General features: G+C 40.4%; 3 protein-coding genes across 12 annotated transcripts; 2 read left to right on the top strand and 1 right to left on the bottom strand.

Moving 5' to 3' along the window:
- Positions 1-6,190: 6,190 nt before the first annotated feature.
- Positions 6,191-18,737, bottom strand: LOC119652846 (putative OPA3-like protein CG13603). 2 transcript variants are annotated; one of them, XM_038057198.1, is made up of 5 exons: positions 18,447-18,737; positions 18,170-18,338; positions 7,035-7,177; positions 6,754-6,969; positions 6,191-6,683 (listed from the first exon to the last, which is right to left on the bottom strand). In XM_038057198.1, exons 1-5 carry the CDS (start codon positions 18,586-18,588, stop codon positions 6,634-6,636), a joined length of 720 nt encoding a protein of 239 aa, XP_037913126.1. In that variant the 5' UTR covers positions 18,589-18,737; the 3' UTR covers positions 6,191-6,633. The 2 variants fall into 2 exon arrangements, with proteins under 2 accessions (XP_037913126.1, XP_037913125.1); XM_038057197.1 differs by having other exon boundaries at positions 6,191-6,969.
- Positions 18,738-28,109: 9,372 nt separating this feature from the next.
- LOC119651790 (chymotrypsin-1-like) lies at positions 28,110-36,629 on the top strand. Of its 6 annotated transcripts, none has more exons than XM_038055550.1 (7): positions 28,110-28,480; positions 28,538-28,663; positions 28,723-28,857; positions 28,928-29,047; positions 31,218-31,334; positions 35,533-35,717; positions 36,070-36,629. In XM_038055550.1, the coding sequence occupies exons 1-7, from the start codon at positions 28,226-28,228 to the stop codon at positions 36,146-36,148; spliced, it is 1,017 nt and encodes a 338-aa protein (XP_037911478.1). In that variant the 5' UTR covers positions 28,110-28,225; the 3' UTR covers positions 36,149-36,629. The 6 variants fall into 6 exon arrangements, with proteins under 6 accessions (XP_037911478.1, XP_037911480.1, XP_037911479.1 ...); XM_038055552.1 differs by having other exon boundaries at positions 31,218-31,316; positions 36,070-36,211; XM_038055551.1 differs by having other exon boundaries at positions 36,073-36,210.
- A 4,892-nt stretch (positions 36,630-41,521) lies between these two features.
- On the top strand, positions 41,522-52,366 carry LOC119652930 (agrin-like). Of its 4 annotated transcripts, none has more exons than XM_038057317.1 (6): positions 41,522-41,682; positions 41,820-41,966; positions 42,199-42,372; positions 48,579-48,761; positions 51,819-52,031; positions 52,204-52,366. In XM_038057317.1, exons 1-6 carry the CDS (start codon positions 41,643-41,645, stop codon positions 52,275-52,277), a joined length of 831 nt encoding a protein of 276 aa, XP_037913245.1. In that variant the 5' UTR covers positions 41,522-41,642; the 3' UTR covers positions 52,278-52,366. The 4 variants fall into 4 exon arrangements, with proteins under 4 accessions (XP_037913245.1, XP_037913246.1, XP_037913248.1 ...); XM_038057318.1 differs by having other exon boundaries at positions 48,579-48,765; positions 51,819-51,883; positions 52,204-52,357; XM_038057320.1 differs by having other exon boundaries at positions 51,819-51,883; positions 52,204-52,352.
- The last annotated feature ends 286 nt before the right edge of the window (positions 52,367-52,652 follow it).

Genomic DNA, 52,652 nt, shown 5'->3' with positions numbered 1-52,652 from the left:
TTCCATATACAATCGCTCAAAAAATTTGCATTTCTTTAAAGATATTTTTTTCCAAATTAGATTGAATTTATACAGCGAATTTCGACTTTATATTGACTTTTAATGAACAATAAATGTATGTTTACTTTAAATTGTGTATTTTTTAATAGATTTTAAGCTCAAGGAGACAGATTTCTTTTACAGGTCTTGAAGGAAACATAATTCATATACGAGTAGATGCGTTCTCCCATCATTTAAGTTGGAGCATTTTTCGATGTCGACTTACAAAAGTATAGTTTGGGCCCTTGTATTTTATTTGCATTTAAAAGGGTCCCGCATGCTTTTGACTTGATCGGTTCAAGTCTGAGCATTAATTCTTTGATACACTCATCGGTGGTTTTTTGACGCTCATTTGAGGGAAAATATGATCGACTTCAAAATCCATGCAGCGATATTGATTGCAAAGTGGAAGTTTCATTTCTGCAAAATTGGGACGAACAAAATTAAAACATTAGGGGTCATTCCGTGTGATGTCTTCAAGAAATCGATTTTCTATCTAGATCTATCTAGAGCATGCTTAGCATATATTGGCAAAATAATTTGCCGAAATTCGAGGTCTTTGGAAAGTTACAGAAGGTCAGGTGTTTAAGCGCACAGCTGAGCGGTCGTCGAAGTGGGGTCAGCCGTTCCGAGCGACGCAAAAAAGGAGGCTAGATCTCCAGTCAGGGAGGTACAGGCCTTACGAAATTTCCAAGGAAAAGTGTAAGGGATTTAATTTCAGATAAACCAGTTGGCTAAAATCGTGGGCACCGGTTGTTTGCTTTTTTTTACACGGGTTCCGTTTCTATGATGTAACTCGCTATCGACACCACCTTTTTGAATAAAAAAAATTACACATATAATTTAAGATGTAATAAGTATATAGTAAAAATTTGGAAGATCTACATTTTTTCAAGTCGCCGTAAAAAATGCAAAACAACCTTCAAAAACTGGCGTCACACGGGATGACCCCGTTAAAGATTCTCTGAGCATCTATATGGTAAGAAAAGATAGAAATCAAACAAAGAGAGATAACATTCTTTAATTTATTTAACTAGATTAATTTATTATTATATTCTGAGGAACTTGCAGATCAACGTAAGTATAAAATCAGGTTCGTGTTTTTCAACAAGGATAAAATCATGCAAGTTTCAATTGCGCCATAATCTTACGTACGCAAAATTACACGTTGCGAATGAGATCTTTTCCGAAAAATTTAAGCGAAAATAAACAAGTTATGCGACACTATTCCGCTGAAGGTCGTAATTAGAGTTCGCCAATTGCGGGATGTGTAGGTATCCAATTTCTATCTGAAGCCAAAGAGTTTTTAATTTACCATTATTAACTTATTTTTTAAGAATATGAACCCATATGGAGGTAAAAATAGTCAAAATTTTACAGGTGTTGAAATTTTTTTCAAAAAATGATACCTTTTCAAATGGTGGTTCATATCCTTGGTAATGTTATAAAGAATCATATCTCCATTTCATAAAAATCGGTTTATTACTTCTTGATTTAGATTCTCGCAAATGTGGGAATAGTCATTTTGAGAAAAACGCATCTAAAAAAATTGTTTGAAAAGTCGCCTTTCGGACAAGAAGGCATTTCTCATTTGCAAAAAAAAATCAAACGCACTCGCAGAAGGTTCTGACGTCAAATCTTTATAAATACAGTCGGTTCACGCTAACGTGAACTTGCGATTCTATAAACATATGGATAATGTGAACACCACATTTTTATCCATAGCATATTTATAACGTCAACAAATTCAAAATCGGTATCGTGAACAAGCAAAACGCGTTACAAAATCAAATCAGGTCGTGGCCGAGGCACGGATTTTGGAGGCCTCACCTAATTCCACTGTTGAGAAAATAAGAACATATAATACATTTATATTGAATGTAAGTAAGCGTATAGTGGGAGAGAGACTCGGTGAGTCTATGCGCTTCAAGCTATGCGTAGCAGTTGTTCTCAAGCCATGCGGCGTGCCGAACACACTATAGTAGTAGCATATATAATTGAAAAACACACATTATTTAATAATTAAATAATGTCCTTTAATTCCAACAATATCCACCTCCTTTTCTTAACACGGTAGCAGAGCGTAGTTTTTTAATTTTTAAATCTTAATGACGGCTTCGAGATACCGACATGGTCGGTCTGTGGTACTTATAAAGACATAGATAACTTAACGACACTCCAGTAGAGCATCATTCAAGAGAGAGGTGGGACTCATACATAAATGTAGCCCTACCATGAAGTGAAGGAAGTAAAAATGTCGAAAAGACAGACCTCTCATGCACCCTGAGATACTAGTAATAATATCCCAGTCATGATCCATCAGGCACACTATACATATGTACCACCAAAAATGGGTAATAATGTGGAAAAACTGCTAGAAGAAAGACGAGTAGTCAAATCTCTATTAACCATGCTACTATGGAATGAGGTTGTGACCAACAGTTAAGCTGTATGAATGAATGAATATCCTCAAGGGTGTATATATATATGAAACGGAGAGTAAACTAATCCAAGACATCTTGATCATCTTTCACCCTACGTGGGTGAGTCTGATAAAAGTACCGATGAAAAACATCAGTATATCATGCACTCGTATTTTAATTTTAAGGAGGGCTTCGGGATATTCCAGGCTTTCCGGGAGCAGGCCTACCACATGGATAGGTATAACAGCCTATTTCTGGTAAAAAAAGTGGGAGAAAAAGAGATGACACTCCAATAGAATATCATCTAGAAGAGAGGTTCTGTATCATGTGTCGATGTTACCCATCATGAGAGTGCAAGAATATTACTGAAGTTTGACTCACAAATTCCGCTTCCTGTGCACCAGAGAAGATGAGTATCAAAACTTTCCTCTCCATCATGATTCTAGATAACCCAAACTATGCACATCACCTAACATGGTTGACCGATGAATAAGTTCTACTAGAATAGACGGAATGATCACGTCCCATTTTAACCATGCTACAATGGAACGAGATCCATGATGATAAGTTAAGAACATAAATATTATAAATATACGAGTTCCCAAGACAGAATTAAGAGATTTTCTTGAAAATGGGTTGGGAATAATTCTAAAAAATCATAAGCAACTGTCACCCTACATGGGTGAGACTGATGTAAATACCGATGGAAAACTATCGTTCATTTTACTCTCGTATTGTGGTAAACGATGTGTCTACCTTCCGCATGATATCAAGGATGCAGTGCCTACTATTCTCAAACTCAAACAAACTCACAGACTGGTTCTTCCAAATTGACCGTATAGGTACATATGTTTGTAAATGATAACAAATTCAATAATTATGTTATGTTTTTATATAGCAATTATTGTATTCTCTAAAAGCTTTCCCTTTTTCCCACATTCACTTCTAATATTTTCCTCTTTGCTACTCATTTGCTATATGTATTTTTCCAGTTTCTTATAACCCACCATTTATTCGTTGATGGTGGAACATCGCTCTCAGTTATGGGAGGATGGTAAATGATGAGTTTTTAACTTCACATTGCCAATCCTTTCATAAGGCTGATTGGATGCTTTGAATTTGATACAAGGTGTTTTTTGTTTTTACACGATTTTGTCAAATTTTCGCAACTGTTTGCGGTGGTTTTACCATCAACCTCTGTTTTCTTTTCGTTTTTTATTTGAGAGTTAGCTGGTAGTTCATGGTTGATATTCCTGCAGTTTTTGAGTTGTCTGTTATGAATGTGAGATCTTATGATCTCCTTCTGATTTTGGACACTCTTGAGAGGGGAGTGGAGGTCATGATTTGACCGGATGCAGTGAGGAAGATATCCAACATAGATATCCTACCTCCAATCTTTTTATACTTAGAGTTGTAAGTCATTTAGATAGTGTAGGCAGTCCGTCTGAAAGCAATTGGACTCCCGAAGCCTTCATTATTGACTAGCTGTGCATATGTTCAGAATAGGAATTATCCAAGATGATACGAGTCCATCCTATAATGCGGAAGCGGAATCCACGGAACATTTTCTATGAGAGTGTCCCGCCTACGGACGCATCAGACATCAGATTTTTGGTGCTGATGTGCTCCAACTCCAGCGGGTAGCATCACATCTACTAACGGAAATCCTGCGATACATAAACGAATCCGGGATATTCCGTTAGACGGGTGAATCGAGTACAATGGACCACTAAGTTCTGAGTGCTCAGTGGCTTTGCCTCTCCCCCACCTCAAACACACACACAATACTCTGAAAATTTCCTGAAATTGAAGGGGACAAGTGGTTTCTTTGCCAATGAGAAAGAAATGTTCCGATCAGCGACGATATAATTAAGCAACAAGCCATGATATTAAAACAAGACTTTTCGGGTGCGAAGGATTTTCATGCTAGTGATGGCTGGCTATAGCGTGATATGATATTCGACTTTTGAAAATCAGTGGTGAAAAACTTTCATCCCAACCAGAGCCTGTCGATCCATCATCCATCCATCCGGGATGAAAATGGCAAAGCGGATAACCTTTCCGGATGTGCAAATGCTGCAGACTCGCATAAATGAAAGCCTTTGGTAATTGGGAAAGCTAAGAACGCTAGGTGCTTTAAGCAGTTCGATAATCCGCTGGTGTATAGAAACACTCACACTCACTCACTGGTGGCAGTGCAATTTGGATCGTGATTTGACGTCGGATACCAGTCGACTCAGCTGTGAATGAGTACCTGAGCCAAATCAGGGTAATAATCTCGGGCGAGCGCAATGCTGACCACATTGCCTCCTACAGTGTACCGTTATGGTCTTGAATGAAGCGCTCTAACACGCTTCAAGGCCCTGATCCAATATGGATTGTTGCGCAACGATTATTATATAATTGAGCGGAATGCTTTACGATTCACGAAATTTTATTACAGAAATAGTGTTGAGTTCTGTGCTCAAAAATGAAAAAGAGAGAGTTGACGAAGCTCTTAGAAAATTCAGTTTAGAATAATAAATTTGGCGGCGGCATGCGAAAAGTTGGATCCCATAATAATCGTCAAGTATTCGGATCATATTTTAAAAGATAGTAATGAAGATATCGAAGATACTATGCCTTTAAATGAATTAAAGAGACACTATAGACGGATAAGAAGTGCTCCAGATCAGCATCTGAAACGATTCAACTACTACAGTCGATAAACCCGGTAATTTATGCAACTTAACTGAATTCATCACTATTTGTTTTTACATATTTTCTTTTAGAATGAATATACTCCTCAGGAAATTGCAGAATGGAATAAAGATACTGTCGCCGCAATTGACGAAAATTCCTCATATTGAGCAAATATCAAATGAACAATGTGATGTCGATTTCGAATTAAGTGAAACTAAAGTACCACATACTGAAGCAATCAAGTCATTGAACCTTGTAATTGACTGGCCCGAAGAGAATGGTGGCAACCTTTCGGAAACTGCCTAATGCGGAATTTGCGTGAAAAGGCAATCCAAAAATTGCATCTACAAAAAGGCAAAAAATATAAGTAGGCTCATTATTTAGGAATGCTTTTTATTACACCGATGTTACCTTCTTCCCAATCCCCTTTAATGTGAGCACTCTCAGTATCATGAACTCCACTCGATTTATTCTGTTCATGTTAGCGCGAGGCTACTGTACACTATTTACATAGCGCTACAAGTTTAGGTAAGACCAAAAAGCGGCGCTCTGCCAGATAATCGTTTGGTTCTACGCTCACAGAATCCAAAGGATCACGAATTTCCCTTTGAAATGTTTGCAGCGCATTTTGGAATAGCTAATTTGACGATCTATACAATCAAAAAAAAAATCTGAAAATCTGTAATGCGATGTCCTCAAGCCCGGAATTTACCCACAAAATTCCAGGCAGACTTACACTATCCATTTTAGCCACTATTTCATGGTTTTTGGATAGCTCTGAGCATCGAAGACGATGGGAAGCGACCAAAAAGAGGGCCGAAACAACCATGGCTTGATGCGCTGGATGGGGATTTGAAAGCCCCGCGGTTGCACCCAGATCAGGCCTTTGATAGAATAAAATGAACTAATCACGACGAGCGACCCCACTTGTGGACGGGACAAAGGCTAAAGAAGAAGTTTTGATATAACTTCCATAATTTCATCTGCGAATGTTTTGAATTGTGTCTAAAAAATAATCATAAAAATAAAATAAAATGTATGTCAACTTCGTATATGTATAATCCACATTTAATTTACTACTAACAACAAACAACTACATTGTAAAATAGTTTTCAACGTCATCAAACTTTATTCCTTCTCTCATAAGTCGAAGCTTCGTGTACCAACTCCATCAACAGAATACAACGGTCTAAAATAAATTCACTAAAATTCCTAACGGAACCCTTAACGAAACCTTGAATATTTAAAGGAATTTTAAATACAAAATATGAACAATTCATTTTGCTTAAGTTTAAAGGGGAATATGAAAAAGGGTCACGATTTTACTTTAGGATGTAAAATTATGCACTAATGGATGAACCATCTTACTGACATTCTATTTATCAGATAAATAGAGGTGCGACGCTTATCTACATTATCTTGCTGTTATCCTTATGCAATTGCCTTAGCAAAGAGCTAGTCAAATACTTTCAAAAATATTCCAAGTACATTAAAGCTTTCGTGACGATTCCACTTTTGCGTTCGTATTCTGTTTCATCTCTATAAAAAATTTCATTTTCAATCATGTTTAGTGCTCGAAATATTAAACCATTCTCTGGGTTGTAATTACCAGAGTGAGTTTGTTTGAGATCGGGTGTACTCGTGTTCGATGATGATGGAGAAGGCGATGCTTTGACTGAAGTTTCAGATGATTGGTCAGAAGGTGATGCCGGCGGCGTATCAGGGAATAATTTAATACGATCGTGCGGATGTGGTTCTTCGAGCTCTTTCAGCACTTCAGGCTCTCTCTTTGGATCAAGCTTTCGACTAACCCATGCTTTATTGTCTGTGAGATCAATATGATGGTCACTCATAAAATACATGTAATTGGAGGTGTTTTAGATACAGTACCTAAAGAATATATTAAACGCCTAAGTTCTCTAAGTTGCACGTCCTGCTTTTCAATGCGAAATGCCATATCATCGAAAGCAGCCTGCAGGGCTAGTTTTTCTTGAAGTATTTGCTCCTCCTTATTGGCTTCCTTATTACTTTGCCTAAAAATATAAAAAAAGGAATGAATCAATGTATCGACAGAACGACAAGTGAATACAGTCATACAAGTTTATGGGAGAGATTTGTACAATTGGAAACTAAATCACTTTACTAACAAAAAATCACAACAAATCTATTAAAATGAAGGGCAAAAACCTCAGTACGAAACAAATACAAAAGGATGTCATTTTTCTATCCTATTTTTCTGCACCACTCCATCCAGGTATTCAAGTGGTTACAAATTCAAGTGTTCAACTTTAACACTTTCTACGTAAGCATAAATCTACAATTCAAAAATTGAATAGTTGTGCTTCGATTTAAAAAAAATGTTTGAATGTTTGCCACCTGAACATATATACGAGGGACAGTAAATTATAGACGGTTTTTTTTTATGTTTTTTTTGAGTTGAATTAATCTCAAAGCAATAACATCTGGTAAATTTCCAAACGGACGTTTTTTTGATCAGGAGAAAGAAGCCCCGGGAACCCATCGTATTGAGATATTTGACAATGCAAGGTCCTTTCTAATGATGTGATAGAGACCTACTAAAGAAGCAATTTCGTCGCGGTGAGGCACCGATCTTCCCCCAAAAGCTCTCTAACTGGACCGAAGTTCGAGAACGTTGAATGTTCCTTCAATTTTCCAACATTTCGTCTCATTCAGAAAAGCTTTTCTTCCATTCTTACACGTGGGTTTTGAAGAGAGTTTCAGCCTCGAATTGCGCCCGTAAACATCTTAGAATTTCTGAAGGTTTCTCTTCTCGCGTCCAAATTCTTTTATAATAATCCGTTGCGCAATAGAAGAAAGAACTACTGACCCACTCGTTGCTCTAATATAGACTGAGTAGGAGTAATACTGCTGCAGAAGTGGAGTAAGGAGACCCTAAAGGAATGAGTGCCTTTCGATTCAACAACGATTGATAAACAAATTCCCACTAATATTCAACTGACCCTCGTAAATGCCCTAATAGAAAAAAGGATAATGCAGTGGAATACGAATTCTATTGCTTGAGCCAGTGTTCGATGCTGGTCGCGACTTCAGGTTAGGTTAGAAAGTTCCCCAAGGTATTGTTGGAAGCCAAAATCTTCAAGATTCGATTTGATATCGAACTTCAGAATAAAGAACCTGCCTTGAAATATATCAGAACGGAAGAACATGCGACAGCAGTGAAGAGAAGTGTACTTAAAATAGCCGCATAAGGAAAAATCGGGCCCGAGCCTCATAAAGGAACCAGTGATTCATGATGAGAAAAACCCTGTATATGATTAATACTAGCAACGACCCGCAGCAAAACTTGCAAAATTTTATAAAACGACGGTAATCTACATACGGACAAGATATGCAGAAAAAGAACCACTGACACGAAAGTCCTGTTCAAAATTTTTGAAAGAAGGCTCGACGTTTTTTTCAAAAAATATTTCAATATTGAAAATCCACAATTTACCGGCGATTTTCAGTGAAACAAATATTGAAAAAATAGCCGGAATACAATTTCGATGTGTGTCAACTTTTCTATGACTTCAAATGGGCGATAATATCGAGCCCGTTTTACTGTATAAAGTAGTGTCCAAAATAGAAGTGCCAACAAAACTCGTTAGACTCATTACGAGAACAACAACTCGATGTTACAAATTCAGATGAAGTTACAAATTTTTCACTATTGAACCTCATACTGGAACATGTTGTCCGGAAAATGCCAGTAAATCTAAATGGCGCACTTCATACCAATCATTTCACATGGTGGTCTTTGCGGATGATGTAAATATCTGCAACGGTGAAAAGTGGTCAACAAAGAGTTCCAAGTGACGCTTGACCTAGGTAGCCCCAAAAATGGTCCTCTACCTCCCTGACGGGTTTCACGAATTGCAGGGCGCGGTAGCACTACTGCCTCATAGCAAAAAGAAAACTCTAGAATTAAGGCCTGACTGCCTCATTAACTAGAGCAAAAACAAGAGGCCCAAATGACTTGACAAAACCATCTTGAAGAAATGCTCTGCAACGATTAGCCTTTTCCTTTCCTTCTTCCAATAATCACTGTCTATTGAACGTCCAGTTCAATATAAGTGTGCACAAATCACACCCGCACTTGAAAATCCAAAATCATCGCCTAGTTGCTAATTGCAAAACTATCTTTATCCTCTAAACCCAGTTTCACCTGTCATACCTAGTTTCAGCTAGGTATGATAATACGGACTCATCTATAGGCTCAAAAAAACATTCGACTTGCACCCTCACCACTGCAAGCGAACAGTCTCTAAATAGAGGGCAATCCCGGGTTAAAGTCCAGTAGCAGTTGTCCTCATTATATGTATATGAGTCCTGCTGGAATCCCCTCAAGGTTCCGACTTTTACACAACACTCCTCTCGCTATTTACAGTGGATGTCCATAAGCCCGCTCCCAGCCACGATTCCATTAAGATCCTTCAGTATGCCAATGACTTGCTGATGTTGTATGTGATCAGGCTCGTCAAGATCAAGATCCTTTAATATGTCAATATCCTATTGATGTTATGTGCGCCCAAACTCTTCTCAATTCATATTTGGACTATATTTACCAGTATCTTAGCATGTGGAGTCTTGCTCTTAATCCCCAAAGTGTCTTACGCTTGTTTTTCGCGCAAATGGGGATAACTTCGAAAATGGATTCCAAAATAAAGAACCTATCTTTTAGCATCAATTCAAGTCCTATTTCCATCGCTAAACAAGTTTTTTAGCTAACTAGGTGTTGCAATTAACTCCAATATGTTCAATATCTCACACGTCAACAAGGCATTTACCTGTGTAAACGGTCTCTTTACATCGATACAACTAATGAATAATGATCCGATTGAACAAAGCCACTCCGCAAAAAGTAAAAAGTCTCTGCTAAATGCAATTGATTAAACTTTTGAACTCATCTGATTGTCTGATGTTTTGCTACGACACATGGGGAGGATATGCCTGAAAGAAAGATTGATCTCCCGCCACTGCACTGTCATATTTAAAACTGATTATGGTACGAACTGCATCCCCAATCAGATCGACGTGTCGAAATTCCTAGAAAGGTGTCTGTCACATACCACCCCATTAATAGTCGATGTATAGGAATTGAAAACGGAGAGCGAAATTTATTTCGTAAGAACCTATTTTTCATTTCTTACAACATTGGTAACCATTTGTCCGAGAGGGAAGGGAGTATTTCACTACACAGTTCGTCACTCCCGTGCCTAATACGTTTCTCCACCCAAGTACAATGCCCAACAATGTCTCTAATCCATTCCCTCTTTCGCCCTTTCATCCACTGGCACTTATTACAACGATTGAATTTGCTTTTATCTTTCCTCCAGATGCTACACACCATCGACATTTTCTTTTATAAAATTTTATTATTTTTAAACTTCGCATGTATAAGTTTAGATTAACTTAGTTGTTAAGGTTTCTGTTAAGTATGTTTTAAAAATGATGTCCACTATTTATTAATTAAACGTTGATTTGTGAAAAAATGTTTTTTGCTTATTTCAATTTCATTTTGCTTTTTCTTTCTTTCTTTCTAAAATAGGCTACATTATCAGAATTGTGGCAACGGCCAGACATTTTTATTTTTTGTGAATTCTTAGGTGGTTTATAACTTTATGCTCCAAAACTTTTAGCAGTTACGCTCTTATTTAGTCAATTTACTTCATCTGGGGGTTGATATATTCGCCAGCCAGAAAAGAGGATTTAGAAACCCGTGAACCATCCAACCATTTCTACTTCAGAGCTTTTTAATAAACGGCAAAAACAACACTCGCCTTAATTGTAATTTTTATGTACTTATACTTTTGTCTTATATAGGGAATAAATCATATCTATATCCAAAGACTCATTTTCTGCAATGGCATTTCGAACAAAGGCAATAATTTACCTTAAATAGGGATTAGAGTTGGTAGTCACTCCCGGGCTATAGAAGCCATAATCACTTTTCTTGTTTTTCCCACAAGAATCCCTAAAAGCCTTTCCGGCGTCCGGGTCCACGGACGGTGCACAGTCATCCCCCTCACAGTTGCCACGAGATGCGCCGAAGGAGATCTTCGGGAGCAGTAGACCAGCCCCGGCAGACATCAGACGGAGAACAATTACTCTTACAGAGTATCGGGGTCGTCTTTAACTACAGCCCCCAGTAACGGAGGCATGCGCAACGGTTCTGCGACGGCCAAGAGGAGGACAGAAGGTCACGAGGCCGCTGGAACGGTAGGCACTTTTCTCTGGTTCAAGAGTACGCTAGTAGCGAGACCCGGCGGCAGGCGGAGATCGACTTGGTATTCGAGTATTGGCAACGGAAAAACGAAGAAGCAGCGAGACCCCCTCCCCCATAGTTGGAGTTATAAAATGAGAATGAGCATAACAAAGGATTTCTTACTTTAAAACAGTTTTGGTATTCAAATTAGCTCAGGCGTTCGTAGGATTTATCGGCGTCCAATTAATAATTAGCGCACCCGGTAGGGTATCAAATAAAAATTGCCATAGCCATTCCTGGATACTGAGCGTTTGCTCATAGTAGGTGAAAGGATAGAGAAAAGTGCAGTGAGTTATGACATCAAATGATGAAACCACGAGGACATTATGCTCAGTTTACCACCAGCGTCAATAGTCAGTTATCAGAAAATACGTGAAGGGCTAAAAAATCAATGTAAGACCAAATTATCAAATTCTGGGCTAACTACCACAGGAGCGAATTCGACCAGGAATGCCTTCCTCTCGAACTGACATTAATTACACCAGTCCCGTCATTAGAAAATGGAGAAGCGAACGAGGCGCTGAAATCACAAAGAGTATATACTGTGTTTATATGCCTAGCTACGAAAACCATACATCTGGAATTGGTGAGTTGCTTAACATCAAAGGCTTGCATTGCAACAAAAAGAGGGATATTTGTCGCACCCTACTCAGCGACAGTGGCGTCAACTAGGTCGGAGCGGATTTACTATTGAAAATATCGACTAAAGTAATGATTGAGGCGGCAAAAGTGTACACTTTGCCACCTCAGATCGACCAGGACATTTTCTCACTGGAGAAATTTTGCTCGAATCGCCTGATGGGAATACACAAGATGATGCGGCGAAGAAGTGACAACTTGTCCAGAAATGGAAAAAAATTTGGCAACATTGGAGTTTAAAATACCTAACGTAGCTGAAATAACAAGCAAAATTCGAAGCTTAGAGGCAGAAAATTACGCCTCCACTCAATGGCCACTAAGGAGAATCTTAATACTTCATCTCAGATAACATGGACTAACCATAGTAGGAACAATCAGAACCAAGGGAGGCGTCCTGAAATGGACGATAACAAAGATCTGCCCATTGCCGAAAAGGATGGACTATTAATAGAGAAAAAAGCCTAACAGCTCCAAACGAACTTCAAACTTATCAAAAGGCTAAGATTTACTATCTAGCTCAATTGCTCTAGCACTCTTGAAGGTATCGCAAAGAGCAAAGAAAAAAGCGACGTGAAACTTACTACAAGCAGTCTTCAGATTAAACGACGAAGTATGCTCAGATCTCGATAAATTACATTGGAATCAGAAACGTCTTATCAAGGCCAGGCAGCATCAAGGGCATCTGCTGCTCTTCACTGTGGCTAAAATAAACGATACGCGAGACCCATTAACAACCAAACTAAATGCAATTACCGAAAAGTTCAATCAAATATCCATGGCACTGGCAGGAATGTCGGTTTGGTACAAGTTCATAGATCAGAACCAAATTTACATTAATGGTTGGAACAAATCCAACATCGATACGAGACACTGTACAGGATCAAATCAGGATTTGGAAATTTTGCGGAAACATGCTCCCCAAGCTCATTTCACAGTACACTCACTCAAGTGTAATCAAAACTGGGACACCTATTTTTCTTTGGGTAACACAAACTTCCATATCTGAAAGTGACGTCATAATATCAGGAATCTTTTCAATTATTGAGTGAAGGGACTTCAAGCTTATCATGTGTATCGCTATTCCTTAGAGCTTAGGCACCGCAAACTTTTCAGCAGACTATTTCGGGATCAACTACGATGAACAGTTGTATTTTGAGCTTAGAAGGTCAACCACGGAACATCATTGCTCGGTAAACATATTACAAAGCATTAGTGCTCATCCTAACTGTACCTTGAATGAGATTTACGAACTAGCAACTAACTTAAAATGGTCATACCACATGTTGCATTTTAAAAATTTACTTTGGAAACAGCTAATGCGAGCCAAGAACTGGCTTTCTTGCGTCCTTAGCGCAACCAATCGCTATAATCTGCAATGGTCATCATCAAGATCTTACTATTCAGGCATCAATGAAATTGATCCACACTGTATTGTCCAAAGTCCATCTGCTATAATACGAGCACCTCCACAAACTTCAATGAGCGTCGACATACATATTCGGTTAGTACAAATCATCACCACCTTCAACTAGACATTCCTACACATCGCAACGGAAATACTGCTTACATCGATCGTTATAATTTACATAATTTTGACATTGCGAACGAGACCTACGGGTAACGAATCCACAGTTAAATGGTTGTAACAGCAATCTACAGAAGAACCAACGGTTCTTGGCTGGCAGGATGTTTAGAATTAAGTATCATAATTCGAAATAATTAGTTATGCGTACAAATAAAAGAGTAACTTACCCAAACCATCTGTAGTATGAAGCTGTCTCACAGCAATGCTTAAGGTATTAAACTTAATCGTGTAAACACATTAAATTTGCGAATATTGCAAACACAAATTAACTTCTCATATTCCGTTCATCGTTCGCAAGTTATTCAAATTCTTTTGTATAATAAAAGTTTCCATTCTTTCATACAATATTACAATATTGCTTCTGAATAGAAAATTGTTGTTAGCAGAAATTTGACCGAGGCATAATGCAAATTTTTTCATGAGCATAAGTAAAATAATACACGATTTACAACGGAAGGAAGTGATGTTCAATGAAGTAAACCTTTAAAGTAATTCAAGTAATCAGGACTTTGTTATTCTAAAGCTTGTGGTGAGCCTACTCAAGTGCTTGACAATATTCATTGGTCACAAAGAACCAGTTTGATTTGGATTTCTGCCGATGATGGCATCGAACTTAACAGCGCTGGATCCACTTTCGTTGCTTTGTCTAAAATCTACAAATGCAGAGGGGGAGCTGAAGTGCAATTCAACGAATCGCGACCGATAACGCGTAGATGTGATTGAGGCACTACACCCACCAAAGGGCCAATGACAACCGTGTATATAGTATCGTACGAAATGTTCATTGGAAGGACCTGGTTTGACTCTCCACGAATAAATGACCTTGAATCCCCTCTGACAATCAGATCAGAGTGAACACTGTATCCTTTCATAGCAAGTCCTCCTTTACACCTATAAGGGTGAAATGGGTGCTACAATGACCGCAGCTAACAGAGGTCCTAGATATGAAGCGTCGGCAAATGATCTTCACAATCAGTTGAACAACGTTTCGATTCGACCATGAATGTAAGCTAGCGGAACGGAAAAATGTTGCATACCGGGCAATACGGCAATCTCAAAGAACTCAGGTACGCGCAGAGACCTATCACGAACTACTGTGGAGAAGCGACTTCATAGACAGAAAAAAAAACTTGGGAGAACCAAGAGCTCTGTGAACTCGAGAAGTACAGTGAGCAACCGGATCAGATGCACAAGTTTTACCAACAAGTCAACAGGATGAAGCCTTAACAGCGCTCGTCGATGCTCGTCCTGTCGAGATTTCAGATTTATTTAATGAGTAAAGAAATACATGAGAGGTACAAAAAATATATATGTAAATATTCACTTGAAGGCGCAAGAGTGACATAGTAAGTATGTAACGCTAACCTACGGAAACATCCGGCGTAACCGGTGACATAACGGATAATGAAAAAGTGGTGAATGCCAATACTAATTTGCATAGCATATGCGTAAACCTAAGAATAGTTTAGAACTTACAACTTAATAAACAGATAATATAATAATCGTTGGCGCAACAATCCATATTGGATCAGGGCCTTGAAGTGTGTTAGAGCACTTCATTCAAGACCGTAACGGTACACTAGGAGGCAATGTGGTCAGCATTGCGCTCGCCCGAGATTATTACCCCCAGGTACTCATTCACAGCTGAGTCGACTGGTATCCGACGTCAAATCACGATACAAATTCCACTGTCACCAGTGAGATTTGAACCGCGACCTTCCGTACGACAGCCTTGTGCTCTAACCACTCAGCTATCCGGACTCTAAACATAAATAAACAGATAACATAAAACAAAACAGTATTCCGTACTGGTAAACGAGGAGATGAGTGTTTTAAGTTTAAGTTTTACGCACCGGTGGACGGGATTGAACGAGTATTTTAGAGTAAAGCGCAATCCTTTCTTATTGGTAAGCGCAACCCGACAAAAGGCTACCTTTTACTCGATTTGCACCTGTGCCAGGACAGTCACCCAAAGCGGGAGGCATGAACAAGATTGGGGGATTGAGGAAACTTAGATTAGGGAACCTAATTGGTAGAACGAGTGACCTTAATTCAGGAGAAAAGTCTATGGTTACAAAGATCTCATATTATACAAGCTAATTGATGTTGACAGGCTTAATCTAGACTAGGCAATATATAATGAATAGGTGATCGACACCTTCGTGAGGATTGATTGTTGGAGCATTGATCTGACGCGGTTAGCCTCTGTGAAAGTCCGGGGAAGAGCTTTGATAAAGGAGAGAGAGAAGGCGTGATGATTGAGAGGAGAATTACTGTCCGAGAAGAGGGCCAGCCTAGCTCGTAGAACCGCCGCTCGCGCAACATTTTTTATCAGTGGATTAGGGTGGGACAGCCACTGCTTCAATTTGATGCGTGACAGTTTGATCATAAGCGGAATTATGGGACAAACCCCGGACAAGGCATACAGGAGGTGCAGTCTTCTGTTTTTGGCCGTGCTTTTTTTGGATCGTCTATGTTGGGTGATATCGTAGCCCATGCTGGAAACCATAGGTCAGGATTAGTCGAATAAGGGTTTTGTATAAGAGGGTTTTAGTGCAGGGCCCGAGAAGAGTATTGTAGAGGAAGATATTAAAGAGTTTGGAGCCTAGGATAGAGCCCTGAGGGACTCCAGAATCTACGAGGAAGTCCGTCGAAGTGCACGTGAGAAGTTCTGTTGAAAATGAAGTCTCCAAGTATTCTAAATAAAAGGAGGGGGCAATCGATCTGGATTAGCTTGAAAAGCAAGCCCTTTTTCCAGACTGAATCTAGTGCCTTTTCAAGGTCCATGGCGCAAGCTACGATGCATTGCCGATACCGGAGATATCGTCAAGGTGATTTTTTATTGTTGGACCGGATCATTGCAAGTTCAACTTCTTCTTGGAAGGTAAGGAAAGAAGCGAACGGGCTGATTCTGAGTATATCAGCCGGGCGACTGGGGGAAGGGGGCAAAGGTAAGATCTTTCCAAACTCAATCTTTGATCGTTGACAGTAGTGTCGACTACCGAGTTCCAGATGGGGTCCGCAGGTGATTTGACTCTGAATAGATGGCTGAAATAGTCTACGCACTGGAGGTTTCCTATTTTTATGCGGGGTAGTTGACTTTGAGAAAAGATTTTTTCCTTCTAGCCAGTCGATTAAATATTGAGAAAACTTGGGGGCCAGGTGTGAGGGATTTGAGAAGTTTCTTGTGAAGGCGTTCAGTTCGGGTCTAATAGCTCCATTAATTGGTTGGTTGCAGTGCGGAGAAGGAAGCAGAGCGGGAGTGCCGGCGACTTTTAGTTCCATCTTTACGTTGGATTGATTTTCCAGGCTACGGGGACACTTGCAGAAATTGGCTGAATGACTCAATTGACCACAGTTTACGGATTAGAGAAACGCCGACAATTTCTTATCGGCGCTATCTTGAACAGTCGAACGAGGGCAATCCCTAGAGGTCGTGAACATGGTAATGGTAAAGGAATGACTATCTAGTGTGCGGGCCTTGATTAATTGGAAGAGTCTTGTTGTGAGGGTTAGGACAATTAAGCCGAACTTTAAGCCTGTCGGTTGGTGTTCCGAGCGAACGGCAGAACCCCAGGAAGGAAGTGTCCTGTCCATGGGTGGCGATTGTGTATGCTGTATCCGCGTCTCTACACCCTGGGATTTAGCGTTCCCGTAAGGCTTGGTTTCCGCACACACGGCGATAGCTTTGTTCTGATTTCACTTTGTTATCAACTAAAGCACGTGGACTAAATCTCCAACTGTCGCTGGTTCACCGTTAAATCGGTTAAACTGCTGAATAACGACATTAGGAAACTTGGCCACGACGCAAAAGCAAATCCAAGTGCAAGCACGACCGATCGGCAGAACGAACCATGTCATCCAGTCGAGACAAAGGGAATCTGACTAAGCGATGGGTTGAGTACTTTGATGAACTGCTCAACAATCGAGATATCGGCGAAAGCATGGAAATCATCGGCTTAGAATATGGAGGCGACCAACTACATCAAGCGGTTCATCAACTGATGCTCAAGGTATGGGACATCGAATCAATGCCTGATGATTAGCAACGAGGCATTATCGATCCCAAACATAAAAACAGAGGTATTCACTATCCTTTCATTGATTTTAAGGCAAGGTAATACTGTAAACGCCCATGAGAGAATTTGGTATCCTGACGAAATTAATAATACTGACTAGACTGACACTGAACAATGTGCGAGGGCAGATAAAAGCAGCAGCATTAGTCAACCCGAGATGTAGGATATACCTTCATCCAAATCGAGCAGGCGATGCCAAATCTTCGTTTGCACATTGATGAACGCGAGGCGAAGTACGTTACACGGTGGTGCGTCAGCACCAAAAACCAAAGAAGCAACATGATCCAGTTGTGATCGGACAAGTTGTCCAGTTATTCACTCTAAAAATGGGACAATTATGAGAGGGCATGCACCCAACCAGTCAACCGAGACGAATTTTTGAATTAAAAACTTTTCCGATTGGGATTTAATTCAATACACATGGTCGCCTGTTTACCTTCTATATTCGAATATAAGAAGACCAGCTCCGATTGAGAAAATGATGAACTCGCCCAATAGGTTGGCTCCCAGCTCGATGGCCATGGCTTCATTCAACTGAGGCACCTTCATTGGTTTTCCCAAGTTCATTGCCCACATTTTGGTCGTGACTTCTACCCAGTTGTAGACTGAAACAAAAAAGATAGCCATGAAAAAACGATAATATCAAAACCAAACAAATTATGCAATTCCTCTCAGAATTGATGAAAAATGAGTCGTCTCGGACGTAACCTTACATTGTGCCGGCGGCATGCAGACATACTTGCGGAAAAACTCATTGTTTTTCGCTCGATTCTTGAGGACGTTGGCTATGGGTTTGCTGATTTGCTTGAGGGCGAGAACACCTAACTTGGCAGCTGGAAACGCGCCGACGACCATTGCGACACATCAAGGACGCGACAATTCCTTTCGCACGAAACAACGGGAGAGGCACACAAGAACTTCAAAACAACATCTGACGCTATTTACAGCTGGGTGACGTGAACATATGGTTTTGACAAGTAATTTCGCCGGGCGAACTTCTGGAAAGCCGGGAAGGGAAGCACAGAGCGAGGCAACCATGCGTAGGAGAGGGTAGGACCAAACAAACCTAATGTGGGTTGATTTTTTTCAAATTTAAAACTGTGTGGATTTAGGTGAAGGTTTATGAATTTTCAGTCGCGAACGGGGTGTAAATTAACATTAAGAACATTATGACAGACCTATTTAAGTTGAAAATAAGTGGCGACAGTTGCTATGTTCAAGGGAACTATGATGAATGGGCGTATTTTATTCTGTACAGATTCACCCAATACGAAAACAAATGCTTCAAAAGCTGGAGTAGAATGCTTTTAAAGCAACGCGAAGCACTAGTTTTCTCTAGTATGTATGTATGGATGTGTCAAACGCATAATCGGACAAAGAGTGCTTCGTGTTTTGAACATTTTTATTTATATTAAATATTTTTCTCTGAAAATGTATAGGGAGCTTTAAGGTAATAAACTTATCTTTTAAGAGATGTAGATGACATAATACATTTTCATTCAACATTATTATGAAAAATTATCATCATTATCAACAACGCAACAACCGGTATCCGGCCCAGGCCTGCCTTAATAAGAAATTCCCTATGTCCCGTCTTTGCACCGAGGTCCACTAATTCGATTTCCCTAAAAGCCAATGAATTGCACGGACTGTTTCTTCTACACTTGGTGGTGGCAGTATTTGTTCGTCGTCTTCATTTGGCGGGACCTCCAACTCGTCGATGTTCTGGTTGTTCAGTAGTTCATCAAAGTACTCAACCCATCGCCGTTACTCCCTATACTTTTCGAGTTCCCAAACTTGTTGGTTATATCAGGCCTCCTTTTTTCGTCTGTGAAGTCGTCTCTCCGCTCGCCGATGTTCGTGATAAGTCGCTGCGCGTGCCTGCATTCTTTGAGAATGCAACATTACTCGGTATGCAGCATTCTTCCGTTCCGTTGCTAGCTTACATTCATCGTCAAACCAGCCGTTCAGACTCTTTTTGCGGCTGGGGCCAAGTATCTTTGTGGCCATATGTATGATAACGTTCTTCAGGTGATTGTGAAGATCATTTGTTGATGCTTCATCTCCACGATGTCTGTTAACTGCGGTTATTGCGGCATCCATTTTCCTCTTATAGGTGTTGCAGAGGGTTGTATTGTTGATGGATTCAGTGTTAACTCTCACCTGAATATTAGACGGGATTCTGAGTGGTGTTGTTATTCGAGCTCGGAGCACCATGCCAACGACACAGTTAGATACTAGACAGCTACCTCACTCCCCCTTGCCCCTCAAGGGGGGAAATCAGTGCGAGTACACACGATTTCAAATTGTTTTGCCCTTGAGCATGAGCGAGGTGCACCGAAAACCCGATCAGCTGTGTTTGACATACCGCCCGGACTTGCCAATGTATTGGTGAGATTGGCAAGTTTTTGCTTAAGGATAAGTGAATACGTGAAACAACTTTTTGCTCACCGATCTCTCTCTTACCAATACGATTTGACGAAGATTATGTCTTTTCCTTGTTTAGCGTCTCTGATGTGTACAGATAAGCTTCTGCAAGCACATTTGCAAGTGGGGTCATTTTTGTAAGGGTACTGCCTATAGGAGAACTACTGTGGCCAACGAGATAGTGATCCGAATCTATATTGTAAAATCCATCCAGCCCGAGGCTCATGTTGTAGCTTCGTAACAAGTTTTTTTCCGTGTCGGGTTGTCAGCTCTACCCAACCCCCAACCTGGAGGACCAGTTGGTACAATTTGTCCCGTTTTTTTGCGGGGGAAACTCGCCTTCATCCTTCTCCGTCTGCAGCTTTTCGTTAAGAAACAGGTCCTAGCGGTCACCGCGTGGATGTGGTTTGGTAGTAGAGCTGTTGGTGTTGGTTAAGCAGGTGTTTCCCAGATTTCATGCTCCATCGTGGGTACCAATCCACGTTACGCCCTGGGACCTATACTACCCTTTGACCAAATTATAACAAGGCAAATTCAAACAAACGGTAAATATCCAAAACTTATAATTCAAATCATTTCCAACCTTTTCTAAGATAATGTGGGTATTATTCAAATCTGCATGGCTCTGATGATATAAACACACATATGACGGAAACCTTATACAGAGTTAAATCCACATAATACTTAAGCAACTATCACGCATGGTAAAGAGTCAGTGATGGGATGGGGGCGTTTATACAGCGCAGGGATATGGAATAATTATTTTATAGACGATCAAATAGCTAGACGCCAGACAGCTTTTAGGGATATCGAATTGGTGGACCTCGGCGCAAAACCGGGATGTCTGGAGTTCCTTATTAAGGCAGGCCTAGACCGGATACCGGTTGTTGCGCCGTTGATGATGATGAAATAGCTAGATTTCAATATTTACAATCTTAAAGTAAAATGTCATGCGAAATGCTGAGGAACTGAATATTTTGGATAAATTTGCCTTCTATGAGGATGATGGTCCCAAGCACATTTCCTATGTTGCTGAGATGTGGCTCATCTGTAACCGTCGAAAATTTCTGAAAGCACCTTGGCAGTCACCATATCGGAACTTTATTAAACAGGATTGGGAAGGAATGACACAAAAATGAGCAAAATTAAGATTTGAAAATGTAGAGAGGTTTGGGGAGGCTATTAAGCAGGAGTGGAATCATTTCTGGAATTTCGTGCAAATCTAGGGCGCTCGATACCCCGACGCTTAGAAGCAGTGGTAAAGGCAAAGGTAAATGCTTAAAAATATTGAAATTTCCTTTTTGAAGTGTTTGTTCGATTATTTGTTTGGCTTGAATTTTTGCTTACATTTTCTTCTCTTCTTCTTCGGTCTGTTCATTATCTAAGAGATGTTTTGGAGAGAGAAGTTCTGAAAAAAATGATAATTTAGCACGAAAAAACATGTTCAAAACATGAATTTAATACAGGAAAAGAAGAGAACTGAGAAGAATTGGTTAAAGCTGAAATTTATAAATACACAATTGAATGATAAAACCTTGATATAAATACATTGAAAAATTAAGGTCAATGGATTGCAATTAAAGAAAAATAAAATTGATATGTAAACATTTTATCTTTGATTGTGTGGGGGGGATTTATGAAGGCCCCTGCTTTTCAACCCCGGTGAAAACTGCGGCAGTCGTCACTTCAAAAAGTGATGCCCCTGATAGCATTTTCTACTCCACTCCGTGAGGAAGAGAGGATGGGCAGGATATGCCGGTAGAAAGGAAGGTCCATTTCTTTACCGCCCTTAAAGATTTGCGGAATTAATTTTTCTTTAAAAAGCGGTGAATCTAATTGGAGCCATTTCCATGTCATAACGGTAGAGTTTAGCTTTGAACTCTATTCTCGTAGGTAGAAACGAGAGTATGAAAAGAGAAGCGGAAGGTCTTCTCTCTTAAAAGCTGATTAAAAATCGCGGCGGACACGTCCCCTCCACTCAAAAAGTTGTAGCGATACAAATAGGGAGTATTTTGATCGTCGTGCTAAAGTTGCATTTACCATCCCCAGTCTCAAAAAGATGGGAATGAAGAGGACATATAAAATGAAGAAGAAGGTTCCCCCTTTCAAACACCGTTGAAGAAGGGGGTTTTAGAAAAAGGACCTCCCGCGTTTTCTTACTTACTCTCCTTTCTCTCAGCGCGGATAGGACAGCCAGGCCAGCTTTCTAGCAGTCTTGATGGCAAACTTGTACTTTTTTTAGGTAGATCTTCATTTCACATGGCGGCGATGTATATTTGCTGTATTTTGCGGGGCACGAGAATTTAAATCTTTTCCAGATCCTCGGCCTTTTGCTTCACATCGTCTTTATGCCAATTCGTTTTACCAATTCGCACACTGGAGAGTTTATTTTTTGGAGACCTCACCGTGGAATTTAAGCTTGAATGTATCCAACTGTGCTCTGAGGATGATGTCTGGTCAGACACTCACCGGGTTAATAACCTGGAAGGCCAATTGTCGGTTAGTAGGTTGATATCAAGTAAATTTCCCTTCTGCTGGGGAAATACAAGGTTGGTTTACTGCCCCTGTTACACACCAATAAGCTTGTGTTAATAATAAAGGCAAGGAGAGACGTACTTCTTTCTTTGATTTCCGAGTTGCCCCAAAGCGTATGCCTTGCATTGGCATCTTCGTCGCGATGGTGGACGTCAAATATTGTAGTTCTTCTGTTTAAGCTGATCGCTCGTGAACCATGTAAGCCGAGTAGATGTATGCATTCTCCGCTCCCCCCGGTTCCAGGTTGACTATAGATAGACCGGCGAGAATACATGCTCTAGGTCTACCCCGATCAATGTTCCTTGTACTGTGGAATAAATTATGATGTTTACTTTGGGACCCGTTGAGGGTTTGGTCTCTTCCTATACTTGGTTCCTGTATTGATGCGGCGTCGATGTCTTCCTCTCGGAGAAGGATTAACAGGTTAGCTAAGGCGCGCACTGCTGTAGATTTATCTGCGCTACTCTCAGTATGATCTACTTACGCAGGAGTATCTTCAGTCTCCGTTGGACCGTCGACTTTCATTTCCTCCAACAACTCGTTGGAAGCGTCGACTGGATCCAGATCGTTGTCCTTTGCGTTTCTGACTCCGAACCGTACTTTATAGTCCTGTGCTCTTTCCAGTGCCTTCAGGCACTCTTCATTTGTTCAGCCGTCATTATATAAAAGAACTACTTTGAGCTGTCTTAATCTTTTAAGGGGGTGACTGCCAGATAACCTCTCGCTACCCCTCCATAACACCCCCATTGCTTCTTAATTATGGGATAGAAAGTTTAATCGTCTATCAATCTCCATATTCTCGACCTAAAAACATGGTCCATAAGTGAAACCAAATTTTTGTCCGCTAAAGAAGTTCTTATTATCAAATAGTATACCAACTTGTGAGTGCTAAGGACCTCAGCATGCTTAGTAAGGGTATAGATCGCTGTGTTGATCCTATTGGCATAGCTAACAATTTAAGAGGTCAAGCCTTAGAAGCTAAATATGCTGACTGTGTCATAAACAACGAGAAAATCTCGCAGTCAATGTTCAAAGTCGAATTTACCCCAGAAACAAGTAAAGTAGCGAAGGGGAAAACTCACCCCATCTGTAATTTAAAATGTAATTAAAAAATGTCTAAATTGCCAGGAGATTATACATACTAAGAGGTACTGCAGACTACCAAGTGGTGCGTACTGAATACGTAAAGGATATACCGAATCCGGACTCTAAAAAGTGGAGTATCTGCAATAGTAACTCTAGGGCGAATTATAAAGAATGTCCCGTGTTCACATATTTCAACAGGCGTAGTAGTTATACAAAACCCATCAATTCAGCTAAAACTCCGTCGTTGTCCAACCTTCTATGCGATCAATTAACCTCAATCAAATTCTTCAAACCACAGTCCTAAACCAGCAACACCCACTTTAACCAACACGAAATACCTTATATGCCGACACTGTTAAACTTTACTTTTCCTATCCCCTGTGAATCCCTAGATTTCCCTCAAATTATTCAGTACTTTTCAGAAAAGGCGACGAAAAAGCAAATCTCGTATTTCCTTTATATTTGGAAACGCCTGCCATGCCGCGGAGATCGACTGTTCACTTGCGTCCGACAACCATTTATGATTGAATTCTGGAAAGTGCGAACGATTCTTGACGACGGTATCGAGGCTCCCCAGAATGCTCGCTTTGCTTAAACTTCAGCGAAAATTTGAACGATGCAGGTTGCACATTCCAAGGTTAAGCGAGGTAAGAACGCGGGACTCTGGGGAGCATTCCACTCCCTCTGCCTGCAATAAGCGTGAATCCAGTGTTTGATTAATGCTTAAAACATCCATTCGGGGCCCTAAACCCGCGGTAAACCCGCAGGTTAAGGCACGTTCTATGAGGGTCCGCAGGTGCTTCTGGCTGGGCAGGTGACGAGTAAAGTATTATATAATGGATCGCATCACTCCAGCTGGAAGAAATCTGCGGTAGTTTCGCCAACATTCAGCAACATTTTTGCAAGTAGCGCGGTGGCACTAGCTATCTTTTAATATAACTACATACTCTAGGTGGAGCCTAAAGCTCAGTTTGACGTCAATCATCGCCTCCAAGCATTTGATGGCCGGCTAGAAGACCGTATGTTCATCATGTTGTTGTTGAAGAAAAAGATAAAGTCAAAATACAATTTTACGATAGCCTAGAAAGACTATGCGACACATTGTCTCCGAGTGGTGTCAAGATATTGCTCAGGAATTTCAACGTCAAGATCAGGAACAAGGCGATACTTCGAAGAACGACGTAAGGACACAGCCTCTATGATATATTATCGACATGTTTTCGCATTCATAAAAGGACACTCTGAAAATTTAAGGTAGGAAAGCTAAAAAATGAGTTAAATTTCCAACGAAAAGCTAACAAAATGGGTATTAAGGGGGTCATCCCGTGTGAAGGTCGTTTTTTTTCGGCTTTATTTAGAATTTTTTTCTGAAGAACTGGATAAAGATACAAATACGAATTTTTCACCGTAGATTTATGAATATCTTGAGCGTGCATAGCCCGATTGCATAGTTCGTTATTGAAATACAGTGCAATTTATATACCCATCTCCAAAGAATGTGTTTTTCTGCTGCCACGCTAGAGGGCGCTGCGATCATCTTAAAGAAAAAAGTAAATGGCATTTTAACGTACAGACTTAACTACAGTCCGCAAACTAAGATCATTAAAAAATATTAAAAACTAAATTTTTGGTGCCGTGTTAAACTTTTTTTTGTGAATTTTGGTGTTTTTTCACGACTTCTTCAATGAATAAAAAAAACTACTGAATGAATCGCAATTATCCTAGTTTGCGGACCGTGGAAACATGTTCTGAATAAGTCGTGAAAATTTCAAAGAATTCCATTGGATAGATTTTGGGCTATGGTGGCAGCCGATTTTCAACATGCAGTTTCGAGAAAAATGCGATTTTTAGCCATAAAACCTTAACTGACCATTAATCTGCTATACCTAGTCCATAAACCTTAGGGTTCTTCAAGCAACACATGTTCAGCCTTGGCTTCAATTCCTGTCCTTTAGGCGAACTCATTCGAAGTTATTCGAACCGATAAATACGAGCTTTATTACGGCGATCGACATAAATCTGACATGTGACTTATTACGTGTTTACATATTCTACACTATATCTAGATGCAATTGATGCTAAAAAAAAATCGATTCCGCGGATCTGACAAACGGGAAAGAAACGAAAACATTTGGCGAGAAATTTAAGAAAATTGTTCATGAACAACACAAGATAGGCCTACAAAATAATGAAGAGCCTGAGGCGTGGATTTCAATCTAAAATCACCCTTTGTAAAAAGAAAAACGGGGTAATCATTAGGGACGACAAAAAAACACGTGAGAGATGGGTCTTATATCAAAGAATTAGACTGTATGCCGATTAGAGAGTTGATGAATGCCAAAGAGGTTTTCGGACTGGAAAATCGGCAATTGACCAGCTATTTACGGTGGAGCAGATACTAGCAAAATGCTGGGAATCCAACATTGGTGTCCATCAAATATTCATGGACTTCAAGCAGGTATATGACAGTATTGACCGAAATGTACTGTACCAAGTAATACTTGATTTGGGAATTGCAGCAAAACTGGTAAGCCTTACCAGAACGATAATATCCCATACAAAAGCGTAGGTCGTGACAGATACTATTAAGACAAACGTCGGACTGAGGACGATGGGCTGTCACCTCTACTGTCTAATCTGGCACTGGAGCAGGTTATGCGAAAATCGGCCGTGGGCATAAAAGGAACGTTGCTCTATAAGTTCTGCCAATTCGTCGCCTACACGTACGATATAAACGACATGGCCTAAGCAAAGGAGATTTTTATAAACCTCGATAAATCAGCAAACGAAGTTGGTTTACGAATTAACGAAAACAAGGCTAAAGTTATGACGAGTGACGCCATCAACCAAAAATGTAGAGAGCTTCATATACTTAAAATAAAACGCCGAACTCAGCTGGCAAGCAGAGTCCTCTACTTGACCGCTCCTATTTTAGAAGCCAGCTGCATACACAGGAAAGCGAAACTCGGAGTTACAAAACGATAATAAGACCTGTGTTATGCTACGGAGGCAAAACGTGGACCCTAAAACAAATTTCCTGAAAACTGATCAACACCTTCGAGAGGAGGGTCCTGAGGAGAATAATATAACTAAACGAGAGGACGACCAATGGTGAATTGGATACAACCAAGAGTTGTACCAAATATTTAATGACACTGAAGCCTCCAAATCAATCAAACTTAGAAAGTTGCGATTGGTTGGCCGCGTTCAATTTATGGGCGGCATTCTAATACCTAAAAGGGTATTCGAAGATTGTGTTGACGAAGACAGCGCCTCACTGCTCGGATATCAAAATTGGAGGACGATTGTTGGGTGCAGGTGGTCGGAGGAAGGACATGCTGAAGGCTAAGACTCGAAATGAACTGTTGAGCCTTGGCGACGATATTATGACGCGAAATGTCATGTTCCGCATCGAGGTAAAATTTCAGAGGAATGCTATTTTGGCTGGAGGGCTTGGGGGTTCAATCGATGACGTCATCTTTCCTCAAACACCTTGACTACCTGATGACATCTTTGTTCTTTAATTGAGTTAGGGATCTTGACCAAATTGCTCTGGATTTGGAAAGAGAGGCAATTACAATTGGACTGAGGGTAACCATCAACAAAACCAAGGTTCTCAATCTGGCTGGTCGTCATACTCTTCCTGTTTGCATTTATTGGTAGAACATTGGAAATAACGAACGGTGATGAACTTTATGTCGCCCGACACATTAGTAGCGCTAAATCCACTATCGCTATTTTCTTCAAAATCTGAAAAAACAGCGATCCCAACACCCACATCAAGTTAAGGTTGTTCTGCGTCAATGTTTTCTCAGTGCTGGGGGTAGTACCTGGGAAATGACCGCCATTGTTACTCGAAACTCCCAAGCCTCCGTCAATATTTGTCTGCGTTATGGGACCGGTGGATCCTAGGCTGATACAATTTTGAATAAAGAACGTTTCATATTTCGCTCCAGAACTTGAGCGTCCCTCAGATTTGGAGCTTTATTTCACATAGATAACCGGCGCTGTTGCTGGTTAGTTCCTAGTGCGTTATCTTGCAGACACTTGGCGCAGGTTGATGTCATATGAATTTCTAGCTTTTTTTAAGCACCTGTTTAACTAAAAATAATTGATCTGTTTTTGATCGTTTGGATGTGAAGCGATTCCGATATTACCTGATGATGTTTTTAACGATTTTTTTCCGACCGAATTCGATTGTTGTCATTTTTTGTAACGCTTACACAGCGGTAAGATGGCAAAAGGAAAAGATTGCCTTCAAAAACTCATCGTGTGGTAACTTCTTGAAGGGTTCTCGCATTCTAAGTGAGTATTTGTGACATTTGCATCGCACTCACATTCCTGTCTTAGATTATGAATTAATCAAAGTCACAAATAAATTTTTTGATTGCAATTAATTTAGTTTTATGTCATTTTTGAGGGAGTTTTATTTTTTGTTATTGATATGTTTTTGGGAGTTATGGCATGGAGAATTTTAGTTATTTCATTGTGTCTCATTTGCGCTGAAGTTAGCGCAGACGGTAGAGATAAAAATACGTCTAACGCCCCAGAAACCACTGAACCGTACGAAACTTCATTTGATGAACAAACCAATCCTATCACAGATGATCCGGACAGTCTCGCAACCACGTCGAGCAATTTTGACTACCCCCAGCTTCTAGACAACAGTGAAGCTCGGCTGGGCCAATTCCCTTATGTTGTAAGTTAGCAATTTAAGTATGTGACCAAAAGCGATCCTTTAACTCTTAATGTTCAGGTTGCCATCCTGTACAGCAACTACGGAATAAAATGTTCTGGGGCATTGATCACCTCCTTCCATGTGTTAACAGCAGCTCGTTGCGTTGTGGTGGATGAAACAGATGTAAATGGGCCGCAACCGAAGGTAATCATTATAAAGCTCCTTCCAGCATTTGCAACTTATCTCGCAACGCTTCACTTCAGTTTGTAATGGCTGGCGACATAGAACGCGATGAAACTAAAAATGGATATCAAGAATTGAATGATATTTCGCTGTTTATTCCACATCCAAACTATGTTGTTTATCACGATCTACAATTCGATATTGGTTTGCTGAAGGTACTTGGCTTCTTATTCTTCACAAATTAGTGCTAGTATCGACTATAATCTATTTTCGCATGCGAATCAGGTTCAAATGGAATTCAAGCAGAACTCTCTACTGCATACGATAAATTTTGGAGGGTACTCGCCATCGGACCTGTGGAGAGAGCATACTATGACAGCAGCAGGTTGGGGCCAAGCATTACCGGTAACAATTTCGCCCGTATAAATCCGTTTTCAAGGTTTTTTGTTGATTAATTTATCATGCAGCTGAAATTAGGGTTATTTATGAGGAACTTTAAAGTGAATTTTAAACGTCCATTTTGAACTTTGGGTGTAAGGCCAAAAAAGTAGTCCGTGGACCAAAAAGAGTGGGAGTAAATTGCTCTCTATTTGGCCCGGTCCGACGTCAAATGGATGCGGACTCCTAAATTCCGAAAAAATAATTGTCTAGCGCCGGTCAAGGTTAGGAATGTGGGCGGATTTACTTTCGATATAATTCGCACCCATGTTGGGTTTTGCGTATTATAAAAAGGCTGACGAAGGATATTGTTCTGTCCTTGGCTTTAACCTTGTATAGAATGAATGCTTCTGTAGTTTGTTCAATCTCATCACATCCTAAAGTTATTTCGCTTCACTTTTCGCTTCACCTCTCTAAACATTTTGCTATACGTTGTTAATACGTTGGTACTGTGACCAATTCCGGTTTGCTTTGCCCGAGTTGAAGAGTTTTAGAAGTCCCGTAACCGTGCTATTCCGGTCATCGCTGCCTTTCGTAGCTTGCTCTGCATAGGTCCGATCATGAAGTTGATCGCATCCTAATCCTCCTAACATGTTAGAATTCTTCGCACCAGATTTTCTGGAATCAACAATTCTCTAGGTTGTTCCTTTCTTCCACCAGTCTGGAACAATGAAAGACTGGGTCCTCTGGATACTCCATCGCAGTTTGGGCAATCAGGTGAGGGGTTCGTTTCTCCAACCGAGTACCGCTTTTTTGATCTGCCATAAAGGAGAGATGAACTCCAGATTGTATATGTTCTCGTCTGCCAAGATGTCAATCGGCATCATTTCCTAGATGGTGAACTCCATCATCCTTGAAAGAACCATACTTGCAATGGATGCTTTGCCGCGAGCGCTTGCAGTAGCAAGTATTGCTTAGAACTGAGCTTCGTGGATATCATCACTCTCAACTATTTGTTGGCCGGTTTGGAAGTGATCTTATTATTCCTAATTTAAATACAGGAGTGATTTCTTTTAAAGCACTTGGTGATAAGAAAGGCTTCCGTTTTTTCCACAAGTGTCAGTCCAGAATTCTGCAATCAAGCCTTAACAACACTGATTGCTTCACATGAGTATAACACAGGAACTGCGAGATGCTTTGCGACTACAACCAGCATTATGTTGCCGGCTTCTTCGGGAACTGAAAGATTAAGTACATCGTTCTACATGATATTCTACAAAAGCATGGGTCCAGCAGGGAACCCTGAGAGACCTCGTTTTCCTGCGGATGTTTATATAGAAGCGCCAGCTTTGGCAGGTTGGTCTAGCCACGCCTATATGAAGAAATGCTCATCCAAAGCTTTTGTAGATTAGCCTGACGTCTTTCTTGATTTCAGCTTGTCTGGTCCTCTGCTCTAGGACTTCCTCTATAACATAATTCAAAGAAGACTGCCTGGTGATTGTTGTGGGTGTAGCGATCGCTGACACACGAGGACATACTACGCGACAGTGCAGAGCTGGCAAAGGTCAAATCTATAACTGAGCCAGACTTCCTTTTTCGAATTGTGTTTATATTACCTTCGTTGGCCAGAACTATACTCAACTGCGGGAAGGCTTCTAATAGACTGCGCCCCCCGGGCCTAAGCGTTGAAGTCAAAGGCATTCATTTTGGAATACTTTCCTTACGATGAGAGCAAGATTATCAAGCAATTGCTCGAATTCAAGCAGAGTTAGACTTAGGGATTGCAAGTACGCATATAAACCCTTTGGGTGATACACACCCATATACGCTATCATGCTAGTTTCAATAAGGTTCGGTTATGATGGCAATTTCGCGCGAGCGGGACAGTTTTTCAAAGCTGAAATAGGATCTGCTACCTGCCAAAAACCCTGCGTGGATTTCATCGTCGTTTGTGATTTTCGACCCTGGATAGGAGAAATTTTTCAGGACCAGTCTAAAAAGGATGCATGTCAACGCAAAGTGTTAGTGTATGATAGTATTGTTACTACAATACGCAGTGAAGTAGCACCTAACAAGTGTTTCTGTTACTTGTTGCAGGGATACAAATCTCATAAGAAATATTAAAAGCTACAATATTACAAAAAATCATGAGAATATGGTTTATATTTACAAAGTGAAAACATTCTCTTTTTTTCAGAATTCAGACTGTCCAATTCGCCTTCGTTACTCGCATGTAAAATTTTTAGAAAAGGAAAATTGTGACTTCCTCGATGCGGATAATATATTTTGCAGTACAGTAGAGTATACATGTCCCGTAAATAAGCACACATTTTCATTCATCTATACCAAAAAAAACTTTGATATTAAAATAATATGAGACAATGGAAACAGGAATAATTCGATAAGTGATTTGGTTCGTTTTCAGAGGGTTTGCATTTATGATGTTTTTTTTGTCGAAATGTAGTTTCATTTTCTTGCTTGTTGACATATCCGGTGGAAACAAACTTTTTGTAAGCGCCCATTGATTAATTTATTTTTCAAATTTTGTATTCTGGAAAAGCAGGAATAATACGGAGTTTGACTTAAATGTCTAGTGACGTCACTGGTGAGTGGTTTGAATCTAAGCCGGGATAAATTACAATTAACTAACGAGACAATGCGTTATGGGAAGTGTAAATAACGCACCTTTAAGTGCATTTGTATCTGAATTTTGATTGTTTATAGTTTAAAAGCGGCAGCTATTTTTCAAAAAGTTTGATTGGATTTGATAGACCAGTAGCTTACTCCAAACTACTATTTTTATTTTCCAGTGTAGATATATGTTTCCGGAGCAACTTACCCCCTTCATCAGTACAAAGCTTCTAAAAACAATTACGATTATACGGTTCTTTTATACTTAAACGCTAATTACCTAAATTACTTTTTAAACAAGTCGGAAAGCCGGAAGCTGGACGCTTCAGGTACGAAAGGTTTTGTGTATTTTTTAGTACGTAGCACGTAATATATCCATATATTATATTATGTGAGAGTATCCACTTTCGGGTGATATTGACATTCATAGTGTTAAATTTGAAAGAAGCAACAAACTTGACGGATTATAACTTTGTTAGTAATAGTGCGATTTCCACCAAACTTGGTAAGGTCATGCTCTATATTATAGCCTATGTCATTGCAATTTGTGGTGCTAGGATGAACTTAAGGGGGGTTTCGCAGCCAATTACTAAAAATTATAGTGATATACTATTATTAACTTTATTTGAACAGATATTGGTATGGAAGGTATTTCGGAGCCTAGGCACCATATAGTGGCAGCCTCCTGATTTTTTAAAAATTTTTCGGTTGGATAGTTTCTGAGAATGGCCCCCTTAAATAAATGATCACTTTAAACCCCCCGCACTCCGCCCTTTCTAACAAATGTCAAAACTAAGACCGACTTCGAAAAGTACTAGCCGAGAACTTTGATTTGATACCCTACGTGACTATATTTGGTGGAAAAAAATTTACACCCTCCTTTTGCATGTATGGGGATCTCCCCTTAAATTCAACGTAAAAGGATATAATTCATTGTATGCGTGAGCGTTCACAGTTCCCACCTTTCTACCAAATGGTGTCAATGGCTATAACCGTCTCCGAGAAAAATGCGTGTGACGGACAGACAGACAGACAGACAGTAAACCGATTTTAATAAGGTTTAATAACGAGTCTTATTAATTTTGAGGGGCAATTACCGGAATCTGTGTTTAATAACCGTGTCGCGTCTTCTCTCAAAATTTCTAGACTTTCCCAAGGATCCAAGGTTGTCGTTCGGTTTGTGTGACGCAAGAGCTCAAGATTTTCGTGTTGAATGGTATGGGCTTCCTCGACTATGTGCGGTGCCACGGATGATCTTATGCATGACTTTTGTTTCCGAACACTACTTACCGCTTCCTTCATGTGTTCATTAAATCTAGTCGTTATCAGGCGTTTAGTCTGTCCTATGAAAACTTCAACTGGAAGTCATAGGTTCGAGTCGATGGTCCACCTTGCGGAATTTACTGGGAAGCGTCAAAGATCCTTTGACAGCGAAGGAAAAAAGCGGAATCTACCGAATAATGTGCAGCGACTTTAGTGAAATATACATAGGACAGGACAATTATTTACAGCATTGCTGAAAAAAGGTCTGCTGGCCACCGCGACCATGCTAATTGACGTCGATGCTTTTGATACAATTTTGTAGCACACTTTTGCATAGGTAAGGTCTATGGTTTCAATTGGAAAAGGATTATTTTGTTGGATATGAGTTGAGAATAGGAATTTTAGACAAGAATGGAAATGGGAAGAAAACCCGGGACCGTGCCCCTGATGGGATTAAACTACACGACCTTGGATAGCAGTCTGACGTGTTTACTTCTAGCCCACGTTTAAAAGTTTCCCAAATCGTCAAGATTATCTGAAACATCCCAACAATGGCTGTTATGGTATAGAATTAAAGTGAGCCAGGCGAAGTTCTACCGTGTTACTTTCATCTTGAATAATCAAACTTGTCTCCGTTGAACCCACCTGTATATCTACTCTGCAATCCACGGGAATCATCCTGAAACCCACTTAGAAAGGAGGTCGATGAGGACGAGTTCTAAATCAGTTTGAGATACAAAACAAATACAAATCCAGCTTTGGTGTTCTGAGCACGTATCAAACATTGAAATTATAAGAGTACAAATAGTAAAGAAAATATTAAAAACAGCACTTGAGCTACTCATCAAACCCGATTTTGATGAGTCACCAACTTAGACGATTCCTGCAGATTATCTATATGCGAGTTTAGGTTCATATCTTCCTAAGTTCTTTCCGTCATAGCTGCGGTTGCTTATAGCCATTTAACTTGAAGTCACCTATTTCTTCTCTTTCTATAAGCGAATTAGGACCGGCTATGACTCAACTCTTACTTTAATCGTTCACCACTTTTTCTTTCAGTGTGCATTGCATTCCTGGAGAATGTGATGCATCTCTGGTTTCCGTTCCTATCTGGTTAAGAGCGTGACTTGTCTGAATTGTGCCTTTTTCGATGTTTTTTCCAGTCCACAACTAACACTAATATACTCTTGGTGATAATCGGAGAGGTTCTCTGATTTTCTACACCATAAAATTCAATAATATATAAAGAAAGAGGGATCCTGCTTCACGAGATACGACTTTCTTAATTGCAAGAGAAAAACCACCAAACTTCTTCGATCATTCCATCTTTCCCTGATGACCTCTTGGTGACAGTTATCGATGTTTGGTTGTCTATCGGGTTGTTACAATCTCCTCCCCTCCCTGGTCTTGAATTAGTCCAAGGGAGAGACCCGTTTTCTTGTGTGATCAGCTTCCTTTTCTTACTCCTATGACACCCATTTTCATCCGTGATCTGTACCATGCGGCCCATTCAGAATTTTTGGGTTGGCTATTTGATAAGACGTGAAGGAGTGTCTCTAAGATAGGAGCTACTACTTTTCGGCTGCAGTTTGTTGCTCATATCTTTGGCTGCATTATTCAATGAGAGCATCGTGACCTATATTGACTCTTCAATTTCAAATCCATCTATAAGCTTGTCTCTGGCATCCGCGTAGACCGCTGTTTATTTATTATTTCTGTGACTGCAGATTGACACTTCCCGTCCTTTGTAAGTGGATGTTTCTTCGCGCAGGTGTGGTATCCTCCAAAACGTATTATCAGCAGGAATATGACCTCTTCTTTGAAAAATCTGTCATCGCATGTTTTGCCTGGGGATGTGATTTGATTCTAAGTTTACAAATTTCGTGAAGGAGCTGATCCCCACATTTCGCTGGGCGGATCACTTATTTTCGATAAGAATCCATATTTTTTTTGTTTAATTCAAAAATGGTTGATGGTTTCGTTGCAAGGGTAGGGGCATTTTTTCGACGCTACCTCACATCTGCCCTCCTTATGTTTTTCGGTTGCTGTTCTATGTTTTCTGGTTACTACCTTAACCAACCTACCCACTATCCAAATTGTCAATTGCTAGGAATTATTTCGACGGGATGTCACGAACCACAGAATTCCAAAACTGCACTACACTGAGAATTTTTGTTAAAAAACGTGGTGGTGGATTTTCGGCCCCCAATGTTGGTTGCTAGATATAAAGGAAGGACCAGTGAATGTAAATTTGATGGAAAACAGAAGAAAACCGCGGTGACGGTTATAGGATGAATGTTTGGTTGCCGATTTAGGCTTGCTACAAAATTTTCTGTTGTTTTTCACTGTGCTCTGGGTAGTACCTTACAGTCCTGGAGCAACAAATTTACATATGGAAAAGTTCAAACAAATAAAATAAATTTGGAAGAAATAAACTTGAAAAGTATAAAAGGAAGATTATATTTTTGTTTTCCATATCGAATCAAATTACTTATCGAATCATCTGTGTCTATACATATTTCAATTTTGATTCTGTGATTTAATTTTGAACAACCATTTTTAAGAAATTACAGATTGGTAAAGGGCAAGGCTAAGGCTTTCTCTGCCTTCTTTTCCAGGGAGCGGTAGGAAGCCCATTAGTAATTGAAAACGAGTTGCATGGAATTTTTCTGGAATCTCGAATGAACAAACATTTAAGAATGAACGTATCGATATTCCTGAGGGTCAGTAGTCAAAAATATTGGGTTTTCCAGGGATTGGCGTACCACAAACAATTTACAGGTTCATTCCGAAGTTTGCGCACGTAAGTTTCCCTTCTGTAGTATTTGCGGAATGGATTAAACTATTGTAAAGCTACTCGGGGAAAGGCCTTTATGCTTTTCTGTAGTTTATTAGCACTTACTTAGGGATCGAGAAACGCAAAGGTGTTGCCACCAGTACTTTCGTGATCCTTTTATTTCGCAAATACTATTATTTCGAGAGCAACCTGTTCGCTTTCCCAGTATAAGGTGTGTGAGGGCACGGAGAGTCTATAATTGAATTTATTTATTTTCTTCGGTAAAAGTACCGGAAATGAACATTAAAGTGAAATTATCCTTAGAACAATCGGGTCCTGATTATATAAAAGTTCTGTAAATAATTCCATACCATTTCAGCAGTTTAGCAGGACGCACTGAGTTCGATTATTTATTGACGAGCATTTGGACATTGCTGTTTTTAACCCAGAAGGAATGAATTATTGATAAATATGGACTGCATTTATCTAATTTTAATTTAATATAAAGTAGAATTTTCTGGGTGCCCCCAGTCATCAGATACACTGCAAATGACACTACCTTAAATTTCACAAATGACTAATTTTCAATTTTAAATGAATAAGAATGAAGCATTAATAAATTGTCACGTCCTCGCACAGTCAGTCAGATGATCATGAATATCTAAGTGCGTATTGTTAGTCCTATTTTCATAAAACCATGAAAATATTCAAAAGTGTTTTATAAATTCACTTGTACGAAGGTTCAAAAACTATTATAACTCAAAGATAAAAATTTTACACTACTTGTAACTTAGTTAGAAAAAATGAAAGACGCAATGAAACTGTTACATGATACCCTATAATGCTCATTTACAAAGTAGAACATTAAAATTAAACTTTCAGAATTACCATTGGTAAAAAAACAAATGAAGCGGAGTAGAATAAAATATAGCAAATGTATTTTACATGACTTTTTAATAAATGTGAGCCTCCTATGAGAACGCAGTACTTAAACTCTGGCGGCGGTTCGAATGTCGTTATAGTTTTCAAAAAAAATCACTTTACTGACTGTATCATGGAGCGTATTCGTGAATAAATACTTTTACCCTACAAGGCTTGATTTTCATTTTAAAACGATAATATAAAGATTTACTATATCCCTCCTCCTTCTACCCCTCGGACACCATCTTGTCGTGGTGGGAGAGTTTGTGGTAGTTTACTATTGCACTAAAGGTGTCCAAAGACACATGAAGATGAAAACAAAGGAGGAACTGGAAATCTGACTATGGCCGACCTGCCTGTGACACTGTTGCCCAAGGCTTCTAAAATACGAAGGAGGGAGGCCTGCAGAAGGAAACTTTAGCCGTAAAGGAGAAGGGACTACAGATTTGCCTGTCAGAACCTTCTCCTCGACCTGCATCCGGAAAAACGGAAGAAAGGGAAACTGGTGATGTGGACAGAACTGGTCTAATGCCGGTAAGTGAAAACAGATCCATGCAGTCTGGACCCTGCGAACCTAGGAGGGCTTCTAGCCGGCAATAACGGAAGGCACTGCGAAAGAAGACGAAGTTTTTTGGGAATGAGGACATGGACGTTGCTACATCACCAAGTCTGGCGATATCCAGAGAAATCGGAACTTTCGGCGAAAGGTGAGGACAAGTTGTTAACCCCGGTGAGATCCACACTGAATGTTAAGGCTGCACACCCTAAATGAAAGCCAACATGCTTACCAACGTGGAAAGTCCTGTGAATTTGCTCTTCATTCTTTGGTTTCAAAGATAGAAGATGCATCACTGAAGAGTGAGTGGCTTAACGTGAGACGAAAGAGTTTTCGCTGTAAACTAGCCACACTGTAAAGAATTGTGTGTCTGGGTATCACCGGTGCCATGAGCTCCACATCCGGCGCAGCTCTGAATGCATTACTCAATTTGCAATTTGGATTTGTTTATTCAGAGCACTGCAATGAGAGCCGCTCATAGACTAATTCGATTAAATCTATGGGAAAGCAGCGGATGTGGGGGCACAGAGCATTGGAAGAGTCATTGGGAGAACTGAATCTAGGTTTCGCAATGCCTTTCGATTCTCAAAACCCCATACATCTTCAAGATATGATGTTATCTTGAAACGAAGAAAAAACTGGTACGAACCAGTACTGACGTCTTCTACACTGATGGCTCAAAAACAAAAAGTGGTTCTGGAGCAGGAGTCTACCTCTCGAATAAAAACGAGAAGTTGGCTTTTCTTTTGGGACAATACACAAAGGTCTTTTAGGCTGAAGTGCAAGCGATCCTAAGGGCGGCAACCTGGATGATTGACGAGCATTTGGAGGGCAGACGCATCGCATTGAGGGCGTTGAGTAGTACTTTAATCACTTCAAAATTCATTCAGGATTGTAGAAACCGACTGAATTCTGTTTCTAGATTCAATGCGGTGGATTTACTCTAGGTACCTGGTCATTGTGGTGTAGAGGGAAACAAAATCTCTGATGCTTTAGCAAAAGAGGCTTCAATTTTTCCCAAGGTAATGCTGCTGGACACACCAAACTTTTCCTGTCAGAATCGAACATGCGTACCGTAAAGTTTCTCCTGTTGAAAAGCAGGAGGACTTTCAAAAGTATTTTGCGCATCCTGACAGGCCATAATTCACTAGCCGGGTAGATGTTCAGAAAAGGAATTATTCAAGATGATACGTGTCCCTTCTGTTATGAGGAAGTGGAACCCACGGAACATTTTTTATGCGAGCGCCCCGCCTATGGACGCATCAGACATCAGATCTTCGGTGTCGATGTTGTCCAGTTGCGACGGGTAGCATCACATCAACTAACGGAAATCCTGCGATACGTTAACGAATCCGGGATGTTCCGTTAGAAGGGGGTGTTAATGGTTTCGCAATTTTTCTTATTAAGAACCCAAGTTTCCGAGGAATACATGAGGCGTGGCAACATCATAGTCTTGTATAGTTAGAGCTTTGACCTTATGGTGAGACGTTCCAAGTGAAACAGTTTTTGTAAGATAAATAGGTTCTGTTGGCTGTGCGCGGATTTCGTGTTTGTAGCTATTATCCGTAGTGATTTTCGATCCTAGATATGAGAAATTATCAACGGTTCCATTTTTATTGTTTTCAGTTGAACAGTGACATTTGATGATGTTCCTTTTTTTTAGTTTTTGGTGTTCACATTTCCACTATGAATTTCATCTTGCCCTTAACTGTCCAAGATCTCGTGGCGAACGCCGCTTGATCGATATAGATGATGGGAGTGCTCTTTCCATAATGTCAATTTCGTCAGTGTAGGCCAATAGTGGGGTAGAATTAAAGAGGATGGTACTTCTCACATTTACATCATCATCGTAGATCACTTTTCCCAGGTACAGGTGAAAAAAGATGCATGATAAGGCCTCTAAGACCGTTGTTGATGTTGAACGATCTCGAAAGCTATCCAGTTGCTTTTATCTTGTCTCGCACATTGGTCAAGGTCAGTCTAATCAGTCTTATCAATTTTGCCGAATTCTCTCATGGCCGTGTACAGTTTCACGCTGGCTATGCTATCATAAGCGGCTTTAAAGTCGACGAAAAGATGGTGCAACTGATGTCCATATTCCAACAGTTTTTCCAACACTTGCCGCAACGAGAAAATCTGATCTGTTGTTGATTTACCTGGAGTGAAGCCTCTTTGGTATGGGCCAATGATGTTTTGGGCGTATGAGGCTATCCGGCCTAGCAAGATACTGAAGAAAATCTTATAGATGGTACTCAGCTACGTGATACCTCTATAATTGCTACACTACGTGATATCCCCCTTTTTATGTATGGGGCACATAATGCCTCGTTGCCAATCGTCAGGCATTGATTCGTCGTATCACAGCCTGAGCATAGGTTGATCCGCCTCCATATTTTACTAGTTCGGCGATAATTCCATCGACTCCTGGCGACTTATGGTTTTTGCACGGACTGTTTCTCCCATGCTTGGTGGTGGCAGCATTTGTCACTTCAGTTCACGAGACCTTCGATTCGCTGATATTTTGGTTGTTTAGCAGTTCACCAAAGTACTCAACCCATCGCTCCTATATGAATATTCTGTCGCAAATCAGATTTCCCTCTTTGTCTCGGTAGAATGATTATCGAAGTGTATAAGGTTTCATCCTGCTGCCTCGTTGGTATAATTTCGCGCCTGGTGTGGTTTCTCCCTGTACTTTTCGGGTTGATAGACTTGTTGGTTCTCCCAGGCTTAATTTTTCTATCTGTGAAGTTGCTTCTCTACCCGACGAAGTTCATGATAGGCCTGTGCCTGTGCGTGCCCGCTTTGTCCGGTATGTAACATTCTTCCACTCCGTTGCTAGCTTGCATTCATCGTCAAACCAGCCGTTCCGACTCCTTTTGCGGCTGGGTCCAAGTATGTTTATATATCAATGATAATGCTCTTGAGGTAGTTGTGGAGATCATTTGTTGATGTTTCATTTCCAGAACATAATTGGGGCACCCATTTCCCCCTCATAAGTGTTATGGAGGCTGGGTTGTGAGTGGCTTCAGTATTCACTCTCCCCTGATTGTCAGAGGGGATTGTAGGCGGTGTTGTAATTCGAACGTGAGTAAGTGATCCGAGCCCTCCAACCCAGACACTTTCAAAAACCATTTTGTGTTATACTGCTGACTGAAAAAACCGCAGTCCGTTATCATTGCTATCCTTATGTAAGCTATGGAAGCCGAAGTATCGCCTGAATATTGGCTCCGATCCTACTTCACAGTTAAAAACTCCAAGTATGATTTTGACATCAATTTGGGACTACTTGGATCAGGGTTCGAGGGTCCACTCAACTGCCTCGAAGAAGGTATCCTTCTCCGACTCTGCAATTTCCTCTGTAGGGGCATGAACATTAATGAGGCTTATATTTCTAAATTTGCCTCGCGAACGCAGAGTGCATAGCCTTTCGCGTATGTTCGCAAAATCGATAACAATCGATAATATTTTTTGGCTGACAAGGAAACCTACTCCGAGGACATGGTTTACTGGATGGCCGCTATAATATATGGCATAGTGGCTTTAATCCAGGAAACCGGTCCCTGTCCAACGCATCTCTTGCAATGCTGTTACATCAGCCTTATATTGAGGCAGGTTATTAGCTAACTGTTGAGCAGGACTCGGCCTGCACAAGAAGCGCATGTTCCATGTTTTCGTTGCCGGAAGGTCGTTGTAAACTCCATCCCATCCGAGGCTCCTTTCATGGCGTTAGCCCTACTTAACCCCCAACCCGGATCTGACTCTGATATACTGATCTGAAACGTCTTCTTGCTTGTCGGTGCTTTGTGAGCAGTGGCCTAGTCCTGCCTGTCAAAATTTGGGGTAAGAATTTTTACGAGTTCAAATAGCTGTTGCTTCCTATTTTGCGATCCATCGACTTGTTACAATCTGCTGCTGTCATTCTACTATGTCTGCGTCATTTCTCCGAGAAAATAATTTACTGTATTTCATTAGCTGCACTGTGGACCAACTTTAAAATGGTGTAAGATTAGACACACTTCAAAAGTTTGGGGAAAAATCTAGAGGTATCATTACCAGCTTTTTAGGATTTTCGACTGTAAACCTCACCTTCATATATAATGTTTCTACTCCTCATTCCCCTATATCGGAGATAAAACCACAGCCAAATCCCAAAAAAGCCTCCAATCTTCAGATTTCTTGCTTTGTTCACGTATAATGGCTGACTAAGGCTAACTCAGGGCTGACTAGAAAGAACGAAAACATTTTTATCGCACAGATAAACCTATGAGGGATTATTAGTGGCCAATAAATAGATACGAGTATCGATGTATTTATTAGGAAAATTTGTATAGAAAGAGGGTAAACACATGTGGATCGTGATAATAAATGAATGGAGGCTAGATAACAATTGCTTTGTTGGGTTGGCTGAATAAATTCGCAAGGTTTGAGTCACATTACTCAATGTGAGTTGTAAGTGAAAGAAAGTTTTTACAATTATGAAGGAGTTTTTATTATCCTGGACGATAGTGACCGTTGGTAAGACAGTTTAAAAGTGAAAATTACATGTACTAAAGCAGTTCATTGCCTTTTCTTATTGTTTTTATTTGAACATTGCAAATTGAACATGTTTCGATGTAGCTTTTCTAATAAATTTCACAAATTTATTGTTTCAGTGGTCCTAGTAAATGGTCAGGCAGATCCTTGTGCGGTAAGATGTAACCAGAACGTAAAGGCACCCGTTTGCGGATACAACGGAATGGACTACAAAATTTTCCAAAACGCATGTCTTATGTTAACAGAAAATTGTGGAGCTGCGAATGGTGGGTATTAATTTTAAGATATCATACATCCACTGAGATAAGGACACATATATTACGTGGAATGCTGAGTGCTGCACTCAAAGTAATTCGTTTATTCTTCTGAATCTGAAAGATACTGTTTTTGGGGGATAATTCGAAGGTATTGTGCTGTACTCCCTTTGTTACAATAACTTTCCAGCGTCAAATGATTGATTGGCCATTACCTAACGAATTTACTCATCAACCATTTCAGAATGGCAAGAGACCAAAATGAGCCAGTGTTACAAACGATCCGTTAAAAGTGAGAAACGATGTAACTTCAATTGCAGTACCGAACGACATCCCATTTGTGGTTCTCTTGGGGATCATTACCAGCTTTTTGATAATGAATGTCTGCTCAGAGAACAAAAGTGCCGAGACAGAGGATGTGAGTAATTTGCTATGTGGTAGCCGTAAGTATTTTTCGCAACCTTTCCAGAATTTCGAGGTCGGTTTAAACCCTCTTAGGATTTGTTGAAATCATCCTCCAAATGAATAGCACCCGATTTATCGAAATCACTTCACATGTGAACACTAATCCAACATTGAACGAAGTTCATATATTTATAGATATGAACTTTTGTAAGGCTTTGTGTGAAACAAAACCTTATTGAAATCGGCTTACTGTCTGTCTGTCTGTCAAAAGGAGTTTTCTCGGAAACAGTTATAGTGATTGACACTAAGTTTGATGAAAATATGGGAGCTGTGAACGCTCGTACATACAGTGAGTTGCACCACTTTACGTCCAATTTAAGGAGGGGGGGTCCCCATACATGCGAAAAGGGGGTGGGGTATCAAATGGAAGGTCTCGGTTAGTACTTTCCGAAACTGGTAGTTTTGACATTTGCTGAAAAGGTGGGGAATGCGACGGGTCCAAAGTGATCATTTCTCCCACGGATCCATTCTCAGAAACTACCCAATTACTATATAGTTGAATTTAATGTCCATGTTTTTTTTACAGTTGGTATATAAGTTCAAAAAAGAACTAGGTTTTCCCGCATACAATCGTTTCGGAGACCACGTTCCTCCTCCCTCAGTGTTAGTACCTAATCGATTACTATATAGTGCCTAAGCTCCGAAATACCTTTTATACCAATATCTTTTCAAAATAGTTAATAATAATCACGAAATTTGAGAGAAATCGGAGTATTACTAACAAAGTTATAATTGGTCACAGTTGTCGCTTCTGTGCAAATTCAAGACTTTGAATGTCAGTATCATACGAAAGTGGATATTCTCGCATAATATTTGCATATATTACCTGGTACATATTAATGGACAAATGTCCACTCTAATATTTTTATAGAAGAAATACGCAAAACATTTCATATCTAGCTCATACTTTACACATTTTTTTTAAATGTTACCTCTGTGACAAAAGTTTACCTTCTACTGCAGTGGGTTCCCAAGCTTGTCACTGTATTGTAGCTGAGTATTTCCCCTATGGCGGTTCTCAGTATTCCAGAATATTCTTTTCCATTCACGGGCTTCAGCTGGGCTGTCGTTGCGCAAGGTCGCGGTTCAAATCTCACTGGTGGAAGAGGGATTTATGATCGTGCCTGGTTGTCGGATACCAGTCGACTCAGCTGTGAATGAGTACCTGAGTCAGATCAGGGCAGTAATCTCGGGCGAGCGCCACATTGGCTCCAACAGTGTACTACAGTTACAGTTACAGTCCTGAATGAAGTGCTCTAACACACTTCAAGGCCCTGATCCAATACGGATTGTTGCGCCAGCGATTATTAGTTTTATTTCTCTATTCTGAATATACCATTTGCTTCTGGACATACACGTTAGTATTGGACTTTTTAACCTTTCATGTTGTCTGTTATTCCTAAGCTGTTTGCCTCTTAGCATTTGATTTTGCCACGTCTGTTGTGCAATGACCCAAGTTTTGCTTAATAATTACCTTTCCCTGATAGCGTTTTACATTTTCCTGTTGCCTTCAGACTTCTTACTTGATGCCATTGCGCCTTTCCGAAAGCTGCTTCACCACCTTTCAAACAGTGTAATGTCCTACTTGATACCCTTGTGCCACTTTTTAGTTATCTAGGTAGATTCATTCTGCGGTTTCTGAACCTTTTGAGTGATCTACTCCTGTCGTTTTGATGCTTTCTCTTTGCTTACCTCTTGGCAAGCTGGGTCGAAATCACTTTATTCACATCGCACTCTGCATTTCTGCAGCTTTACATCACTGATGAATTCCTTTAAAGCCTTTTTAGGTTTTGTGTAAAACAACGCATATAGTGAGTTACATCCTTTTACGTCGAATTAAAGGGGGGTCCCCATATATGCAAAAGGAAGGTGTACATTTTTTCATCAAATATAACCATGTGGGGTATCAAATTAAAGGTCTCGGATAGCACTAGTACGGATAGTAGAAGCCGGTCTTAGTTTTGACATTTGTTGGAAGGGTGGGGAGAGCGGGGGGTTTAAAGTTATCATTTATTTAACGAACCCATTCTCAGGAACTAATCAACCGAAAAATCTGAAAAAAATCAGGAGGCTGCCATTATAGGGTGCCTAGGCTCCGAAATACTCTTCATCCCGATACCTGTTCAAATAAAGAGAATAATAGCACATTACTACAATTTTCAGAAAAACCCCCCTTAAGTTCACCCCAGAAGCGCGAAATTTTGCAGCAATGTAGCTGTCGCTTCTCTGCAAATTCAAGGCTATGAATGTCCATATCACTTGGAGTGGATATTTTCACATAACATATGTATATATTACGTGCTACATACTAATGGGACAAATGCACACTCAAATCCCCTCATAAAAGAAATACATAAAACCTTTTATACCTGAATCGTCTAGTTTCCGGTTTCCCCCCGGTTTCATCTTGTAACTATTCGTTTCTTGGGCCTTCGGTTTCCATTTCGCCATTCCATATTCGAAATTTTCCTAAGTGATTTCATCCGCAGCTTTAAACATTTTGGAATTATTTAGCATTCTGCAGCTTTTTGTTAGCGTGTCTTCCATTGTTTTCCTCCACTCTTTTCTTCTGCTAATTTCACCGTTTCTTCTGTTTTTTTCTTGCCGTACCTGGTGGTTGCCATTAACCCCCATATGGGGTATACAGCGTGACCTACACTTATGCGCTATCGCTGTTGGTTTTTGGCAAAGTGTTCCAACTCACGCCATGATTTGCCGAGAAGTTGGCACTTCTTCTACACGTAGTTTGAGGGCGAATATTTGTTGGGGAAGTAGCAAATGAAATCATAGACAAGAGAAGCTATTTGATTTCATCACTTCATCTGATCTCATAAATTTAAGGTCCCTGCGGGGCCAAAAAGAAATGAAGTAATGTACCTTACAATCTCCACTTTAATGTTGTTTGTCTTATGGCAGGTCGCGGTTCTAATCTCACTGTTGGCTGGCAATGCTGACCACATTACCTCCTATGAGGTACCATAATCCTATAGTGTACCGTTACGGTCTTGAATGAAGTGCTCTAACATACTTCAAGGCCCTGATCCAATTTAATTGTTACACCAACGATTATTATTATTAAAGTTGTTAAAGTTAAAGTTAAAGGCAAAGTCTGATTACCAAACCACCGTTACTTAGTATTTATTCTGACTATTGCAAGCGAATAGACAACGTTTAATAAACTTCTCCGCTTTAGAGTGCTTTGAAGAGACTTTTCACATTACCCGATGTACCATGGTGTAACAGGAACCTGGCCAGAATGAGAACAGAGGCACGAAAACTCTTCAACCGGGCAAAACAAACCGAGGACTGGTAGAGGTTTAAAAATGTGCTGAATGCGTATAGCAACGCGATCAGGGAAGCGAAACGGAACAGCTTGAGGGAATTCTGTGAAGGGATCGAACAGATCACAAAAGCAACCAGGCTGTACAAGGCTGTAGCCAAAGACGGGGAAATATCCTCTGTCTGCTTGAAAAAGGAAGATGGGACATTTGCCGAGAATGAGGAGGACAGGGTACACTTGCTTCTCAGAATTAATTTCCCGGAGTCCTACCCCACGGTGGCAGGTGACAACATTCTGCCTGACACCCCAACAACGAATAAAAGGGAAAGGAAGCAGAGCTGGAAACTAGCAAAAGAGGTATGCTCAGAAGCTAGACTAAAGTGGGTAGTGGGAACTTTTAAACCACTGAAATCTCTCGGAATAGATGGTCTTTTCTCAGCACTAATCCAGAGAGGCCTAGGAATTATCTTAGAGTCTCTTCTGAGGGTGGTAAGGGGGAGCATAGCATTGGGATACATACCAAGGGCATGGAGACGGGCAAAAGTGGTCTTTATTCCGAAAGCGGGTAAAAAGGATCCTTTTGACATTAAATCTTTCGAACCAATTTGCCAATGAATCATCGTTCGTATTCAAAACGGTGGAGAAGGTCTAACGTTCTAAAGCGTAATCCCTTACATCACTGTCAACACGCTTACCGGGCAGGATGGTCAACTGAAACGGCTCTATATCAGCTGATGGAGGTAAATACTACGGGGTACCATAGAAACAAAAGAAATTGCACTGTGCGCGTTTTTGGATATCGAAGGGCATTTGCAACACATCCCACATAGAGATACAAGATGCCCTGAACCACAAGGGAGTGGGAAACACCCTGGCATTCTGGATGGGCAAAATGCTAGAATGCAGGCAAATAGAAGTACTGACAGGTACAAATTCTATTGTCATGAACACTACTCAAGGTTGTCCACAGGGCTGGGTACTATCGCCACTTATGTGGAGTATGGTAGTGGACGAACTCTTGGACGTGCTAACAAATACTGGAACACAGGTCCAGGGTTTCGCGGACGACATTGTTTTAATCTGTAGGGTAATCGAATCCAAACTGGACTAAGGGTTACTAGTGCCAGGTGCAGGATGGTGGAACTGCGGATCAATCCAGCCATAACCACCATATGGTACTGTGGTTGGAAACGTAAGCTTGATCACCATAGAACCATAAGGTTACATGACATGGAGGTGAAACGAGAAACAGAGGTCAAATATTTGGGAATTACGCTAGACTAAAAATTACTTATTCCGACACATGTCGGAAACACTTGTGGGAAGCCACGAAGGCTCTGATGACTTGTAGGTCCATAGCAAGGAAAAAATGGGGTTGCAGCCCGAAGATACTACTTTGAATATATACTGCAATAGTAGGGCCAATGATTACCTATGGGGGGTAATCTGGGCAGAAAGAACCGAAGTCAGCACACAAACCAGGGAATTACACAAACTCCAAAGCATGGGTTGCGTGTGTATCAGTGAGGCAATGAGGACATGCCCAATGGCATTCTTGGAGGTCCTTCTGAGATTAACCCCTCTCCATCTGCACATACAGATGCAGGCAAGTATCAGTGAGGCGGGGAGCTGCCTAAAGAATATTGATATTCTTTCTAGCGGTATCCCGAATTACTGATACCAAGGGATAACATGATAATTTGATAAGAAATTTGAAACTCATTGGAGTAACAAGGCAAACTGGGAGAACGTGGCTGCGACATACGGCTTAAACTAGCAACTGATAACTTGGTACACTGACGGATCCCTCACAGCAGAGGGAGCGGGTGCCGATGTCATTGGTCTAAGGAAAATGTACTAGGAGCCAATTGTTAGGTACACTAGCATATTCCAGGCGGAAATATACGCCATAGATAGATGTGCATTCCTTAATCTCCAAAGGAACTACGGGGGTAGAACATTTCTATTCTCACCGACAACGATCAAGACACTTAGGTCTAACCAGGTGAACTCTAAAGTGGTATGGGAATGCCTTGAGTGACTGAATACACTTGGCTCGTCCAACAAGCTCTGGATACTCTGGGTTCGAGGCCATGCTGGGTTGAAAGGCATTGAGGCAGCGGGCGAACTAGCCAAGGGGGGAATAGGGACGCGTTTACATGACCCAGAACCCTTCTGTAGAATCCGGAACGGTTTCATGGTTCTGACATTAAAAAATGAAAAGGAACGGTTGAGGGAACTATACTGGGCGGGCCTAGCAGGAATGGAACAGTCCAGAGTGCTTATTGGGGGATACGAACCTATGCGCACAAAGGATTGCTTAAACGTCACCAAAAAGAACCTCCGAATCATAGTGGGAATTCTCACTAGTTACTATCGGCTAAACTATCACCAAGGGAAGCTAGGGTTATCTACGCACACTGCCTGCAGGTTTTGTGCGGAGTGTGATGAAACCTCTATACACATTCTGGGACAGTGTCGGACACTTGCGCAAAGTAAGTCGAGGCATCTGGGAGAACACTTAATACCAAATGCAAAGTTGAAAGATCTGGAAGTAGGGAACATACTAAAATTCCTGACGGTTATAGGCTTGTTTGAGATACTATGATTAATATATAAACTAGTTCTTTAAGAATGCAGTGCGACTTTCCATTAACAAAATAATAATAAGATTTTGAAAAGTATGCTATTCTGTCGTACATAACGGGCTATTAAACACAAGAGATAGTCACGATGTCGCGCATGAACTAAGCAACAATACAAGTCAAGAAAGATCTTACAAGGATCTAACTCGCTCTGCTCAGTTTTTAGAATTTAAAAAAAAAATTGATGAAAACTAATAATTTTTATATCACAATATATTATTTCTTCTATAATAGTGTGGATTCAACATCCAAAGAGCCACTGCGATCTCATGGCTGAAGAGAGTAAAAGATCAGTTGAAGAATGCCCCAGAATTTGCCCCATGAATTATCAACCTATTTGCGCGACAGATGGAAGGACTAATAAAATTTTCAGCAATCAGTGTGAAATGAATGTAGCTAATTGCAATGAAAACAAAAGTAAGTATATGATTAAATATAATGTCAAATTTCAAGGTTTTCAATAGAAACCGTAACTCAAAATACATTTAGATAGTTTTATGCTTTATTAAAGAAATCTGTTCTGTTCTCACGAATGAGTCTTTGTTCCGAAAATTATCCGGCTAGAATAGTCGTCGGATGCCTTGATCACGCTAGTATAGCACCCCCGCTTGTCGATTGATCTCTGCTGCTTCCCTCTTCTTCAGTTCCCCTAGTGAAGGGTTCTTCGCCTCCCGAAAAAAGAGACTACACAAATCATAATATAAATTATTTGCCTACAATAAATTTCACAATGGAATGAGAACTACTAGTTCAATGAAGTGAAGTGTTCACTGGCGATGATGTTACGAGAGCAAATATGTGAAACTTGATCCAGAATGCTCAAGAATACATATAAGGGGGTAGCTGAAGGAAGTATGGCGAGGAATGCTTAAATATTCATATGTCTATTGTTTGTTCCTTTGAGGAGGGTGGGACATCTACACAGTTTCTTTCCGAGTTATCATAATGTCGTGCAGATACCGGATTTTACCTAATACTAGCACTAAGTACCAAACATTTAGACTCGAACGATCCTACCTACTTAACAATTTATAGGGCTCTGATGATGGTAGCCGGTGGTAGGTTAGTAGAAAAATCCGCCGAAAACTTCCGCAACATCGAGTACGTTTCCAAATGGTGTATTTCCACATAGTTGGAATCAAATTGTGCGCGAGTCCCAGAACATCTAGGCAATTTATGAGGGATTTAAGTACAATATTATGGGAACCGCCGCCGTTTCTCCATACATGGCTAAGTGGGGTATCAAATGAAACGTCTCAATTCGTACTTTTCGAAACTGGTCCTATTTTTGATACTGGATGAAACAGGTCTCATACTCAAAACCTATTCAGCTGAAAAATCTGAAAAAATCAAAAATCACAATTTAGTATCTGTGGCCCGTTCCAATATTTGCTCAAATAAAGCTAATAATTAAAGTTCCAAATTGTACCAACTGGTCCTCCAGGTTGGTGGTTGGGTAGTTCGGACAACCCAACACGGAAAACCGAAGTTACCAAGTCACGGACTGGATTGAATTCACAACAATGAACCTGGCATTGAAAACGGACTAATGATTTCCGCATTTTCTCATGGAACGTGCGTTCTCTGTACAGACCGAATCCTGCTCAGCAGCCAGCTAATACTACTATTCGGTTTGAAAACATAAGTGAAAGGCTATGCACTCTGTGTTTACAAGGTAAATTTCGAAATATAAACCTCACTAACGTTCATACTCGTTCATTGTGGACTGCAGAGTGGGAGAAGGATACCTTCTGCGAGGAAGTAGAGAGAAATCTTGTCCCAAGTATAAGATGTTAACATTTGGCGAGATTTTATCAGTCAAGTCAGCCCGTATTCAGGTGATACGTCGGCTCTAATAGCTTACATAAAAACACTAACTATAACGGATTGCGGATTAGTCAGCAAGCAGCATCGCACGAAATAGTTGTTGGAAATACTTGGTTTGCGCGGAAAGCAATCCACAAACATATATGGGCCTCTCCAGACTGGACCAGTTTTAACTAAATTGACTACATGTTGATTGACCGCCGCCACTTCTCAGTCTTGATGAATGTGAGAACATATAGGGGGCCTATATAGAGTCGGATTACTATCTCGTTGTCGTAGTGCTCCGGATTCGAATTAAAACACCGCCTACAATCCCCTCTGAAAATCAAGGCGCGTGCAGAGGCCGATCACGAACTCCATCGAGTTGAGAAGCGACTTCACAGACGGAAAAAGGATAGGAGAAGCAACAAGTGTGTGAACTCGAGATGTACAAGGAGCAACTGCACCAGGCCTGGAAGTTTTACCAACTAGTCAGCAGGATGAAGCCTTATATACATCGATGCTCACCCTGCCGAGACAAAGAAGAAAATCTGATTTCCGACAGAATGGGCATATAAACAGTCCTTGCAATCCATCGGCTTAAAAGTTATAAGTCGCCAGGAGCCCATCGAAGTACAGTCGAACTGGTTCAATACGGAGGCAACCAACTACATCAAAAAGTTTATCAATAGATCAAGATATTCTCAGATATCTTGCTAGGCCGCCTAGCCCCATTCGCCCAGAACATCATTGGTCCATACCAAAGAGGCTTCATTTCAGGTAAATCAGCAACAGATCAGGTTTTCTCTGTACGGCAAGCGATAGAAAAACTGTTGGAATATGGACATCAGTTACGTTATCTTTTCATCGACTTCCATTTCGCCTATGATGGCATAGGGGGTAAAGCTGCACACGGCCATGAGAGAATTTGATATCCCCATTAAATTGATAAGACTGACTAGGCTGACCCTGACCAATGTACGAGGCCAAATAAAATCAGCAGGATTACTCTCGAGACCATTCGGCATCAACAACGGTCTAAGACAAGGGGATGCCCTATCAAGTATCCTCTTTAACCGGTCCCTGGAAAAAGTGATCCGCGATGCTGACGTAAGCACGAAACGCACCATCCCCTTCAAGCCTACCCAACTATTGACCTATGTTGACGATATCGACATTATGGAAAAAACAATCCGAGATTTTCAATCTACATTCATCCAGATCCTCTGGCGTGAGAATTTGGACTGCACATTGAAGAAGGGAAGACTAAGTATGGTGTCAACGTCAGCACCAAAGAATAAAAAAACTACAACATCAAATACTACTGGCCAAATGAGAACAATCAAATTAGGAGACTACAACTTTGAGACTGTTGATAATTTCTCCTGTCTAAGGACGAAAATCACAACTGCTAACAGAGCCTATTTAAACTTACAAAACCTGTCCCGCTTGAAACGTCCCACCTGACAATACAAGACAATGATCTTGAGAGTCCTCATGTACTTCTCGGAGACTTGGGTTCTTAACAACAAAGAATTGCGAACTTTTGGCTTCGTTCGATAGAAGAATCTTTTGAAGAATTTTTTAGCCGCTATCTATATTCTAATCCTTATTATATTATTCTTTTCATTTTTGAAACATATGCTGATGTATTTCTTCTTTTTATAGAATGGTTGAGAGCACGATCCAATGCTGCATGTGGTGGACAAGAAGGCATGTTCGGTGTCGTTCAGGTGGGTGACAATAGGGAACAAGAGGATGATTCTTGTCCAGAAAGGTGTGAATATGAAGCTTCATATGTGTGTGGCTTCAACGGTGAACAATATCGTATTTTTGGCAATAATTGTACTTTCAAATTGGTTGCATGTAGGAGTAAGGAAAGTAAGTTACCAATGGAAAGTTTTAACTACGATCAACACATTGACAAATTTACATTTATTCTCGCCTACCGAAGTTATACGCAACTAGACAGTTAACACACCTTCTATACGAACAATTGAAATTGCATTACATAGAATTAATATCAATCATATTTCTGCTTATTACTTTTCAGACTGGACCCTGAAGCCGCTGTCCGAATGTGATGGGAAGGACGATTGGTATTTCCCACTATTAAATGATCCATAATCAAATAGTTACTTTCAATAACTACAAAAATCAATTTTTAAAAATATTTGGAAAATAATAAAGATTTCCAAAATGTTTAAGCAAATGAATTTTCTCCACCAGTTTTTCATCAATTTTCTTGATAACCCCGGAAAGATATATGTATATAGTAAGGAAAGTTGAAATCCGGCCACCGTCGTAAGAAAAACATAAAGATTCAGAAAAGGGGTAAGAGGAGTTGTATGTGTTTTGTTTTTTTTCTATAAGAACGCAACGTACAGTTTGTTGGATACAATGGAATCCTTGCTTAGGGCGAATAACAAAAGAAACTCCATTTTCGCTATTCCTGGAAGATCGAAAGCCTGAAACATAAAGCGTGAAAAATACGCATGTGGT

This window comes from Hermetia illucens, chromosome 3, assembly GCF_905115235.1.
Source record: "Hermetia illucens chromosome 3, iHerIll2.2.curated.20191125, whole genome shotgun sequence".
NCBI classification, from domain to species: domain Eukaryota; kingdom Metazoa; phylum Arthropoda; class Insecta; order Diptera; family Stratiomyidae; genus Hermetia; species Hermetia illucens.
The sequence above is the reverse complement of the archived record's forward strand: the minus strand, read 5'-3'. Positions and strand labels throughout refer to the sequence as shown.

What these genes read in the sequence shown, in the direction of transcription:
- LOC119652930 (XM_038057317.1), top strand. Translation starts at nt 41,643, where the DNA reads ATGAAGGAGTTTTTATTATCCTGGACGATAGTGACCGTTG. An exon ending in AAATTGTGGAGCTGCGAATG is followed by an intron (nt 41,967 to 42,198) that starts GTGGGTATTAAT and finishes CAACCATTTCAG; the next exon opens with AATGGCAAGAGACCAAAATG. An exon ending in TGCATGTAGGAGTAAGGAAA is followed by an intron (nt 52,032 to 52,203) that starts GTAAGTTACCAA and finishes ATTACTTTTCAG; the next exon opens with ACTGGACCCTGAAGCCGCTG.
- LOC119651790 (XM_038055550.1), top strand. Translation starts at nt 28,226, where the DNA reads ATGTTTTTGGGAGTTATGGCATGGAGAATTTTAGTTATTTCATTGTGT. An exon ending in TAAATGGGCCGCAACCGAAG is followed by an intron (nt 28,664 to 28,722) that starts GTAATCATTATA and finishes GCTTCACTTCAG; the next exon opens with TTTGTAATGGCTGGCGACAT. An exon ending in TCATTCCGAAGTTTGCGCAC is followed by an intron (nt 35,718 to 36,069) that starts GTAAGTTTCCCT and finishes ATACCATTTCAG; the next exon opens with CAGTTTAGCAGGACGCACTG.
- LOC119652846 (XM_038057197.1), bottom strand. Translation starts at nt 18,588, where the DNA reads ATGGTCGTCGGCGCGTTTCCAGCTGCCAAGTTAGGTGTTCTCGCCCTC. An exon ending in CTGCATGCCGCCGGCACAAT is followed by an intron (nt 18,339 to 18,446) that starts GTAAGGTTACGT and finishes TTTTTGTTTCAG; the next exon opens with TCTACAACTGGGTAGAAGTC. An exon ending in CTTATATTCGAATATAGAAG is followed by an intron (nt 7,178 to 18,169) that starts GTAAACAGGCGA and finishes TTATATTTTTAG; the next exon opens with GCAAAGTAATAAGGAAGCCA.